General features: G+C 40.9%; 1 protein-coding gene and 1 long non-coding RNA gene across 3 annotated transcripts; both read right to left on the bottom strand.

Moving 5' to 3' along the window:
- Nucleotides 1–23384: 23384 nt before the first annotated feature.
- On the bottom strand, nucleotides 23385–32335 carry LOC147912949 (uncharacterized). The gene is made up of 4 exons (XR_015549379.1): nucleotides 32221–32335; nucleotides 27753–27879; nucleotides 27381–27456; nucleotides 23385–23632 (listed from the first exon to the last, which is right to left on the bottom strand). It is a non-coding gene; the product is annotated as an uncharacterized LOC147912949 (long non-coding RNA).
- Nucleotides 32336–46752: 14417 nt separating this feature from the next.
- Nucleotides 46753–69959, bottom strand: MAP3K8 (mitogen-activated protein kinase kinase kinase 8). 2 transcript variants are annotated; one of them, XM_004425260.3, is made up of 8 exons: nucleotides 69700–69959; nucleotides 64754–65112; nucleotides 58169–58336; nucleotides 55159–55420; nucleotides 53647–53753; nucleotides 49715–49867; nucleotides 48760–49009; nucleotides 46753–47874 (listed from the first exon to the last, which is right to left on the bottom strand). In XM_004425260.3, the coding sequence occupies exons 2-8, from the start codon at nucleotides 65087–65089 to the stop codon at nucleotides 47744–47746; spliced, it is 1407 nt and encodes a 468-aa protein (XP_004425317.1). In that variant the 5' UTR covers nucleotides 65090–65112; nucleotides 69700–69959; the 3' UTR covers nucleotides 46753–47743. The 2 variants fall into 2 exon arrangements, with proteins under 2 accessions (XP_004425317.1, XP_004425316.1); XM_004425259.3 differs by lacking the exon at nucleotides 69700–69959 and adding an exon at nucleotides 69314–69521.
- Between the last annotated feature and the right edge of the window lie 2130 nt (nucleotides 69960–72089).

The raw sequence follows: 72089 nt of genomic DNA, 5'->3' as shown, positions 1-72089 counted from the left end.
TCTTAGATGAATTTTAAAGGTTTCTTTATTATTACTTTATTTATTGGGATAATCCCTAGTTATCCAATCCCCTGTAAAAATAGGTTTTTAAAAAATATTAAACTAGAAAATTATACTGATTTTATATACTAAACTTTCACTGTTGAAATGACTATGTGGTTTCTCTCTCCTGGTTGGACCCAGACTGGTAAAGAGGGGCTGAAACCACTGGAAGATCAAACACACTGGAATGTGGGGGAGGAGCTCAGTTGTGGACGTCTTAATTTTGAGGTCCCTGGAGCCTACCACAGGGGTATTTTAACAAGCCACTAGATAAATTACTTTAAAACTTTAAGGTTGGAGATATATTTGGGAGTTATCAGAATATAGACATATAGAGATGTTACGTGAAGACATGATAATGGGTAACATAACCTGGGAGACAGTGCATAATGGAAATTAGATTAGGGATAAATGCACAGTACTCCCAGTGCTTAAGGGGTTGGCAATAAAAAAGGCTGGCAAAATAGAAAGAGAAAATAATCATCAACAGTGTAACAATTTAAGAGAGTATTTTGAAAATAGTAGATGTTCAGCAAGATCAAATGCAGAGAAAAAGTTGAAAGAGATGTGGATTTTTTAAAGGCCTATATTTAGTACTAAGGAAATCAACAAAATATAGCAAAATAAGTCTGTAAAATGGTAAAAGTAGTAGTCAAACTATGATGGGATGTAGTGTAAATAAAATTTTATAAGTACGGTTATAAGTTCAGAGTATCTTTTTCAAGAAGTCTGAAAGCAAAGGGAAAAGACGTCAGTAGCTTGAAGGAAGTTAAAGGAAGATTTTTTTGCTTGCACTGTGGAGTGGATGTTTGGATGAGCAAGATGATGAAAACAAAGTCACCAAGTGGCAAAGGAGGTGAGAGTAGAGACAGGTAGGATGCTCAGGGAGAATGAAATGTTTGTGAAGCAATAACGAGCACTCAGTGAAGACAAGTAATGAGGGTATATCAGAGGTTAAGAACACCAGTTCTGTATTTGAGACCATTAGTCTCAAGCTCAACACTGGCTTCTAGAGTTGAGCTACTTTTCAAGCCCCAAAAATATCCTTCACTACTGACCTAGCAATTTCACTTGACAAAACAGTCGAAGATTTAGCAACACAGAGAGTAAAAATGGTGCTGTTTATAGCAACAAAAAATTAGAAACAATAACCAACAATGAAATATCATACAATGAACACTTCGAGTTGTTAAAAACATAGAAAATGTATGACATTGGAAGTTCATAGGACTATTAAATGAACAAAGAATCTACATCAACATATACAGCATGATCCAATTCTTATAAAATAGAAAATCACAAGAGAAAAGAAGAGACATGAAATGTAAATACAAAAAGTTAACAGCAAGGGCGAGTCCTGTGATCTAGTGGTTAAGTTCAGCACGCTCTGCTTCAGTGGCCCAAGTTTGGTTCCCAGGCACGGACCTACACCACTTGTGGGTGGCCATGCTTGGCAGTGTCCCAAATACAAAATAGAGGAAGATTAGCACAGATGTTAGCTGAGGGCGAATCTTCCTCAAGCAAAAAAAAAAAAAAGTTAACAGCATTATCCCTGGGGAATAGAATCACAGGTGAATTTTATTTTTCCCCTTACATAACATATCCCAAAATTTCTAAAATGAACATAATTTTGCTGCATGCAGCAATTGTGATGCATGTAGTATTTTCATGAGGAAAGCTCTCTTGGACTATAATTTGGGAGAAGAGTGTCACAACAGTAGAAAAACAACGGATTGCCTACAGAAAGTGGCAATAGGAACTAGGCAGACAGTATGAATGGAAAGTATGAAAAGGACAGAGACAAACTTTTCATCTAATTAAAATTTTATCCTAAGACTGACCCCACAACCCCCCCAAAGTGAACTCTTTTCCAACTCCACTGTCCTTTGCCAAAGCCCCTGATATCAGGACTAAGAACACAAGCTATTTATGGGCTGAAGAGGCTTTTGGGAAAGTTAACTACAGATTATAATGTTTTCTATGAAAAATGTCTTCTGAGCTACAAGCAACGATGTTATTAATGAAGCATCTGAACACAAAGGATCCTAGGCTGGGAATTCCCTATGTCCTAGGCAACACTGATTTTATAATTCTCTGAACGCTGAAAGTACAGTTTCATAGCTCAGACATTTCACTCTCAGGTTCCTATACGCTAATCGTTCAATTACAGCGACAGCTCCTATGAGGCAGGAGACGATAACTTCTTCCTGGTCTATCTTCCCTGAGACTTGGGAGGCAGTTTTGGTCAGTTAACTGTGGGTTCACTGCTACTGTTGGAGTAACACAAAAGAGCATCTAAGTGGTATCACAGGAGTAGTAATCCAAAATTGAATACCAAATATACTGCCACATGAATATTTTTATAGATTAAATGTTAAAGAATAAAACAAAGTAACTTTTCTCGCTGGAATTAGACATCTTTAATTATAAAGGAAATTAAACTGAAGACAGAAATCACTTTGTTCCAAATGCCTAACCATAGAAAGATATTTCACACATGTCTACAATGTACTGAATCAAAGAGGATTCGTCACACAACCAGGGGAAAAGCTATGACCCCATTGCTGGGAGCCTCATGCTCAGGAACCACATCTCCACGCTGGTTTTGAGAAACTGATGCACTGACAGAAACAGATGTGTTTTTTGGTGACTGGAAGGCATGGATGAGATGACTCAGAGGAACTGTAACCTAGAAGACGAAAGTTGAAATTAAGTACTGTGTTTTCTAAAATAAAAAGAATCTTTCTATTGTCAGGATTTGGGATTTGTAAAAAGTTAAACATATACTGTATATCAAAACTATGTATTAAAAATTGTAAATATTCAGATTTATTGCTGGTAGAAAGAAAACTGGTATATTATTTCAGGACAGTATTCTGGCTATATGAATCAAAAGTATTAAAAATACAATCATGTGCTGCATAACGACATTTCGCTCAACGATGGACCACAAATAGGACTGTGGTGCTGTAAGATTAGTACCACAGAGCCTAGGTGTGTAGTAGGCTGTACCATCTAGGTTTGTGTAAGCACACTCTACGACGTTTGCACAGAGATGAAATCACCTAACAATGCTTTTCTCAGAATGTATCCCCGTGGTTAAGCAACACATGACTGTTGCGTAAGAGAATCTGTACTGATTTTAGTTCCCGCCAACGTGAATACCTCGTGGACTAAGTATAGACATTGGATGAATGACGGGGTATGGTATCCTCAACTAGAAAAACATTGCTCTGCCTCTTCTTCTAGTGAGATACTGGGGCCTGGAAAACCTCTATAGAAGCTCAAGGACTGTCCCTTGCCCAGATAAAGACAATAGGTGAAAATTTCTCCCTATGTATTGAAAACAGACATGCCACTGAGCTTTCCTGGGTGACAAACCAGAACAATATTGCAATCAAACCCTGTGTTTGATTCCATAGATGGCATCTTCAAACCCATCACAGAGTTTAAAAGTGACTCTAGCAGAGACGTTTGCCAACTCACCAAATGTTTTGGATGGTTCACGGGCCATCCTTGTACAACTTGGGGTATCTCAGCTGCTCCCTGATTAGATTGCCCAGTACCCCAAACTGTATGCGGGTGGAGCAGAAATCTGAACTGACTTGGCCAGATGACAAAACCAAGCTTTACGGCTGCCCCAGCCAGACTGCAGGCCTCCTATATCAGATATTTTGTAACCTGTTCTGCTCTTACAAACCAGCAGGAGTCCACGGAAAATGAGATATGGGAACTAATATTACTGGTAGCAATGGTCATGGAATGTCCCAGATCTGAGAAGTTACAGATTCCACTCTGACCGTATCTTTGAATCACCGTGGGTTTTTTAATCTTATGTGGTGACAAGATATATAAAGGGTTCCCACCTAAATGGTCAGGACAATGTGGACTTGGATGCCTCGCTCATTCTGTCACCAATACTCCATTTAAATGCCAGAGAAATTACAAACGTGAACTGCTTTGTTCCTAAAGTCGTGCCACATAAACATATTGCACAAGAGGTCATAAAAAATCCGCCTGTGTATCACCACTCCAAGTTCTTTTCAGTGTGGAGGACCTTATTCCCAAGCTTTGAAACTTATGAAATGGAAAGAGCCATCTTATATCTTCCCACAGTAACAGAACAAGAGTTCAACACCACTGTGCAAACTTTGGAAATGCGCCGGTCAGAAGTTAACAGCTTAGCTTCTTTTTTTTTTTTTTTTAAAGATGAGTCAACTCATATTGGAAACCAGATTTTCTTTATCATTATTTATTTATTTATTTATTTATTTTTGCTGGGAAAGATTCACCCTGAGCTAACATCTGTTGCCAATCTTCCTCTCTCTCTTTTTTTCCTCCCCAAAGCCCCAGTACATAGTTGTATATTCTAGGTCTTCTGTGTGAGCTGCCACCACAGCAGGGCTACAGACAGACAACTGGTGTGGTTCCGCGCCTGGGAACCACACTGCAGTAGCCTAGTGTGGAGCACGCCGAACTCAACCACTAGGCCGTCAGGGGTGGCTCGCTTAGCCTCTGCTGTACTCCAAAATCGTCTGCCCTACATGCAGTGACTGCCCAGCAAGGAGGAGCTTGTGTGACCATTGGTGAAAAATGTTGCTTCTGTGTAAATCAAACAGGACAAGTAGAGTGCTAAAAAAGATTAACGCTTTCCATCAGATAAATGAAGCACAGCCATTTCATTGGCCTTATCTATTCCCAGGGTTGGGAGACTGGTTTAATGGGTTGTGGGAAAATTGCTTCAATTTGTTCTTTTCTGTTTGTTCATCTTCATTCTAATCTATGTTCTTTTCCAGCTCAGCTTTTAATATGGGAAACTTCCAGGGAAGTATCAGAGGAGGAAACTGATGGGGGTCATTATAGACCACCCCAAAATAGGCCAAAATGGCGCATTGATTATTTTGAGTTAAAGTTACTTGAGAAAGTCAGTGCAAGAAGGACACTCTGACCCTCCTCTCTGTCCCCCTGAAAGCAGGAAATAAATCTCCCATCTGAAAGGTGCCCTCCCTGCACCAGGAGGTAGAGAGACATCCTTATTGCCAGAGATAGGGAACTCAGAACCGAAAACCCTATGTAAACAAACTCTGCTTAGTTTCTTCATTAATTACAACCCAGTCTAAGTTTCTTTATCTTGTCAGTTCTTCACAAATTTATTGTATCTTTATCTAAAAGGTATATAAACAGCATGCTTTGGTCACTTCTTGGGTCCCATATCTATGAGATCTCCATAGAAATTGCACATATGAAATTAAATTTGTTTTTTTCCTCCTGTTAATCTGAACTTGTGTCACTTTAATTACTAACCCAGCCAAAAGAACCAAGAGGAATCGGGGGAAATTTTCCCCTCCCTGTCCAGGGCCAGAAGAACCGCTTGAAACTGACTGTCTCTGAAAACAGGGACTAAACTGACTTCAATTATTTGGACTGAACTAGAGGGGAGGGTGGCACTACACCGTCCCAGTCAGCGGGAGGTGGAGGCAGTGCTGGGGCCCTGTCCACTGTGCTGCCTGACTAATCTATGTCCAGCTCGTGGTCCCTAACAACTAGACACTCTATTTCCTGGGGAGTCATGTGTGTCCTCTGGGATTCTTGTGTTGTGTGTGGGAAAGGCAGGTGGTAACTTGGGTCTCTAGTGAAAACACTGTGATTTGCACCTAGGGGCAGTTATCAGAAACATTCAAGTGCTTGAGGAAACACTCCTTTAGTGCACATAACCCCCAAACATGTATGCTGTTTTGTTTGGTTTTTTTGTAGGTTTTACGTAGAATGGGAATTATTCCATTAGAAAGATGGAATGAAATTTGTCCCTGACTCCTGCTGAAGTGAACAATGACCTTATCTCAACCTGAAAGGCATTTGGGGGAATTTCAACTCACCGGTTAGTGTTATTTGGATAGCAGAGTTTGCCATAGATTTCTTCCTTGCAGGCCAAGGCAAAGTCTGTGCAAATTGTTAGCACAGCTAGCTGTACCTGGGTATGTGCCTTGGCCCAGGTAGAAAAGGTTAATATAGAAACATAAGGAGGAAGACACCTGGCTTTCCAAGATGGACTCTAACAGTTTTGGGGACTCACTTAGATGACTGAATCTGAGATCTTGGGGTGTTTGGCTGAGACCAATGCTACAGGTTCATCTCTTCCTATTGCTCAGGGTCCTGCTGATCAAAGCTCTGAGTAAATGTTGCCTAAGACAAGACAAAAGGATTTGGTGACTGCCAATGCCAATTTCAGTTTGACAGGTTAGAGAGGCTGATGTTGTGGCAGACACTTAGGAAAATTCCCCAGGGGCTAAAACTCTTTCAGGAACAAGGGGTGGAATTGTGGGGAAATAAAACCTCGTGGGATTTCTCAGTGATTCTGTAAAAAGCGTTAGCCCTCTAAGACTCCTCATGCAGTATGAGATTTAGATCTGCAGCCATTTGTCTAGTTAATTGCTCTGATCTGCAAGGATTAATAATGTCTCTTATCTCCCAAGGAGGACCAAATAGTTACAGTCCAGAGTAAGTCCCCTAAGTTGCACTATCTTCCTAGGAATTTACATTTCACGGAGGAATGAGGCCCAGGAAGTTGGAAAGGCCTCCAGTTCTGGCTCCTGGAGACATTTTATTTACATACCACAGGGCTGGAGTAAGGAAGAGAGCCTTCCCAGGGGAAGAGGATAGCTAGCTCCTGCCCCTTCATAAGCAGCAGGGAAAGTCAGTTTTCCTGTCCTTCCCCTACTGGTGTAGGACAATTGACCTGCTCTCAACATCTCACCCCAGGGGTAATATTGGGCCAAGGGGAGTAATGTGCATGTTATTTACTGTAAGATATTTAACAAGAACTCTGTCTCTGATCAGAATACCTTGTGTGTGCATTCAGGATAAAATTAAAGAATATTAAAAGCCCAGCCCAGCCAAAAGGAGAGAGCGTCTCAAGGAGATCAATTATACTGAATGACACGAGGAATGAGAAATTAAGTTAGACAGGGCCTGGAAATGTGTCACCGTGATTTAGCAATGTGTAAGTCATCAGTGACTTTCGAGTAGTTTCAGGAGAATGGGGGAAGGAGGAGACATAGGAGAGACGGTGGTGATAAATTGTCAATGAGGAAACAGGCAAATCTTTCAAGAAGTTTGTCATGGGAAATAAGATCGTCTGGTACAAGTGAGAGGGAAGAAATAGGATGAACTTTAGAGAGAGAGAGGATTTGAAATCATCCTTGTGAAGAAAGGAGATGCAAATTAACTCAATAAAAATAGTAGGATCACTGGGCACTGTGTGATTTTCAGCAGCACTTAGTTGTCTGGGGGAAGGTAAGGGGGCAGAACGACAATTAGTTTCTCGTGTAGTTGGGGGTTTGCTGAGTAAGTACTTTGGACGGACAGAAGGAAAGGGGAATAAACGATGTAAGGTAAGAGTTATTAAAATTCTAGCTCTTGGAATTGTTGGGAAGGAAAACATTTCCTGTACCCTCTTAATTTTGTGATCAGGGATCTGCAAATTAAATTGACAAAAGCAGATTAGCATGAGAAAAAAGCATTTAATCATGTGCTACTACATGCAAGCCTTCACAAAGAAATGTGACTCAAGGGGGTGGTTAGAATTTGGGACTTACATACTATTTTTTAAAAACTTAAAAAAAAATTTTTTTATTGAGGTCATATTGGTTTATAACATTGTATAATTTCCGGTGTACATTATTATATATCAGTTTCTATATAAACTCCATCTTGCTCACCCCCAATAGTTTAGTTTTTATACATCCCCATACATACATGCCCCTTTACCCCTTTCGCCCTGCCCCCACCCCTTTCCCCTCTGGTAACCACTAATCTGTTCTCCTTATCCATGTGTTATCTTCCACATATGAGTGAAATCATATGGTGTTTGTCATTCTCTGTCTGGCTTATTTCACTTAACATAATACCCTGGGCATCCACCAATGATGTTGCAAATGACACGATGTTGTCTTTTTTTTATGGCTGAGTAGTATTCCACTATATACATATACCACATCTTTATCCATTCATCAGTTGATGGGCACTTGGGTTGCTTCCACATCTTGGCTGTTGTGAACAATACTGCAATGAACATAGGAGTGCATAAATCTCTTTGTATTGTCGATTTCATGTTATTTGGGTAAATATCCAGTAGTGGGATTTCTAGATTGTATGGTATTTCTGTTTTTAATTTTTTGAGGAATCTCCATACTGTTTTCCATAGTGGCTGCAACAGTTTGCATTCCCACCAGCAGTGTATGAGGGTTCCCTTTTCTCCACATCCTCTCCAACATTTGTTATTTTTTGTCTTGGTGATTATATCCATTCTAATGGTTGTAAGGTGATATCTCAATGTAGTTTTGATTTGCATTTCTCTGATGATTAGTGATGTTGAACATCTTTTCATGTGCCTGATGGCCATCTGTATATCTTCTTTGGAAAAATGTCTGTTCATATCCTTTGCCCATTTTTTGACTGGGTTATTTGTTTTTTTGTCATTGAGTTGTATGAGTTCTTTATATATATTGGAAATTAACCCCTTGTCGGATGTATGATTTGCAAATACTTTCTCTCAGTTGGTAGGTTGTCTTTTTGTTTTGTTCCTCATTTCCTTTGCCTTTAAGAAGCTTTTTAGTCTGATGTAGTCCCATTTGTTTATTTTTTTCTTTTGTTTCCCTTGCCTGAGTAGACATGATATTTGAAAAGATGCTGCTAAGACTGATATTGTAGAGTGTAGTGCCTATATTTGCTTCCAGGATTTTTATGGTTTCAGATCTTACATTCAAGTCTTTAATCCATTTTGAGCTAATTTTTGTGTATAGTGTAAGATGATGGTCTACTTTCATTCCTTTGCACGTGGCTATCCAGTTTTCCCAATGCCATTTATTGAAGAGACTTTCCTTTCTCCATTGTATGTTCTTGGCTTCTTTGTTGAAGATTAGCTGTCCACAGATGTGTGGTTTTATCTCTGGGCTTTCAATTCTATTCCATTGATCTGCATGTCTGTTTTTCTGCCAGTACCATGCTGTTTTTATTACTATAGCTTTGTAGTATATTTTGAAGTCAGGGATTGTGATACCTCCAGGTTTGTTCTTTTTTCCCAGGATTGCTTTGGCTATTCAGAGTCTTTCATTGTTCCATATAAATTTTTGGATTCTTTGTTCTATTTCTGTGAAGAATGTCATTGGGATTCCGATTGGGGTTGCATTGAATCTGTAGATTACTTTAGGTAATATGGATATTTTAACTATGCTTATCCTTCCAATCCATGAGCGTGGAATATCTTTCCATTTCTTTATGTCTTCTTCAGTTTCTTTCAACAATGTCTTATAGTTTTCAGTGTATAGGTCTTTCACCTCCTTGGTTAAATTTATTCCTAAATATTTTATTCTTTTGCTGTGATTGTAAATGGGATTGTATTCTTGACATCTCTTTCTGCTAATTCATTATTAGTGTATAGAAACACAACTGATTTTTTTTTTTTTTGAGGAAGATTGGCCTTGAGCTAACATGTGTTGCCAATCTTCTTCTTTTTTTTCTTTTTTTCTCCCTAAAGCCCCAGTACATAGTTGCATACCCTAGTTGTAGGTCCTTCTAGTTCTGTGTGGGATGCTGCCTCAGCACGGCCCAACAACCAGTGAGCAGGTCTGCACCCAGGATCCAAACTGGCAAACCCCGGGCCACTGAAGTGCAACACATGAACCCAACTGCCATGCCACTGGGCCGGCCGCACAACTGATTTTGTAAGTTGATTTTGTACCCTGAAACTTTGCTGCAGTTGTTGATTATTTCTAATAGTTTTCTGGCAGATTCTATAGGGTTTTCTATATATAAAATCATGTCATCCACAAACAGCAAGAGTTTTATTTCTTCCTTTCCAATTTGGATACCTTTTATTTCTTTTTCTTGCCTAATTACTCTGGCCCAAACTTCCAGTACTATGTTGAATAAGAGTGGTGGGCATTATATACCATTTAATAGGTGAAGGGGTGTAGCAGAAAGTCACTTTCAGGAAAACAAATGACTTCTCAGTGAGGGGGGAAAGAAAGGGCACTTATGGGAAAACAAATGACATTTAGGAAAGATAAAGGGGACCTTAGGAGAATAGACTGGGGACATGGTAGTTTTGTGAGAATGTCTGTTTGAGTTGGTGCTAACTTCTCCTCTTTAAGAGGATTAGAGTTGCTTTATAACAATTAAGATCTTTTGAGTTCTTTTGGAAGGCTCTGCTTTTAGGCCAATAAGAGATTTCAGGAACTCAAATGTCTTCAGCTCAAAATAATTTTTTTGCCATGGTGGCATTCTGGACCCCATCAGAATCTAAGTAAGATGAAGATGAAAATTAAAGCAGAAGGCAACAAGAACACAGACGCTTCCTCTAGACCCTGAATTATCTCTGATGGTGAGAAAATAAATTGCTTCCGTTTGTTAGAGCTTTGGAGGAAATGGTGTCTTTAAGGTTTAAATCTTTGAATGTTTGGTAGAATTCACCAGGGAAGCCGTCTGGTCCTGGACTTTTATTTTTTGGGGAGGTTTTTGATTACTGTTTCGATCTCCTTACTGGTGATTGGTCTATTCAAATTCTCCACTTCTTCTTGATCCAGTTTTGGAAGGTTGTATGATTCTAAGAATTTATCCATTTCTTCCAGATTGTCGAATTGGTTGGCATATAGCTTTTCATAGTATTCTCTTATAATCTTTTGTATTTCTGAGGTGTCTGTTGTAACCTCTCCTCTTTCATTTCTGATTTTACTTATTTGTGCCTTCTCTCTTTTTGTCTTGGTGAGTCTAGCTAAAGGTTTGTCTATTTTGTTGATCTTTTCAAAGAACCAGCTCTTGGTTTTATTAATTTTTTCTATTGTTTTTTGGTCTCTATTTCATTTATTTCTGCTCTGATTTTTATGATTTCCCTTCTTCTACTGATTTTGGGCTTTGTTTGTTCTTCTTTTTCCAGTTCCTTTAGGTGCATTTTTAGATTGTTTATTTGAGATTTTTCTTGTTTGTTGAGATAGGCCTGTATCGCTATAAACTTCCCTCTTAGAACCGCTTTTACTGTATCCCATAAATTCTGGCATGTCGTATTTTCATTTTCATTTGTCTCCAGGTATTTTTTGATTTCTTCTTTGATTTCTTCGTTAACCCAGTCGTTGTTCAGTAGCATTTTGTTTAATCTCCATGTATTTGTGGCTTTTCTGATTTTCTTCCTATAGTTGATTTCTAGTTTCATACCGTTGTGGTCAGAAAAAGATGCTTGGTATTATTTCAATCTTCTTAAATTTATGGAGACTTGTTTTGTGGCCTAATATGTGATCAATCTTGGAGAATGTTCCATGTGCATTTGAAAAGAACGTGTATTCTTCGGTTTTTGGATGGAATGCTCTGTATATATCTACTAGGTCCATCTGTTCTAAGGTGTCGTTTAAGGCCAATGTTTCCTTATTGATCTTCTGTTTGGATGATCTATCTGTTGGTGTAAGTGGAGTGTTAAAGTCCCCTACTATTATTGTGTTACTGTCTATTTCTGTTTTTATGTCTGATAATAATTGCTTTATATATTTAGGTGCACCTACATTGGGTGCGTAGATATTTACAAGTGTTATATCCTCTTGTTGGATTGTTCCCTTGATCATTATGTAATGCCCTTCTTTGTCTCTTTTTACAGTTTTTGTTTTAAAGTCTATTTTGTCTGATATGAGTACTGCTACCCCAGCTTTCTTTTCATTGCCATTTGCGTGGAGTATCTTTTTCCATCCCTTCACTTTCAGTTTGTGAGTGTCTTTATGTCTGAAGTGTGTCTCTTGTATGCAGCATATATATGGGTCTTGTTTTTTTATCCAGTCAGCCACCCTATGCCTTTTAATTGGGGCATTTAGTCCATTGACGTTTAAAGTAGCTATTGATAGGTATGTACTTACTGCCATTTTTTAACTTTTTTTTTTTTTCCTCAGTGTTTAAGTAGTCCTTCTCTGTTCCTTACTTCTTCTATACAGAATTGATGGTCACTTTAGTTTGACCTCTGTCTGAAAGCTGTACTCTTTAACTACCCTCCTCCCTCCTTTTATGTTTTTGATATCATATCTAACCTCTTTTTTGTGCATTTGTATCCATTACATTGTAATCGTGGAAATAGATAATTTTTCCTATTTGTGGTCCTCTCTTTTCCCCTTAAATCAATCCCTTTAACATTTCCTGTAACACTGGTTTCTTGGTGACAAACTCCTTTAATTTTTGCTTATCTGGGAAAATTTTGATCTCTCCTTCCATTTTGAACGCTAACCTTGCTGGGTAGAGTATTCTTGGCTGTAAGTTTTTTCCTTTTAGCACTTTAAATATATCGTGCCATTCTCTTCTAGCCTGTAAGGTTTCTGCTGAGAAGTCAGCTGATAGCCTTATGGGGTTTCCTTTGTATGTAACTTGACATTCTCTTGCGGCTTTTAGGATTCTCTCTTTATCTTTAATTCTGGACATTTTGATTATGATGTGTCTTGGTGTGGGCCTCTTTGGGTTTACATTCAAAGAAGACTTAATACCTATCCTTCTCAAACTCTTCCAAAAAATTGAGGAGGGGGGGAAGCTCCCTAACTCATTCTACGAAGCTGACATTACCCTGATACCAAAACCAGACAAGGACAACACAAAAAAAGAAAATTACAGGCCAATATCACTGATGAACATCGATGCGAAAATCCTCAACAAAATACTAGCAAATCGCATACAACAATACGTTAAAAAGATTATACACCATGATCAAGTGGGATTTATTCCAGGTATGCAGGGATGGTTTAACATTCGCAAATCAATCAACGTAATACACCACATTAATAAAATGAAGAACAAAAATCACATGATCATCTCAATAGATGCAGAGAAAGCATTTGACAAGATCCAGCATCCATTTATGATAAAAACTCTGAATAAAATGGGTATAGAAGGAAAGTACCTCAACATAATAAAGACCATATATGAGAAACCCACAGCTAATATCATCCTCAATGGTGAAAAACTGAAACCTATCCCTCTAAGAACACGAACCAGACAAGGATGCCCACTGTCACCACTCCTATTTAACATAGTATTGGAAGTCCTAGCCAGAGCAATCAGGCAAGAGAAAGAAATAAAAGGGATCCAAATTGGAAAGGAAGAAGTGAAACTGTCACTATTTGCAGATGACATGATTTTATATATAGAAAACCCTAAAGAATCCACCAGAAAACTTTTAGAAGTAATAAACGAATATGGTAAAGTTGCAGGATACAAAATCAACATACAAAAATCAGTTGCATTTCTGTACACTAACAACGAAGTAGCAGAAAGAGAAATTAAGAATACCATCCCATTTACAATTGCAACAAAAAGAATTAAATACCTAGGAATAAACTTAACCAAAGAGGTGAAAGATCTGTACACCGAAAACTATAAAACATTTCTGAAAGAAATTGAAGAAGACACAAAGAAATGGAAAGATATTCCGTGCTCTTGGATTGGAAGAATTAACATAGTTAAGATGTCCATACTTCCTAAAGCCATCTATAGATTCAATGCAATCCCTATCAAAGTTCCAACAACATTTTTCACAGAAATAGAACAAAGAATCCTAAAATTTATATGGAACAACAAAAGACCCCGAATAGCTAAAGGAATCCTGAGAAAAAAGAACAAAGCTGGAGGTATCACACTCCCTGATATCAAAATATACTACAAAGCTATAGTAACCAAAACAGCATGGTACTGGCACAAAAACAGACACACAGATCAATGGAATAGAATTGAAAGCCCAGAAATAAACCCACACATCTATGGACAGCTAATCTTTGACAAAGGAGCCAAGAACATGCAATGGGGAAAAGAAAGTCTCTTCAACAAATGGTGTTGGGAAAACTGGATAGCCATATGCAAAAAAATGAAAGTAGATCCTTACCTTACACCATACACAAAAATTAACTCCAAATGGATTAAAGACTTGAATGTAAGACCTGAAACTGTGAAAGTTCTAGAAGAAAACATAGGCAGTACGCTCTTCGACATCGGTCTTAGCAACATCTTTTCAAACACCACATCTGACCGGGCAAGAGAAACAATAGAAAAAATAAACAAATGGGACTACATCAAACTAAAAGCTTCTGCACANCAAANGAACNCATCATCAAAACGAAAAGACAACCTAACAATTGNGAGAAGATATTTGCANACCATACATCTGATAAGGGCTTAATCTCCAAAATATATAAAGAACTCATGCATCTCAACAACAAAAACTACCAACCCAATTAAAAATGGGCAAAAGACCTGAACAGACATTTCTCCAAAGAAGATATACAGATGGCCAACAGACACATGAAAAGATGTTCAAAATCACTAACTATCAGGGAAATGCAAATCAAAACTACAATGAGATATCACCTCACGCCCGTCAGAATGGCTATAATTAACAAGACAGGAAACAACATGTGTTGGAGAGGATGTGGAGAGAAGGGAACTCTCATACACTGCTGGTGGGAGTGCAAACTGGTGCAGCCACTATGGAAAACAGTATGGAGATTCCTCAAAAAATCAACGATAGAACTACCATATGATCCAGCTATTCCACTGTTGGATATTTATCCAAAGAACTTGAAAACACCAATTTGCAAAGGTACATGCACCCCTGTGTTCATTGCAGCCTTATTCACAATAGCCAAGACTTGGAAGCAACCTAAGTGCCCATCAAGGGACGAATGGATAAAGAAGCTGTGGTATATATACACAATGGAATACTACTCAGCCATAAGAAACGACGAAATCCAGCCATTTGTGACAACATGGATGGACATTGAGGGTATAATGCAAAGTGAAATAAGTCAGAGGGAGAAGGCCAAATACCGTATGATTTCCTTCATTAAGTAGTAGATAATAACAACAATAAACAAACACATAGGGACAGAGATTGGATTGGTGGTTACCAGAGGGGAAGAGGGGAGAGTGAAGGGTGAAAGGGAAAATTCGAGCATGTGTGTGGTGATGGGTTGTAATTAGTATTTTGGTGGTGAACATGATGTAGTCCATGCAGAAATAGAAGTACAATGATGTACACCTGAAATTTTTGCAATGTTATAAACCAATGTTACTGCAATAAACAAATAAGCTAAAAAAAAAAAAAAAAGGTTTAAATAATTTTAGATAAGATAAGAGATGAAAGATATTGAAGGGGTTCAGAACAGGCCTCCCCAAGATGTGCCACTTTGGCATGTGGAGTATTGTGAGCTAAAGGCAATGAAGATCCCACGGGCTTCAGAAAATTTTACCTCTCCTTTAAAGAATTTAAATTGGGAGCCTTGCCCATAATAACAGTTATTATCAGAAATAAATTTTTATGACCTATCTGTAGGGCAGGGCAAACTTCTAATTATTGAGCATTTGCTATGCTCTTCTTATCATCCTGTAAATTACCCTCCTCAGAGACCTCAGAGCCCTATCCCATTCCTTAGCTCAAGATGGAATATATCTCTCATTTTGCCTTTTGTCTCTGAAACTTTTATCTAAGTGGGGTCTCAAGGGGGACCCCCTTGGCATGTAGGGTTCCCGTATATATACAATTAAATTTGATTGTCTCCTATTAATCTGTCTCATGTCAATTTAATTCTTAGACCAGCCAGAAGAAGCCAGTAGGGTAGAGAAAAATTTCTTCCTCCCCCACGGTTGGCATAGCCAGCAGGATAAACTTCCCTGGCTGAACTCTGCTCCCTCCAAGGCTACTGCAGCTGAGAGATCATGGGACATCTGCCAAGTGCCAGCAGAAGGTAAGATTCTTGCCCCATCAGAATCCTGGATCTCTGCCTGCTGCAAGGTCTATCAGAAGCAGGATTGTTTAGAGTCTTTTTTTCTCTTTCCTAAATTTAGATTAGCAGGAGAAAATATTTGTTAAATTAGTTTCTTGGGCAAAAGCAACTCTGGTAAAGGTTTCAGAAGAATGCTCTTGTTTTCTGTTGATCTGGTTCCTCCCAGACATGGTCATTGTTTTCGTTTGTCTCCACCAGCCAGATGATGCATATGCGTATGGCAGGCAGCCGAGTAGGCTGTGCATCTGAGCTTAGGGAATCTCACGCTATTCTGTTCAAAAGCTGGGGGAACACATGATTCCCTGTGTTTTGGAATGGTTGCTTAAAACCAGGGCCCCTCATAGTCACTGCCTTTACTTTCCTAGGCTAACTCTGGGAGTGAACTTTTGGATCTTGGGAGGACTGCATCCTTTGCACTCTCCTTTGAGGATGCCTCTTGCGTCCATGGTTAAGCCCATAAAAAGGCTTTTGGTTTGAGTTGCTATTAAGATCCTACCTGTCAATGGCCAGATGATGGGTGCTTTGAATTGGAAAAACTTCTAAATTGGGGAAAAAAAATTTTATAGAGCTCTCAAATTGGTATAATGTCTAGCCAGTGAGACTCCCTTAATAAGACGTCCTTCCATGGACAGAAATTAGAACAAAAATCAAAATCCACTCAGACCCCTTCCTATTTGCCTTCAGACATTTGCAGCTATTGTAAAAAATCAGGACACTGGAAATACAATTGTCTGGCATTTAAAAAAATAATAACAATATAACAACTAGACTTAGGGACTCCCTAACATGATGAAAAAACAAAAATTTAGACTTAAAACAAAAATCGAATGTAAAACCCCCTTCTTAAAATCCAGCCCCATCTGCCTGTTTTAGCTTCCCTTTTTCTGCAAGATTTACAGAGAACACTCCAGCCTAATCTCTAAGAGTTTACAGGTTACTCATGTAAGTGCTGAAGGCAAGCAAATGAATTTAGCAGAAGCCCTTGGGACAGGCAGTCGGGCTCGTTTTGCTGGGTGCTATAATCAGGCTCTGCCAGCTTCAGCCTTCCTATGCAATGTGTCCTGTGGATATATCTAGACACCCACTCAAAGAATTTGTGTTCCCAGGGCAACAACAGATCTTTTGAATTATAAAGTCTTTTTACCTCCACTTTCAGAAGATCCTACCAAATGTAGAAAAGAATTAGAAAGATCAATGGCCACTGTAGTGCCCAATCAAGAGAGTGAAATCAAATTTAATGTTGTCCCTTCCTTTCCAAATCCAGATCAATTTTATTGACCCTTTCTCTCCCAGGGGTAGCTGCTGCCCTCTTTCTTGTTTTGTTCTGTGTCCTAAGGGCTTGGCTTGGCTTTCTGCCTGCCTGGGACATGCAGGCTGTTGGTTTTTCTCTTTTGGCTATCTTTGGGAGTGACTCTGAATTTTAGGAAGGTAGTAACCTTCGAGGATGTCTCTAGGGTCCGTGGAGCTGTTTAATACAGCCAGAAATATTTGCTGTTTGTCTCAGCTGAAAATTGGCCAAACTGGAAGCTGATATTCAGAGCCAGATAGGAATTTGTGTGTGTGTGTGTGTGTGTGAGGAACATTGGGCGTGAGCTAACATCTGTTGCCAATCTTCCTCTTTTTGCTTGAGGAAGATTGCCCCTGAGCTAACATCTGTGCCAATCTTCCTCAATTTTGTATATGGGACGCTGCCACAGCATGGCTTGATGAGCAGTGTGTATGTCTTCGCCCAGGATCTGAACTCGTGAACACCAGGCCACCAAAGCAGAGTGCGTGAACTTAACCACCATGCCACCAGGCCAGTCCCAGGAATTTTTTTATAGAGGACTTTTTCCCTAAGTTAAAATAAAACTGTGTAGCCAGAGGGAAGAAAAAAAATTAAGGATAATGTAGTTGGAAGAGTAGATCTACCTATGATATCATTTAAATTACTACCCAATTTCTGAGGAGTTGAGAGCAATCGTCCTTATCTTACAAACTTTTGATCTAGACCATCCCCGATTCCTAAGGCTGAAGGGAAAAAAAAGGGGGGCAAACAGCTATAGAAGTACCCTTACTCAAAATCTAACATCTTAAGTGTCTTCTCCACAAATATTAGTGAAAAAAAAAGCTTTAGCCATCTAGGTAGGTAATTTAATTTATTCTAGCCACCAGAAACACAATTTGGACCCAGCTATTCTTTCATAACTAGTGAGTATTGTATTGCTGTACCTGATTCATGGCAATAATTTTAAAACAGTAGCTATGGGGTCTCTATGTATATGTGTCTATATATGTATGTTGTAAACATGTAATGTTTTTCTACCTCTGGATGGTTTTATCAAATTTAATTTGTAAGAGAGCTCTGTTTAATTGGCTTAAAAGCAAACAAGCATTTTATAAATTAAGTATACCCTCAAAAATATAATGGAAATTAACTCAAATTAATTTCAGGATCACTTGATCTAGGAAAATATTTGGTATTAAAGCTAATTTAAGTTTGTTGATTATTAAAATAGGTATGTCTTTAGAGTTATCAGCCTTAAATATAAAACTTTTGTTCTACTTCAGTTTATTAAAAGTCAAACAAATTTATTTATCTCCATTAAAAAATTTGGCAGCAAAAAATTGATGGTTGACTTTGTCTAATGTCTCATGAAGTTTTTGTAGGTAATCTAAACATAATTATTTGGAACAAATAAACTTAATAGATGTTTTAAGTAAAAAGGTTTTTAGGTGAACTTTTTAACAATAATTGAGTGTTATAGTATATGTACTTAAAAATAGCTTCTAAAATCTTTTTGGTAACTTGAAATGTTAGAGTTTTGCTAAGTTAAGTTAAATGATGGGAATTCATTCATAGATCATTTCCAAATGAGATAAAATACTGAAACAATGATTGCTAAGGAAGCCTAAGTTTACCTACTTTTGACCTCTTATTACAGAGAAACTAAAAGATAAATTTGGGTCTGTTAGTAAACACATCTTGTGCTTTTTTGAAAGGTTGTACTATGAAGAAGGATGTTTCTAGAAATTATGAAATCAATTCATATATTTGCTGATTTAAAGAATGCTGGTATGGCAGACAGTTCACAATTGCTAACTTCTTAGTTTTTACCAGAAATTAAGGTTTCTGAGGGTTAAAAATTCTAATTAATATTTGTAATTAAAACTACAAAAATAATAAGGGAAATATCTTAGTATAAAGTGTGTGGTTTTAGTAAAATAAGAAAAGAGAGGGAAAGCATCAGACAAAATCTGAATGTAAAAAAAATAAGTTATAGGTTAAAGAACCTTGAGAAAACAGTTTTATGCATAGTTAAGCTGGCTAAGATTGAAATGAATTTAATTAAATAAATGAGTTTAATATCAAAAGTAAGCTGATACAAAATTAGAATTTGATTTTTCTCTCTATTAAAAGGAAAAGGTTTCATGGGGCTTCTAGTTTGCTCTTGATAAAGAGATTATGAAAGGTTTTTTTCTCTACCTTTGAGTAGCCTACCTAAAAGGCAGGAATTTTATGTTTTATCAAAATAATCTCCTGTATTGTTTTTATCAGCTCTTTGATTACAAGAGTTGTTTTTCTTACAACCATTTAACTTTATGTAATTGCCTGAAAGTCTTTCATTGTCACCATGGTTAAATGGATAAATGGTGACTTATGATCCTATTTGACCAAGTGTTTTAAAACCTTTTGATATTTTTGACAAATTCGATCTGCTGCACTTTGCCCATGCTGGAAGTTTTGTGGATTTTCCTGAGATCTTTGTCTCAGATGTGACACCCAGGCCCCTCACACTCCATGCCCATGCTGTCCCTCCGTGGGCTGATAGAGGAGCCCAAGGGCAACTTTCACTTTTCGCCGCCTCCTGAGCCCAATACTAGAGCTATAGATAAGCCAACCAGGTCTTGCCACAACATTTCAGCAGTGAAGTTCCAGGATTTGGAATCTTTCAGCCCAGAATAACTGTAGCCAAGCAACGCCACTAAACACAAGTGCATGTGTGCACCTCAGAAGTCTCCATGGAGTTTAGCCAATGCAACAACAGAAAGCTGTTTTAATGGGTTCAGAGATTGCGGCCATATGTGTCATGAAGTGCAGACTTAGGAAGAGAAACCAACGCATATTCTCCAGATGAAAGGAAACACATTTCTGCATGCCTCTTAACCTTCTCCTTTGGCCTAACCTTACGTTTACATTTTATTTACTTTTATTTTCTGCTTTCATTTTTCTCCAATTAAATCTTTAATCAATCCAAGATTTCTTTTGAAGAATGGTGTAACATTTAAGAACTTCTTTGCCAACCCACACACAGGTCCATCAGCAGAATGGAGGGCCTGACTGATGGGGATTGAACACAATCTGTGTTCAATCTTTGGATAACGCTAAGCTATGCAGACACAGCAGCAACCCTTAGGAAGCAAGATTCAGAATTTTTAAAAATCAGCAGAGACATCAGTGGCTGCATACTGTGGCAGAGACAGACTTCACAAATTTACTGAATACAAGTTACTAAACAAAACAAGAACAACCCTCTGGGGAGAAAATCAGAATCTGTAACTGCTACATTATCTGAAATTCAACAAGATAGCAAGGAAACAAGTGTGACCCTTACTAAGGAAGAAAAGCATTAAATAGAAACTGTCTGAATGTCTCCAAATGTTGGATATAGCAAAGACCTAAAAACTATTATGAACTATTATGAACATGTTCAAAGAACTAATGGAAGTCATGTTTAAAGAATTAATGAAAACTTTGATGAAAATGATGCAATGCATAAAGAATCTCAAAAAAGAGATACAAAGTATATGAAAGAACCAAATGGAAACTTGGAACTAAAAATACAATATCTGAAATGAAAAATTTGGTTGATTTGAGATGGCAGAAGAATCAGTGAACTTAAAGAAGAATCAACAAAAATTATTCAATCTGAAGAGGAGAGAAAAAACAATGAAGAAAACGAACAAAGCTTTAGAGACCAGATCAACATCAAATATATCAACACGTGTAACAAGAATCCCAGAAGAAGAGAGACAGAAGAGGACAAATATATTTGAAATAAATAATTGCCAAAAACTTTTCAAATCTGATGGAAAACATTAATCTGAAGATCCAAGAAGCTCAACAAATCCCAAGTAGGAAAATCACATGGAAATCTACAGCTAAATGCATTATAATCAAACTGTTAAAAGACAAGGCTAAGAAAAAAAAACTTGAAAGCAGCAAGAAAAAACAACCTATCACAAAAGGAGACCAGAATATGATTAACAGCTGATTTCTCACCAAAAATAATGGAAATCAGGGGTTTGTAGGATACCGTATTCAAAGTGATTAAAGAAAAAACTGTCGACCATGTATTCTACATCCAGCAAAATGATTCCTAAAAAACAAAGGCAAAATAAAGATATTACCAGATAAAGACTGAGGACATGATTACATAAAGCAGTATTAATGCCACTGTATTGTTAAGCTTTAACATGTACAGATGTAACATATAACAACAAGAGCACAAAGCATAGAACAAAAGGAGATAGATAGAAATAAAGTTCCTACATTTTACCAGAATTAAATTTGTATTATTTTTAAATAGACTGTGATAAGTTAAGATGCATATTGTCATCCCTGGAGCAACCATTAAAATGTAACTCAGAAAAGGAGGAACAGAGGGATCACTTTAGATATGAGAAAAACAGAAAAGAAATAACAAAATTGCAAATGTAAAAACAACTATATCAACATTAAATATGAATGGACTAAACACCCAACTCAAATATTAGAGATAGTCAGACTGGATTAAAAAAAGTAAGATCTATTTGATAAAAAACTTGTATTCAGAGTATATGATCTTTTACAACACATAAGAAGACAAACAACCGAAAAAAGGGGGTTGCTTCTCCAAAGAAGATATACAAATGGCCAATAGCATAGGAGAGGATACTCAATATCACTAGTCCTAGAGAAATATGATACTAGTTTGTATTCACTAGAATGGCCTTATCAAAAAGACGACAAGAAGTACTGTAGAAGATGTGGAGAAACTGGAACCCTCATACACTGGTGGCTGGGAAATAAAATTGTATCATTACTTTGAAAAGAGTTCTTCAGGTTCTTAAAAAGTTAAACAGAAACTTACCACATGACCCAGCAATTTCAATTCTAGAAGTAACCAAGAGAAATGAAAACATGCAGCCACACAAAGACATGTACACACACACACACACACACACACAGAGGGAGAGGGAAAAAGGGAGGAGAGGAGAAAGGAACCGGGGGCAATAAAAAAAATGGAGCAAATGAAAATAATTAGTGAATCTGGATCAAGGATGTATGCGAGTGCCTTGTATTATTCTGGCAACGTTTCTGCAAGTTTGAAAGTACATCAAAATTCAAAATCACCCAAAAAAAGGGCAAGAATATCATGTAGCAAGCTTCCTCTCACAATTTCTTCAATGAAGACTATATACAGCTTATAAGTGATTAGAAAACTGTAGATAATTTTAATAAAATCACTTCAAGAATATAATTTGTGGGACCAGCCCCATGGAGTAGTGGTTAAGTTCGGCATGCTCGGCTTTGGTGGCGCAGGTTTGTGGGCTCAGATCCCTGGCACAGATCTACACCACTCATCAGCTATGCTGTGGCGGCAACCCACATATAAAAAAAGTGGAGGAAGATTGGCACAGATGTTAGCTTAGGGCTCATCTTCCTCAGCAAAAAAAAAAAACAAAAAAGAATATAATTTGGTTGTAAACCCAATACAATGTGCTCTAAAATAATTTTTCTATTGATTTAAATAAATTCATCTATAAATCCTGTAACAAGACAATAATATTCACAAAATCTGGATGAAAACTTTTTATTTCTAATACAGGGTAATTCAAAAGTTCACTTTGAAGGGGACTGAGGTTTTCATTTTATTTTGCTTTTAATACGAAGCATAATTATATAATTATTCAGAATTTGAGGTGTGTTACTTGTTTATTTAACAAAATACTGCTGCTCTGAAAGAAATTTCATTAGTCAGAGTGATAGTAATGTTTTTTGAAAAAGACCATGAAAATGCAAGCTGCATTTGTAAAAGGTTATAATCATTGAAATTCTGATTGTGTCTGTACATTTACAATTCCCTACTCTTAGATTTTCAAAAAACCATTTTAAATATGGTCAAAGTGGAGCATAATTAAGTGCATCTTAATGAAGTTTCCACTGATGTATGTAGAAATATGGTTTACCAACAGCTAAATAGCATCATTTCTTTATCAAAGATAAATGGTACTATCTAGAAATAAAGACAATCCTTCAACAATTTTACTTCGCTAAGTAAAAATACTTCCCAGGAGTTAAAGGCACAGTTCTTATTCACATCTAGTACAACAACCAACCATAAAATCATTACTTATTTTCAACTTAATAACAGATTGACATTTCTCAAACAAGCTGTTTTCAATCCCGATAATTCTTTATTTTCTTTAATATATTTGCCATTTGCAGTAGGTGTCCATCATGAAAGTAACCAAAATTAGATAACTGTGACAAAAAATCAACAAATTATTTCACACCCTTGAGTGATACCAAGTCAAGAATGGGAGAAAAACATTGCAAAAGGAGATTACTGCCATACCACTTATATTCTTGCAATAAAACCAGCAATGCCTCCATTTCAAGAGAGTTATCATCTCACTTACAATTTCTTCCCCTCAAGAACAATTTGAATCTCCTTGGCATCCAAAGTCTCATAGGTCAATAAATCTTCTGCTAGGTTCTTATGCTCTTTTGCACGGGTCTTCAAGATAAGTTTCTCCCATTCATATGAGTCCTGAAATAGCAGATATGTAAGAGGCAGAAAACTTAGGAGAAGCAAAAACCGTAAATGAGAAAAGAAAAAACCTTTAATGTATCCCCCAAAATGTGAAATCTACAGATTTCTATTTATAAAAGATGAAAATATTTAAAAGCTTGGTTCCCAAAGATAATTCTTTTGTACTTCCAAGTGTTCTATTTTTAACCTCAAAATCTATCACACAGATAACTGAGGACTACTTAGACAAAAAGCTACTTAAAAAAATAAAAATATGCATTGTACTTATCTACTTTTTAAATAAGGTCTGTGAACATAGAAATCTATTTCTCTATTCATTACATATGTCAAAAAGGAAAGAAAGTTCTCCCCTTTCACCTCGAGATTTCACCAATTTATACAGTCTAAAATGGCCAGAAAGGATATACCTTTCCATTCTTTTACTTGGTAACAGACTCACTTGTCAATTTGTTACAAGTGTAACACAGTATCATTAGACAATCTTAATTTTCATATATTTGATTTTATTTTTGGAGCTCACCGTAAATTTGTCACTTAAATCCTTCAATTGTCTTTCCAAAGGTGAGTTTGTATTAAGTTTATCAGCTCACAAATAATGGCACCAATAATAGTTCATTTTTGGCAGTGTCACAACATTTGCCTGTACAATGTCTATGCCAATATTTGGATATTTAATCATATTTTTGCCCTTACAAAGCTGGATGGAAAAATGTAAAAATGAATTTACCAACACCAAGAAACATAAGTAATATAAACACAGCACAATTGTTAGACATTCTGAACATAATTTTTATGTTCAAGTGAAATAATCAAATTAAAGAAAATATATAAAATGTTAGAAATATATCATATAAGGTTGCAACTAAAAATCAAGAATAAATTAACAATGACTTTTAAAACTCTCCTGGCATGAAGCCCTTACTTTACAACATGTAAGACTACCATTAGGTTGTTATGCGTTTAAGTCTCATATACATTTGAACCTAAAATGCTACTGACTAGTAATCATTTCCCCTTCATAACAGTTAAGCTCGCTATCTAGAGGAAAGAGGACCTACTGTCTTTCCAATCTATTGTTTCAGAAGGAAAGGACCCCATTTTTGCTCTTCTCTTTTCTGAGTTTTCAGAAATGTACTATAGCAAAGAAAGAGTATTTCCAACGCTCTAGGAGTCCTAGAGTATAGATAATTGACTCAGAATAACATATATAGTAAGGGAAAGAGAATGAAGATTCTGGGAAGGCAGAGACTCTTCCTCTTCTGAAATACCTTCTAAACCTTTCCATTTTATAAACCTTCCATTCCTTAACTACTCTAAAGCCCTTCTTCTACCTCCCCGAATTATCAAATCCTGGCTTTCTTGGGGAGACTGCTTTCTCTGACTCTCATGTGCAGTTATGTAGCTGCTCTTATACCAGATACTTCAAGGTACAGAGGCGAGCTCTTTGCTCCCATCACCACTTCCAGACCATGACTATCACATCCTCTTCTATAAAGCACTATTCTTTAGAAGTTCACACCATTCGACTGTAGCCTTACCTAACACCCTTCACTGTGCCATCTACTACCCTCTTTACAGTCTCCGTTCACTAAAGACTGCTGGCACTCAGCTCAGTCTTCCTTTCCATTTGAAGACCTGCCTTCACGCACATCCAAAATGGAACAAATATCCAACCTCTACGCTAAGCTCCAGACCCACGCATCTTCACTAAGACACCTCAAATTCAACGTGTATAAACTGAACTCACGATGTACGCGTTTCCCAGCTTTAGCTCATCTCCAGTGTTTTCTCAGTAAATGACACAAACAACTATACAGTTACATGAGACAGAAATCTAAACAACAGCTTTCTATTAGCTGCTTTCTCAGTCAAAACATCACAAAGGCATGTTGATTCCACGACACCAGTATCTCTTGAACCCACTCATGTTTCTCGGTTTCTACTTTCACCAGCCTGATCCAAGCATCCATTATACCACAACTACATTACCACAGCACTAACTGATCTCACTGCCTTTACTCTCACACGTGCCTTTACCCTAATCTCTATTGCACACTGCAGTCAAAAGGATCTTTGTTTGGCTTATTCTGTATTCTCAGCACTGCTAGGCACAAAGCAATTAATACTATTTGTTGAATAAATATGTCAGAGTGGGAAAGCAATAGAGACTCAATAATCAACATCCCCCAGTCTAATGCCTTTTATGGCTTTGCAGCTAAAGCAGAATGGAATATTTATAATTGTAGATATAAACTGTTTTTAGCCTATGGCCAGAATAAAGGAAAGATCCAGTCTATGACCAGAGCTTCCCTAACAACATATTTAAATCATGGCTGCAATGGTGCATCTATTATCTTTATTATGTAGAGTGACATTTCTAAGGAACAGAGGCCTTCAGCTATTTTGTAAGCACCCAGTTTTTTAGGCACATTATGACTAAATAGACTAAAAAGCATAGAAAAATATGGTCATTACCCTTAGAAGGATTCTGATTTCTTGTTCAATAGCAGATTGAGTTTCTGGACTAGTTTCCCTGTGTCACTGTAGGTTATAAATCCAAAGCTAAAACCAATGGGAAGAAAGAAATTGAGCAGAAAAACCTGAAAACACTAATAAATGTAACAGAGGTAGTACTATCCTATACATAAGGAAATAAATATCATGGGGGCCAGGGAAGAAATACATATAAAAATGCCCTTGAGGGCAAAGAAATTTCAAAATTCCTCTGAAAGTATAATGCTAAAATTAAAAGTGTGAGCAAGAGAGAAAATTTTATATCCTTAGTATGGTTCTGAGTACCTTTTTAGAAAACATTGGCAGCTACTCTAAGTCCAGAAATCCACAATTCACAGAGTATTAGAATTGCTTCATGGAGCCACAGTGACAATGTAAGAACGTGAAATACGTGGAAAGGGCAAAGTAAGCAAGCTCAACAAGTATGTCTTTTATGTCGTACTGATACCGGCTCAAGACAAGGTTGACATGAGGGAAGCCATATTATAGAAAAGAAAAACTCTATTGAAATTTTGAATGACCTCTGACAAACTAACCCAGCTGGATCTGCACCCTCCAGGAGATCTAACTGCTCTGTAGATTTTACGACCCCTGCTTGTGCATGTACCTCTCAGCGGCGATAACTTCGTTTTTTTGAGTTCCTTAGGAATGTGATGACCCCCAAACAGAGAATCTATGCTGATAGCCATCATCAATGACAACTGAAAGATCTGGTGTGGCACTCCCAGTCTGTAACACTAGAAGGTCAACATTCCTAACTTCCTCCCCAATAATACAATGGCCTATATAACTGCTGTAAGATTTCATGCCCCCTTAAAATGGTTCTTTTGGACATGAGTTGGCCATCTTCCCTCTTGCTAGCAGGCTGTAATAAGAAAGTTCTTTTTCTCCTACCGCTTTGCCTCTTGACTATTGGCATGTCTTGCGGCGAGCAGAAGGCCCCACGTTGGGCGGTAATAATACGAATAGAAAAGACTAAAGATTTTATCTTATCATTTGGTTAATTCACAAAGTAATAACTGTTGCTGTTCGAGCAGCTAGAATAGAAAGAGAATGCTACATTTGATTTTTCAGAAAATAACATTTAGTTTAGAATAAGTTGCATCAAATCCATTTGGAATGAGACAGGAAAAGTAAACGTTATCAATTTACAATGAGAACACTCTCTCACAAAGAGATACTTGGCACATAACCATTTGATGCGCGAGGAGGGATTAAAATTAGCTATTACCTTTTCACTCATTCCAAATCCAGTAACCCCATCCACTTTGCTGTTTTGGTTGCATTATCAAAATCACTGGAAACACCTAAAATTTTAAAACATACATAGAAGGTAATATACAGCACAGGGAACATAGTCAACAATGTTGCAATAACTTTGTATGACGACAGATGGTAAGTAGTCTTATCAGGGTGATCATTTGGAATGTAAATAAAAGTCCAATCACTATGTTGTGCACCTGAAACTAATACAATACTGTATGCCAACTATACTTCAATAAAAAGAATAATAATAAAATAATAATATACACAAACTCAATTTTAAAATATATCTTTAAACCAACAAACACAATTTGGATGAAAGCCATGCTTTACAGCCAACCTGTTGTAACATGATCAGTTCCAAATATGAGCTCCTCGGCCACTCTTCCTCCCACACTAACATCCATTTGTGCCAGCAGCTGAGCTCTGGTCTCATTCCATCTGTCATTCTCAGGCGGCAGAGACACCTAGACAATTGAAAAACAGAGACAAACCTCAGACACTGGTTGGAAACACTTATATTAATAGGTAGAATGATCGCAGGTCTCTCACCACCTGACGACACCCTGATTCTGAAAGCTCAAGGGCATTCAGCAGAGACGGTCGTCAGTGAATGATGACAAAACCAGCAATTGACAAAATAAGGAAAATTCTTTACACAGCAAAAGTGCATTTCATGAATAAGAGGTAGATAATGCTGCAATAGGACTGTTTTATCTCTGGTTGCACAAAAATGTTTAAAATGTCTATAATTAGAAAGATATGAGAATGAACCTTGTACTCAGTGAGAAAAGTCTTACACAAACTGTTGTACTAGATTATCAGTTTGTTATAAAAGGATATAACTCAGGAACAGTCAGATGGAAGAGATGCATAGAGCAAGGAGTGGGGAAAGGGCATGGAGTCTCCATGTCCTCTCCAGGCACACCACTCTACCTACATCTCCACATGTTCACCAACCCCGAAGCTCTCTGAACCCTATTCTTTTGGTTTTTTATGGAGGCTTCATTACATAGGCATGGTTGATTAAATCATTGGCCACTGGTGATTACTTTCAATCTCCAGCACCTCTGCCCTGGATGGGACATAAAGTTCTGACCCTCTAATCACAAGGTTGGTTCTCCTGGCAACCAGCCCCCATCTTTGGGTATATTTCAAAAGTCTCCTCTTTAATATAAAAAAGACATCTTTATCACTCTCATCATTTATGAAATTCTAAGAGTTTTAGGAGCTCTCTGCCAGAAATGAGGATGAAGACCAAATATATATTTCTTATTATAAATCACAATGTCACCGTATACCCCTAGGCCCAAGGAACTTTGAGCGAGTGATCTCCAGAGCCTAGAAAGAGAGCAAGCTAGGAGAAAGGGGCCACATGGGATCTTGCTTGAGGGAGGAAACCAGGAACCAAGTGCCTGACCTCTTGCTTCTCCTCATCTCCTACTGGTCCCCTTTGCCCACATACTAACAGAAGTCAGGGAGGAGGGTGACAAGGAAGTCCGAGCACATTAATGTGGCCTGTACAGGTCAGCCCTCTTGGTAGAGAGCAGGTGGAGAAGGTGGAGAGTGGATCTGGAGTGGTAAATGGAGAATACACAGCACAAGGACCATTGGACCCAAAAAAATCCCTCAAAACAGGAGATTTCCTAGTGGAGACTGTTATCAACCAAAAGAGCATGGCTGTATGTTCAGACCCTATTGCAAAGGCTCTGGGAGGCAAATGCAAAGAGTTGCACTCAACCCCAGGGAAACTGGGTCTGTTCAAAGCAGCCAAGGATTGTATGGGTCGCATTTCTGAAGCATGTTCTTAGATGTATCTCTCAAGAAGAAATTCTGCATTTTGTGCAAAAACTGGTTACCATAGTCAAATAAGTTCAGAAAATTCTGGGTTAAATTGATTTTTCACTTCAAGGTTTCTGAATTCCTTTAGTGTTCCAGTGTACACTGGTTAATTTACAAAAGGAAGGGCTTCTTGTTAGCATCTCATGGACCTGTGTGTTCTTTACAGTATACCTGAGTACCTCCCTGAGAATCAGGCTACTGCTGTTCTAGCTCTAGAGTTCAATTCTGCTGCTGCCTGCCGCTGTGGACGCTGCAAGCCACTTAATTCCCTTGGATCTCATTTTCCTTGTCTTCCTGAGTTAAGGAGTTGATCTTAGATGTTCATATTCTTGGGATTCAATGTCTGTCCCCGAGTCAGGGCTGACCAGTAACCTTGCATTTCTCAGAGTAAAAAGCCTGAGTCCTTCTGAGAACCTCAGAGCAGCAGCTTCCTTGGAGGGCTCGCTGGTGTCCGTCTTCCCCTCTTGACCTAGACCTTAGTCCTGATCTCGTTTGTCATCACTATGCACAGCTCTGGTCTCTGGCAGTGACACACGCTTATCCTACTGCCTGCAGTGAATTACTCAGCCCGGATTCTGCCCAGTCTGGTTCTACTTCCGTGAATCACTCATCTCCTTCAGTGACACTTGAGTATCCTCCAAGGTCATTCCGATGTGCCCGGGATCACATGTCCTTGTGGCTCTGAGCTCACCAGACCTCACCAGCAGCTCCACCCATTCTATCCTCAGCAGTTTTCTTCTGGCTGCTGATTTTTTTTTCATACCATTCTGTTTATTCCTTATATCTTCCTCTTCTTTCCTACCAATATTGGAAAGAAGTTTCATTTTCCTCTCTTTCTTCCCAAAGCTGCTACTTCTCTCCTTCCCATCCTCTCTCTGCTCCCTGTGGCTTCCCTGTATTCCTTTGGGCAGAAGTTACTATTCCCCTTGAAACCCATCCCTCCTTTCAACTACGACACAGTAGCAAGTTAGCTGCTCCCTAGGGTGACCATAAAATTTATCATTCAAACTGGGATACTTCTGAGTGTGAAACAGGTTGCTTTTAACAATTCTGCCAGAACAATGAGTGTAAACCAGGACTGTCTCAAATGGAGTTTTATGATCACCCAGTTGTTTACAGATATGTGACCTATTATACCGCTGAAATTTCATATGATTTTCTTTTATGAGGTGTGTTTATGTCCTAATCCTGCAGATTTGAAGCACTATTCCTGACTGCATGGTTTCTTGAGTCACATGTATTGCATGTCTCTGACTGTCCCCTAGATCAGCCAAATTCCTCCTCTAAATGACAAGTTCCCTAAACGGGTGGTTGAGCCTGCTGTCACAGCCATGGTCACGGTCACTGAAGCTGCAAATCAGAGAACAGCAGCATCTGCCTCCTTGCCTTTTCTCCCTCCCCTTCCCCAGGTCTCTTTGATACCTCCCTTATCCACCTCGCCCCAACTTTCCAGCGATTAAGCCTGGGTTGCCTTTCTTTTAGTGCTCCCACTGGCACCTACAGCAACATTCACTGCGACCTGTCCCAAGTCAAGAGCAAGAACTTCTGGATCATGAACACCAAGACCTTTCCTAGCCTGCTTCTGCTGGGAGCTTGTGTCCCTCTTCCTCAGCAGCTGGATTCTTTTTGTCAAATGCCCACACTGATTTCACTAGCCTCTGCATATTGTTTTTTGTTTGTTTGTTTGTTTTTTGCTGAGGAAGATTCGTCCTGAGCTAACATCTGTGCCAATCTTCCTCTATTTTGTATCTGGGTCACCACCACAGCATGGCCACCGATGAGTGGTGTAGGTCCCCACCCAGGAACCAAACCTGGGCCATCAAAGCAGAGCATGCTGAACTTAACCACTAGGCCACAGGGCCACCCCCCTCTGCATATTGTTTTGATGGAAAGAGATAGAACACCAACTAAAGCTAATTTAGCCCCAAAGGGGAATTAATTGACTCAAGGATCTAAGAAAATTTTTTACAATGGGAGGGGCAAAGATGTAGCTGGGCCTAAGGAAAGACTGGAACCAGAGATCTGAGGGCCACCTGGACTCTGTTGGCATCCCTTGTCCTATTTTGGGGCATCAGCTTGAATCTCCCTCCTTGATGACTAGCGTTACTCTATGCCAGGAAATGTGGTTTCTGAGTCCCCAAGTTGTGCATCTTAGTGCTATGCAGCCTAGGATGTATGTCCATCAATTTTTAGGAGTGAACTTGGGACACGACAACCAGGAGGCCCTGCAGTCACACTTGCCTGGGAGGGCACAGCAGGTCTATGCAGACCTCCTGTCTGGAGTATTGATGAGATCTCTGCTTGGATACCAGAGAGAGATCTCCTAACTGCTTGGGTGTTAAGGCTTCCACAGCAAGCAGGTTTATTGGTGATATATGTACACTGGTGGTTTCTCTTGCATTCTCAAATTCTTCTGCCAGATTTTGTTGATGACTAGGTATGGAAGAACTTCTTATTTTGTTTAACTGATGTGTTTGGTGAATGCCTGGCACACCTTAGTGCTTTTGACACTGAGATAACTAACTTCATAGCACTGAGTCTTCAAGCCAAAAATCCAGGCAGGAACCAACTTGGACAGACTCTCCGTACCTAAGTGAATCAGCCCGAGCCTGAGTGAGAAGGACAGGGGTAGTTTCCAGGAGAATGGATTTACTGGGCTGAGAGCTCCAGAGGTTCCTCAACACTGAGTCTCCCAGACCCCCAGGAACTGCCCGCCTGAGTTAGAGAAGCCCATCCAGCAGCTCCCACCTTCCACCCTCCTAACCCCTGGGGGAGGCGCTCTGTCCTGCCCAGCCTGCAGCACTCCATCAGTAAAACTCATTCTAGCTTCCCTTCATGCTGTTGTTTTATTTGTTATTATCAGCTGCTCATGAGGCTGTTATTTTAGGAAGGTCCTTACAAAACTATCATTACATAATTGCCCCAGCCTACCACCAAACAAGCCAGAAACTGTCCCCGACACTCACCTCCACCCAGTTTCTTCTAGCACAACAAACAGCTTCTCATTTCCGCCCGCTCTCCCGTTCTCCGGTTCCTCCCTTGGCCAGGCTGGGTCCCTGGCTCGCTGGGTTAGTCACATGCGTGTCGACTTTCAGTTGAGTTTCACCACGTGGGTAGATTTATTCATCTTAGTTGAACTCACAAGTTCCCTTCACCTTTGACACCTTTCTCTCTGGCAGCTTGAACTTTTTTTTTTCAGATAAGATCTCAGGCTCCGTTTTGTCAAGCTGTGTATATTCTTCTTTGAATTTCTCTTGGGGTCTCTTTTGAGGGCCTTGTTGCCCATGGGCCTTTTGATTCACATCCCCACACACCACCACCATCACCCCCACTCGATTTCCTCAGAATCCCCTCTCTCCCTCTCCCTCCTTCACTTTATGGATCTAGACCAAGTGAGGCCATCGTTGTCCCAGTGGGAATTATCTGCTCCTGGCTGTCCTTCACTGCTCCTCGGGGTTATCCCCACTACTTCTTCAGCATTCCTGCACATTTCTTCAGCATCCCCTAATCCATCTTCTGTCTCTCCAGCACCCCTTCCTGCCTAAAACCTCTCTTGCAGGCTTTGCCCTCCTCCACCCACAGAGTGGTCCCTGCCTTCCTCTGGGCAGGTGCCACTAGCCCTGTGTTTCGTTTCCCCTCTCAGTAGGGGCCCACCTCTGCTGTGGCCTGAGTATGGGTAGTTTGTATAAATGTAACTTCCCTCCACCCAAAGGTTCCCCTAGCATTTTTTTAAAACTCAAATCGTGCTTATAGGCATTATGCTTGAAATACTATTTTCAACTACACAGTTGAATTCAGAGAGTTTCCTCTTTTTTGTTGCACTTTTAAAAAAACAAAGTGATTCTTTGTCATGGTGAAAATAATATATGACTGCAATAGAAAATCAACAATTAAAATATCAATATTTTGCTGTATATGGTATGTCCTTTCTGTTGTTTAAAAGGTATGGTTTTTAAAAAATATTTGTAATCATGTCACACATACAGTTGTGGATCTTTCCATTAGCACTCAATATTAAAACTCATCCATCAAATATTCATTGAGCATGTTTATGTGTGAGGGACTGTATCAGGCCCTAGGGATACAATGCTCCCCACCCTCCCTGAGCTTAGGGTCTCATATCGGAAATAGTGGGGCAGTTATGACACTGTGAGCACAGAGCACAATGTTCTATGGCCCCTAATCTGGTCTTGGAGTGGGTGGCAGGGAAGGCTTTCTTGAGTGAAGTGAAGCCCAAGCCAAGATCTGAAGAATTTGCAGGCATTACCTGGGCAATAGGCAAGGACTCTTCTCGGCAAAGGGAACAGCATGTGTACGGCATAGAGGGGAAGGGGCAGGAGAAGTTTTGAGGCTGATTCTGGAGATAACAGACCATGTAAGCTAGGTAATTGAGTTTGTATTTTATCCTGAGAGCAATGGAGACTTCCTTCGGAGCATAACCAGATTTGCTGATCAGATATCTCTATCTACAGTAATGGAGTGTAGATCAACTCCTTTGTATACTTATTAACTCTTCATAATATATATTTTTATTGATAACAGAAGATCCATAAGTAAATGCACCGTAATTTACTTAGTCATCTCCCTGCTGTTACTGATATTTTATGTTGCGGGAAATATATTTCTCTTTGGCTCTCCTTTATACAAACTAAACCCCTTTTTCAACACTAGTTGAATAGCTTCTTTTATGTAATTAACTCTATCTTTTCTTTGTTCCAATTCTGGTTTATATGTCATGCATCCCGTCCAAGCTCCAAACTAGTCTACGAATTTAGCAGGGTCTATTAGGAATAGCAGCTAAATAGGAGGTCCCACTCGGGCAAGACCATCCATGTTTACCTACCCACATCCACTACCAAACTTCCCCTGGAGCACTCAGTGTCCCAGGAGAGACACTCAATGCATTTCACATCACAAAGAGAGCTCCATGGACTGAACTGCGTGGGTTTCTGAAAGAAGTTAGCAGTCCTAGTGGAGAAAACACAGTTCTAAATTGACAATGTACACACTGACCTAAAACGTACTGAAAACTCACACCAACCATTTTCACACACTTCCTCTTTTTTTCAAACCTTTTTTTTAGTTATCCCAGCTTCGATCTTAATTACCATCAGTGAGAGTAGAAGAGGAAGGAAGCAAATACCACTCTTCTTGAGTAGTTGGGCTATTTTAGTCACACATGATGGATCCACAATTGAGGCTTTGAACTAAAATTTCTGTTAAGCTTCACACAAAGTTGTAAGTTACTAAACCTCATTTCTCTGGTTTGGACATCAGAGCTAAAACGTGTGTTGGCTGTAACTATCTAGGTAAAGTGGCATCCTTCCTTTTTCTTGTTGTTTCCTACTCATTGAAACTCCTCTTGTTGTTTTGTCATCTTTCTCGACCACTTAGCTTCCTCTCAAATTAAATTTTATTCATTAAGGAAACACCCTGTTTTCATGGTTCATAATTTCTTGCTAACTAGGCTGTGTACAACCATGACATTAAAAGCCACACCAAAGTTTATAAATCTTCCAGAAACCTTACACTCATAAACTATTTGGTCCTTGGGAATTTTCAGTGTATTTTTAAATACTTTCTAAGTCTTGCTAAAATTCCACATGCTCCTTTGTGCAGAAGGGGGATTGCCAGATAGAAGAGTCCCTCATCCTTATTCATTCACTCATTTGTTCAAGAAGTGTTTATTAAAACACCCACTATACATCAGCTTTGTGGTACACCCTCTAATCTACCAGGATCTGGCAGAAGTGAAGCAGGACCCAGGTCCCAGCCCCAGTCTCAAACTTTGATCAAGAGTTCAGACGTCGTTCAATGTTCTGAAAACTTAACCAAAAAAGACCTCTTTGTACAACTTGCAAAGATGACCCTATGACAGTGGCTCACCTAATGTAACTCCCAGATCAGAACACTTTTTAACACCCCCTCCTTCCTCTATATGAGCAAATTATTTTCAGTTATGATCATGAAATGAGATAAAAATAGTTGTGCCCAGAAAAGACGCACAGACAATGAAAGTGGTCTGTTATTGAACTTCAACTATATAATCATGCCAGTAAAAATATTAAAATTAAAATAAATATTACAATTCAAAAAAGAAAAATGTAAAGTTAATTGCATTAACTACAAATGTTAATTGCAAATGTAATCTTAATTACAGTAATGTATTTTGGAAAGAGAAAAAACTATCTATATATTTTTTCTGTTGCAGTAAAGAATAATAAATTATCGTTTCTGTTCTGCAGCTGTAACCCTGCAAATCTGTCAATGACAGATTAATCTCTGATCGATCTTGCTTGCGTAGTCGCATTCAATACACTCTTCCTTCACTCATTGTTGATTGAAGAATAATGTTTATTTTAATTTCAAAAAATTTCTTTCACATGAGACAATAGATATACAAATAATTAGGAAAAGTATATAGTTTAGCGGTGATTCAAGTAAATCCCATTTCACAATACATTCTAGAAATTGAAAGACTGTCAATGTTTTTGTTTCTAGGAGATTGATCCCACTGGCTTTCAAAAGTCTTCACATTCAGAAAATTTCCATTATCTTCCAAATATCTTCTCCAGAAAATTCACCATACATTTCTTTTATGTTTGTTAAAAACTTCCATAGTTTTTCTTCTTCTACAAAAATCAGAGAGTAAACATTGACATTATTTGATCCATTCCTTTAGAACGTGTCCAGCTCTTGGGGAAAACGAGTGGAGCATTCAAACATGGTCCTTTGGGTTTCTTCTGGCAGCGTAAGACTGGCATCTTTTGTCATTTCTCTACATTCTTCTCCAAAATTTAATTCTATTTTCTATGACCACATCACTTGTTTACTTATATTTTGTTATTTTGGAGTTAGAGGCCTTTTTCATAAAATCTAAGCCGATCCTCCCAACTTCCAAGTTGGGATTAATTTTTCAGATTTAGTCTTTGTGGTATGCACAGCTTCACACTGAGCACTCCATCTTCTCTGAAAGGCTTTTGGTTGGTTGCCTACTGTTTGCAGGATTTTTCATTGATGAGGTGAGATTAATAAGAATGAATAAAATTTTTTCATAATTCCAAAAATATCACACATGAAGAAACACATCCAAAAGAGTAAACTCTGAAAGGTTCAGAGAATGTTTTGCAGAAGAAACACATAAGGACTTGAGCAATTTCTGAGATCTTTTCTGGACACCACCGTGAACACTGGTCAAAACTACAGTGTTGTCATCCCCTTGACCACAGCAGAGGTTTATCCTCAGTCCATCCATATCCAATTGTTCCAAGATTTCTCTGATGCATTCAGCAACAATCTTCCCAGAAATAGAAAAGATGCCCAAGACTGATTACTTGAACTTGATTGTCTTCAATATGGACACATCTGATCACTTCAAATATTTAATAACTGTGGGAAATATCAGGAGTGCTGTAAAAAGAATGACAATATATTTAGCTTTTTGAAATGTCTACTACTATTTTCAATTTGATGTAATTTTCCAGAAGATGAATGAATTGATTTTGGATTTTGGGGAAACATGCGTGAAATAAAACTCTTCTGAAAGAATAGAATGTTTAGTTTTTACAAAATGTTCCTTCAAAACTAGTTGGCAATTTTAAGGCTATTTCTACCAGTGCCAACAAATTTCTTTTGATTCCTTATCATGTATCTGCTCTTTAATCACAGAAAGGTTTTGTTTGGCTAAAAACATAATTAGGCCCAAATGATGATATAAAATTTCTCATTGTCTTTTCTTTCTTAATCTAATTTTACTGGATGGATTTTAGGAGTTTCCATTCCATTGCCAGGATTTTCAATTTATCTAAAGCAAGAGAGGTGTGACTGAGCTATCTCACATTCAAGGAATTGAAGATTAAATTTCTGCCAGATTTAAAGCCAGTTATAAAGTTGGACACTCCATTTTTTTTAAATCTCATCTGCAAGCAGTCTCCAACAAAAACAAAATGAACAAATTTTTAAAATTTTAATAAATTATATTCTCTGCACTTTTGGAACTTGGTAGACATTTATGAAACCATGAAGCTGTCAAATGTCAACTGCTTATTTCATTCTTTCCTCCTTTCTGTTGACCAACAGAGAAGGGACTGTCTTGACTGTGAGAGACGCACTTCCCTCTTCACCAGGGTACTGCTCAGGTCATGTGCAACTGGTATTGGCCAAAAAAAAAAAGTTCTATTTTCTTGATTCACTTTTTAGTTTTAAAACCAACAATTAGTAATTAAAATAAAGACATTAATTTTAATTTTGAAGAAGTTACTCAAATTTAAAATTTTTCAGGTGTGGACCAAAGTTCACACTTACTAAACAAGAATATTTTACCTCACAGTTTACACTGTATTGTACTGTTTTAAATTTTAAACACAAATAGGAACTCCAAGTGGTCACATAGGATGACAGAATGGAAGAGACTCGAATTCTGTTTCTTCTTCTCTAAAACTGCTGGGCTATCCATCATTGTTTGTTTTGAATCTACTTTCTTTTTTTTTTAAGGTTTTTGGTGGGTTTTTTTTGGTGAGGAAGATTAGCCCTGAGCTAACATCTGTTGCCAATCCTCCTCTTTTTGCTGAGGAAGATTGGCCCTGGGCTAACATCTGTGCCCATCGTCCTCTACTCTATATGTAGGACGCCTGCCACAGCATGGCTTGATAAGCAGTGTGCAGGTCCGTGCCCAGGATCTGAACCTGCGCACCCCGAGCCACCGAAGCAGAGCGTGCGAACTTAACCACCATGCCACTAGGCCAGCCCCTTGAATCTACTTTTTAAAAATAGGGATGTGTAAGACCACAGGGGCTGGAGGCACCAACCACACTTGAGTGAACTTCAACAATTATGTGCCATTAAAATCTTACTCTTGAAACAAATTCATGTGGCTGAGTTTTCTGTGGGGAGAACTTTATATTAGTTCCCCAAATTAGCCACCATACAATGTTTATTAAAGGACAAGTGACGACTCCACTCTTAAGAGGTACTTATGTCAAATTCACACAGTCAGAAAGTACAACGGTGGTCACCAGTGGCTGCGGCGATGGGGAATGGGAGGTTAATGGTTAAAGGGTACAGAGTTTCAGTTTTGCAAGATGAAAAAAGTTCTGTAGATGGATGGTGGTGATGGTTGCACAACAATGTAAATGCACTTAATACCACTGAACTGTACACTTAAAAGTGGTAAGTTTTATGTGGTATATTTTACCACAATTTAAAAAACAAGTAATTTTTTTAAAAAACAAAAAATGGATAATTAATTAAATTGTGCCAACTTCAAGCTTATCTATATTATTCAAAGTCAACAGTAACCACAGCAATTGTTTAGAAATTTGACTAACAAAAGATTTTTTTTCAGGAAGGAGCATTTTATCACTGACCAGGACATATTATATCAAAAGCACATCAACTTTGCGTGGATTTCATTATCGTTTGTGAGTTCTCTATAGACAATGCACCCCTCATCTCCTGCATTCCGGAAGGCAGCTCCCACTGCCCCCCCTTTGGTTTGTCACCGCTCTATCCTCTCTTAGAAGATAACCTTGGTCGCACAAGTCAAGATTAGAAGAGATGATTAAGTAGTGAGTTTTCCCAATCTCAACACGTCCCAACCGAAGCGCATCATCACCCCAGTCCCTACCCCGCTCTAGATGACCACTCATCTCACCTTCTTCTCTCTGTCAAACTCACCGCCATCTCTTTGGTCACCCAGACTTAAAAACTTATGTTTCCCATTGACTTGTTCCTCTCTTTCATCCCCACTGCCAGCAGTATGTAACTCCTACCAATTTTCCCATTGAAGCACATCTTATGACGATCCTCCATCATATTCAAAGCCAGGCTTGCATCACTCCTTTGCTGTATTTATTTAACAGTTTCCCAGACTCCCTGAATCCCATTTCCTTTTTTTCTAAAATGGATGTATTGTTCTGCCTAGGCTGATCTTGCTTAGTGCTGCCTTCACTTCAAAACCTTCAATAGCAACCTCTTTCCTGCCACACCAAGGGGATGCTGACCTGCCTACTTTCAAGGCCCTTCAAAGTAGAACTCCACCCAACCCATTTACCAGTATTTCTCACAGTCTTTCTATTTCTGTTGATTAGGACGACACCTTCAGTGCTCCATAAACGCCTTGTCTTCCTGCCCCTGGGCATTTGTTTACCTTCTTTCCTGGCCTGTGGCAAGCTTCCCTCTGCCCAGCCACATCCTACTCACCCTGCAAAGTCTCTCTTTGTGCTATAACCTTGAACAAGCTACACCATTTCTCATCTAATAAAAAAAAAAATGGCAGGAGTGGGAAAGACATAGACCAGGTGCTCTCTGAGACTCCATGCCAGACATCTTCCAAATGCCCCTCTAGATCCACTCTCTTCACTTCTCCACTCAGTTCTTAGCCCCTGGGCACTGACCTGCATGAGTACATCAATAGATTCTTCCTCAGGCTTCTGATTGGAGCTCATACCCTCTAACTCCTTCTTTGTAAGGTTGCCCTGGGGTTGGCAGTGTCCCTTAACCAGAGGTCATTGTTCCTTTCAAGGTGACCTCCTCTACAGGACTGTGTTGTGAGTTCAGTAATTGCTTCCCTCCCTAAATTCCTCCAGTCCGGAGTTGGTGATAGTTCTTCTGCTACTGGTCCAGAGCTATCGAATTATCCCCATGGTTCCCCTATACTCTGGAAGAGTGCCATCGTGAATGAATTTTTCTCAGATGACTGTATCTCTTGAATGGCATACCCTAGAATACTCTGTCTCTTGGAATGCCCCATCTCTTTTCTTTTGGAACTCTGTATCAGATGCAATTACACACCTCCTCAGATTCACTTGACCCCACGTGTCTCCTGTGCCCTTGGTTGCTTACTCCTGGAGACCCCCCTCACCACCGCCCGTTTCACAGCTGCTCCCACCACATCTGCCAGCCCTGAGCAGCTCCCGGCCTCCACCAAGGGGAGTGCAAGCTCCAACATGGGCTCCATTTCTCCTGCTTTAGTGACAGCCACAGCAGCTCTGCTGCCCAGGCCTGACAGGACGCAGGTGACTCTGGTCCCTCCCCTCTCTTAGGGGTGTGGACGAAGTGCTAAATTGCAGCCCATGGAAACTGGCTTCCCTGCAACTGCCAAAGGCATCTGGACACACAACCCGGAAGTTCAGGGAAACTATCACTCATGGGAAATCCTTGACCAGTAAGACAGGAGGGAGAGAGAGAATGAATCCCTCTCCCTTCCTCCCTTCAATGGGCTGTTCTGGGACACTGTGTTCTGTATGGCCTCTCCAAAGATAGCCCATGTGTCTAAGCAACCAGCCGTGTCTTTTCCTGAAGCTGTGGCCTGTTCAGTAACATATCACCTTTTATTTGCTTCCCCTCCTTTCCTGCTTCACTTCCCTCCTCCCTCACTCTCACTGCCCTGGAATTGTGCCTCCCATAAAACATTAGCACCTAAGCTTTGCCTCATGCTCTGTTCTCTGGGACAAGTCTAAGAAAGACTAACTGACGCAGATCCCTTCCAGTTCTATGGGTTATCACAGCTCTTATTCCTTCAGCTTTATCTTCTGTATGAACTCATACAGCACTCCACGTCACACAATTATGTCCTTAATTACACTAAATGACCTGGTTGCTACTTGTATGGGTCCTGATCTTATTGTACAACCAGACTGTAAACTCTTCATGAGCTAAGCTCACATTCTATACCATTCTGTTTGTATTAAAGAAGAGGATGTGTCCCAGCAACAAACATTATAATAATTCAAATAACTTCATTTCTAGAGGTAGAAATAATATAGGAGTCATGGGATTTGGATTCTCATCGTAACAAGTTTTGGTAGGAAATTTCTTTCTCCTCTTCCCTCCAGTGAGATGGGGAAGCAGCAGAGTTTAGTGGTACGGGAATGAGCTTTGGAGTCAGATGGACCTGGGTTCAAGTCTCAGTCTACCAGGTACTAGCAGTGTATCCTCACGTTACTTACCCAACCTCCCAGACTCTCAGTTCCCTAGTTTACTAATACTGTAAATGTAAAAGTGGCCACCACAAATGTCAGTCACAATGTCAGCACTCAGCAAACGTCAGTTTCCACTTCCTCTGAGGCTGTTCCCTTGCTTGACAATGTGAAACCTCCTATAACAATGGCTCAATGACACTTTGGCCACTTCTAAGTGAACAGACTTTGTAAATCCCGAACACAGCACCCCTGCCCAGGCCGAGGGTCTGGCTCATAGAAGACAGGTCTGATCCATTCTGGCCTCTGCTCTCTGAGCCTCAACCATCAAAGCACATGGCCACCAAAGCACATGATGAAAGGGACTAGCCCTCCCCAACACACCTGCTCAACTCTAAGGTTAAGGGTAGTTTGGAAGAGCTTCACTTTTAGAACATTTGGCATCCCTTTGCTGAATTCACAATTTACTGTGATTCTATTCATCCTAAACAGAGATAATAATGCCCAAACTACAATACAGTTTACATGGAAAACAGTTTGATTCCCACAGAGTTAGCTCATTGGAATATGACTATATCTACCCACAACTGCATTCCACATTCTCGAGCACACAGCTGGTCCTTGCATCATTCTTTGTCATCGCTAACTTTAACGAGTGGCTCGTGACTTTCTTTTCTTGTACCAAACACCATTGATTCTTTTCCTTTAACATCACCTTGATTTTGTCACCATGTGTAGAATCTCTTCTCCCGCTATCCTTTACCCCGGAGCCTATTCTCACCCACATAGATCGCATCTCATGACATCAACTGGAGACAGGATCAATAGATCTTTGTATCAGCAGAAGAGAAACTTGATTAGTCTAGCCAGATAGATCAATTCCCCACCCATGAATGTAAATTGTTGTCTTGCTTCTGCTTTGGGATTTCCCAGGCCCCTCATAGCCAAGAAGGAAACAGTAAGTGGCAAACAGCAGCATGGTCTGGTGGCAAGATGCTGATGTTAGAAGAAGTCAAGGGCTTCGGTTCCCATCCCTGCCCTGCAAACGATTACATTTGACCCTAGGCAGATCCAGAAACCTGTTGCTGTTCAATTTCCTTTCCTGTAAAATGAATCTTAAAGATTTCAGTGTCTGGAAGCAAATTGAGAGGCCATTTGGTGCCACCCTTCAATTTCCAGAGGAGGAAAGAAAAGCAGGAGAGCCAGATTAGAGCCTTCCACCTCATGGCAGGAATGTCTGGGAAAAGGCTTTGTCGAAGATAAATGCAAGAGTCATGTTAAATGAGATTGTTCTTATTAAAATACTTCCTTCTGTGATCACTGGGAAATATTCTGTTAAAAAAAAGAAAACAAGATGCAAAACTACGTAGAAATCATGCTACTATGTGTGCATGTTGTTGTTGTTGTTGTTTTACAAAGAAGAGTGTTATGTAATCACCTATGTTTGTATACGCATAGAATATCTTTGCTAGCAGCAATTGTTTCTGGAGAGCAGAGCTGGGGAATTGAGAAGGTCAGGGGGTGTCAGGAGGGAGGAGGAGAGGCTGAAGAGATGAATGAGGAAGGCACTTGCCAAGTCTTTCTGTTCACTCTTGCCTGCTGGCCAGACGAAAGAGGGAACTTTGGATTTCAGTGAGAAAATCTGAATTAATTACCTGTTCGTTCTTTTTCTTTCCTATGTAACTTAATTAAGATAGAAACAATTGGGGCTTTTTTGCTTGCTGGCCCTGGCAAGGACTCACAAATAAGCCCACACAAGGAAGTTGTGAGAGGTACAAGGAGTCTCCTGGGCCCTGAGTCACCACCTAGTCCTCTGTCCTACCGAGAGCAAAACTTTGGCAAGACTGGAATTTCCAATCAGAAGAAATACCTGGCAGAAAGGGAGGAGGTGTTCCTGTATGGAGGTTATGCCATTTCCTTTTCACACCAGCCCAAAAGTTAGCAGAAGACCTCTTTGGTGCCAGGTACTGTCATCCTGTAACCTCTCTAGTAGCATCACTGCCATGGGCTCACAGTCCCCATAGCCCACACGGGCACTTTTGTGAAAAGCAATATTGAATCAGAAGTCAACTCTTCTCCTAGCTCCAAGCCTTCAGCAGTGGCCCATTAACCCTCTTTTTCCTGGGGCCAGCCCGGTGGTGTAGTGCTTAAGTCGTGCTGACGGGGGTTTGCAGGTTCAGGTTCCAGGCATGGGCCTACGCACCACCCATCAAGCCGTGCTGTGGCGGCATCCCACATACAAAGTAGAGGGTGATGGGCAAAGATGTTAGCTCAGGGCTAATCTTCCTCAGCAAAAAGAGGAAGACTGGCAACGGATGTTAGCTGAGGGCCAATCTTCCTCATCAAAAAAAAAAAAAGACCCTTCATTTTCCTGAAAATATTCTTCTTTCTTTTCATCTCCTTGATGCCTTGGAAAAATGTTAACTAGACTCAGATGAGTCAAGTCTGTTGGAATTTATAAATGCACCACTATGGAGACACGTTCCAACGAAATGCAGGACAATCCCCCACTCTCTGAAATTCTACATTCATGTGGGAAAGATAGAGCTGAAGTATATTAAGCTTCACAGAGAGAAAATTTAGGGTGAATTAAGAAGATAATAATAATAGCCCTCATTTACAGAGCAATTCCACATCTCCTCTAATCTTTTAGTGTTATTTGTATGATGATCAATTACTCAGGGCACCTCGGCATAGGTGTGGAGCCGTAATGAGAGAATGTTATGCCCTGATGTGTATTTCCGGTTGGCTGCCCTTGCATAGTCACCAGAATTAACAGGATCCCATGAAATTGGCCGTTGCGCTCTGGGCAGCCAGATAGCCAGCTTTTATCACTCCTATCTCTGTAATTTCTGATAAAACAGATGTCTCTGAATTGCTTAAGTACTCAGAACTTATCCCAGCACTGAAAATAAATGAAGCACGTGCTCTGTTCTCATGGGTGATAGCTCTGAGTGGTCGTCTCTCACTGTGCTTTTGAAGTGAGACGAAACAGAGTTCCCACATCTAGGTGAATATAGGTAACATGGGAGGAAACCGAGGTCCTTACAGAGGGATGAGCCGAGCTCTGGCTGCTGAGGGGGCAGCTGCTGCTCCCGGCCTGGAGCTTCTGTGCAGTGGAGTAGAGAGCATGACTGCATGGTGCCCTGTCCTCCCTCTTCACCCTCATAGATGCACCCCCACCCCCCAGAGAGCTGAGCAAAAATCCCTGTGAGGGTACATACAGATTTGTACCGAAGTGCTTTGTATATGGCTACTTTGCGTCTCTCCTCTCTCTGGCCCAAAGCGGACTTTTGAAACCTGATGTGGATGCCAAAATCATGTGATTGTAATCATCATTTTCCTGTGCATTTGAGGTGAAGTTGATATTTGAAAATGTAGCTCACAGGCAAAAGGCAAAATTGCAAGTAAATGCTTGGCCGAAAGTCAGCCAGGACATACATCAAAACAAAATACCTTCCAGAAATTCCAACATGGAATGTGCTTCCTTTCAGCAGGGACTGAATGAGTAAGAGGGGCTAGGACCCTCTCTTGTGTCCCTTGCAGGGGCCGGCATAGTTCTTTGCCCAGAGTAGGTCCCCATAAGGCTTCGACTCTCCATTAAATATGCCTGCTCTTCCGCTGGGTACCTTTCCTCCGGGGAACCCTCAGGGGTTGGCCCTGGACCTGTGGCATCAAGCAATCTTTACTCCTAATCACATTGCAGACCACGAAAAAAATCCCCCAGGCCCTCCAGAAATCACTGGCTTTCATGTTGAGTTACACCATAGAAATTTGCTCTCAATAAAAGATTGATTGGCTTTGCTCTGTCAGACAATGGACGTGTATCAGGAAGGAACACAGGGAGCTGACAGAAATCAGTCCCACTGAATTCAGGTCCTACTGTGGTGCTTAGTGACATGGCAGACACCCAGTGGAAACTTAGCTCTAGGGGTGAAGACATACTGGCTGATCCCCAGATGGGAGCCATCTCTCCAAGGCTGCGCAAATCCCCATTAGGTCTGGCAAAGTCCTGGGAGGCAGTCTTTGTCATCTGTTCCAGGTTATTATAGACCTCAAGGCAAACAGGAGGGCAGTGATCATCAGAGGAGGTGGCTCCAGCGTCAGCCATGTGACCACCAGCGAGCACGTCTGTGTACCAATGTATCCAACCGGGGCTTAGACAAGATGATCTGTAAGGCCTGAGCTGGAAAGGTCCCATCTGTCTTCCATGATGCATTCCATGCCCCTACACAATCAGAAGCCTTGCTGCTGGAAGCAAGAATTCTCAGGTGGGCACAAGGAGGTTTCAGGATGTGAGTATTCTGTCCTAGATACACACAAGCCTGAGAGCCCCACTGCTCATCTTCTCAGGAGGTGAGAGATGGATTCCCTCAGAACCCACTGGGGGCCTCCTTGCTTCTCTCAGCTGATTCTCTGCCTGTGGTCCATCCCAGGCTACAGCTCTTGGCTTCCCAGGTCAGCAGCTCTGTAAGTCTCCAGCGCACAGCTCTCAGACCTGAGCATCCCCTCAGAGCTCCCATGACTGCTTGCTCAGCCACCACCATCGCTGATCACCTCTTGGCAAACAAACACCTCCATTCTTTCCACAAGGGTTCCAATTGATTTAAAAGGAATGGTTTTCTCCAAGTGGAATTGAACTAGAACTCCATTCCTACTGTTTCTCATGCAAGTCATCCAAAGTCGTATACCTTGATGCAGGGGCAGGTCCAGGTTTTGTTGGGTCTGATCTGGGATATTATGAAAGTAGGCACAGAGCCACAGAGGGGTCCACGCAAGTGAGGAACCCTGCGGCTGAAGCTACATTAGCTTCGTGGTAAATATACCTCTGCCCTCAGAGAACTGAATCCCAGAGGGAGAACTCTGCTTTCTCTGCAGCGAGATGATCTGTCACTTATGAGCAGCACAATATGAGAAAGAACACAAGCATTGGAGTCAGAAAGCCTGGGTTCCAATTCCAGCTCTGTCTCTTTACTTGCTTTGTGATTTTGAGCATAGAGTTACCTAACCTCACATTGCTTCAGTTTCCCCCTCTGAAGAAAACCAGAGGTAATAGTGCATCTTTCATGTGTGTGCTGTGAGGATTACAGAGCTGGTGTGTTTTATGTAACACATGTAAAAGCCTGTAATGCTATTCACTCAGTGAATGATGGATCAGACTCCCATTCAACAGTTTTCATTAGAATTTGGTGTATGTGATTGAAATCTACCTTATACAAAGGCAAGTTAGTTATTAACTTCACAGACAATAATAGGCACAAGGCATGCAAGTATATATTCAAAGGTAGTATAAATGTATAAAAAGGTGCAAAATAGGCCCACACTTAGCCCGAACCAGTGGCTAACAATTATTTTTTACCTCAATGTAACACAGGGACGCCACATCATCCAGAGGACAACAATGGCTTGATACCACAGCAACAGAAGAGGAGCATACACACAATCTGCAAAGCTCTCAAGCATCTTTTGCCTCCTTGTGATACATGTTCCCCTCCAACCTATATCCCAACCCCTATTACCCATCCCCAGTCCCAGTTCAGAATCACACTCTTTACAATAATTAAAGCAAAATACTGAATTTATTCACTTGATCCGACCAATAACATTGGATAAAAGTGTTGGTTTCATTTGCAGGATGTAAAAACATACTTTAAGTAGGAATACTCACATACTTTATAATGCTAAAAATATATATATATATAAGAAGATTCATGGAGGCATTTGATATAAAACATACACAGTATGCTATTTTAATATACAAATGCTTAAAAGTAAATAGAATCTTAAGAATTATAAAAGTAACATCATTAAAAATTTACAAAACTTTCCATTTTTCTTAAAAGTCATACTCTCATCCTTTGGGATGTACAGAAGTTATGTGGTTTACACAGTTTTATCCACATTCAAAACATCACGTTTTAAATGTTTTAAGCATAGCATGTACAGTACAAAATATTTCCATAGGAACATAACAGAACCTGTCACTAGGCGCCTGCTGTCAGATGGCTCCCAGTTAATCAGTTAGCCATTTTTAAGACACTAGTCCAGCTTATTGCTACAATATTCAAGTTGTTCTATTCACCCAAAATATAGTGACTTTAATTTATACTAGACTCTCCCGACAAAGGCTCACAGAGTTATCATATAATATACACCAATATACATAAAACAACTATTCTGAGTTAAATGAAATTCCCATACTTAAATTAGAACCATGAATAGTAATTTTAGGCTAATATATTATCCTTGTGATTGGTATTTTAAAATTTTGAGAAAAGTGCACAGTGAATGGAAACAGTCACCAGAAATGATCCTTCTATGAACACTCAGTTCCTTCCTTTGAATCATACCACCTGAGAAATGAGAACTTTTAGAGCTGGTGGGTACCAGGACAGCCTCACAAATCAAGCCCACAGGAGCCACGTGGAGTCACATTCATGAGTCATGGGAGCCCAGACTGCGGGCTAATAAATGACACAATTCACTATTCAGAGTCCCTGTGTAGAGTCAGCAGAACCAGCTTCCAGGAGATAAATGCTGAGTCTTAATTTAGAGCAAACGATGTCATCAATCAGCCATATTCTAGTGTGGGGGGGCCCCGAACAAGGTTGAAGTAGCCAGCCAGGGCTCCAAGGTCTATGTAGAGAGAACGTTGTCTCTTTAGCATCTCAGATTCCTCAGTGCTTCCTGTGCATGAAGAATCTGAAAAGGGAAATATTGAAAAAATAAAATAAATGACCAGGAGACATGTTCAATAATAAATACCTTCTGCAAAAAAATACCTTGGGTCTAATGAAACAGCATTCAAGCTCTGGTTTTATTAAAGAGCTACACTCAAACGGTATGCACTAGTTTATGTAATATGACATAGACAAAAAAGTCAATGACAACAACAAATCAGCTAGAAATCCTGGCATATTTTCCAACATCCCAGACGGTTCTCTTCAAATACAGAAAAGTCAGACAAGAAGCCGAGAAATGCAAACAAGCATTCCAGGCTTGACATCTGGGTTTGGACCAACATGGATTAAGAATGCCACAGATTTTAACAATAAAAATAGAAACCCTTCTCCATGCATATTCGATGCTCCTGGAATAACTGGGAAAGATTCATAGTTCGCAGAGATTTTAAGCAGAGGAAGACAGAAATGCAAACTGACTTCAAGCTCAGTATTTCATCTGTGCAGAGCAGTGCCACGGTGTTTTCAGCCACAGACTGCCGCAGCTTACCATAATTGAGTTAAACAGAACTCTGCTCTTTACCAACAACAAGACTGTCCTGCTTGATTCGTTTTTAAAGGCAAATTATGTTCTCTATTGCAAAAAAGCAAGTCAGAGGCAATTCCCAATGATTGTGTTACCTACATTTGCACTGAAAACCTGTTATGATTGGCTGGTAAATTAGCCAATTTTTTTTTTTTTTTAATGCTTTTGCTAGCATTCTTGCTGAAATTTCTCAAACAACTTATGGCACTCAAGAAGTCACTTCCTTTTTTTTCAAGTGCTTTCATGAACTACACTAGAGGTTTGTAGTGGACAGAAAAAGAAAGGAAGAAAGAGGCACTACCCACAGCAGGGTGGCCCTACCAGCAATGTTCTCCTCCGGAAGTTCCAACTCCTTCCTACTCAGCAGCCTCTTCCTCTCAAAGAGGGCAGAGTCCAGACTCTGACAGCGTGGCTGATCCTCTCTGGGGGGGTTCAGGGCGTCGTGTTTGAGCAGGTCGGCTGCCCTGGGGCGGTGATTGGGGTTCCTCTCCAGGGCGGCCTCCATCAGCTCTCGCATGCTAGGACTGCAGTCAGCTGCAATATCTTCTAATGGAGGCGCCTGCTTGTGGATCTGTCAACAAACCAGCTCTCTCAGCATCACTGATATGGAAACATACCCTCAACAGCAAAAGTATTCTAGTAACAAGACCTGGAAAGTCATGTTTCCCACCACACGCCCTGCAGCAAATACAGTTCATACCCTTAGACAAGTTTCCTTTTAATTTCCCAAGGACACTGAGTTAAACCCATCTCTTGGTTAATGCAGTCAAAGACACGTGCTACGTATGAATAAACGGTGACAGCTTCATATCTGAACAGTGGCCCAAGGGTCACTCTGCAGGAAGTATCTGCTCTGCCTGATCTTCTCAACAGTAAAATGAGAGTTGCATGTTCCACTACATGTCAGGCTGCTGTGAGGATCTATAATCTAGTATCTTTTTTCTTTTTTGAAAGTGTTCAAAGAACATATACAACTTCCTTGGCTAAAGATTTATGCTACTCTGATGCTACTAAGTGGCATTTTATTATTACAGCTTAATAGAATAGCATATAATTTACACCCAATGTACATTTTAGTAAATTTCCACTAAAATAGCAATGTCTTCTTTGTAAGAATGGGGCTTCCCTCCACGTGGGAAGAACTCTCAGCTTCCTCTCATGGGTCAGTAGTTCACCACCATCCCGCCCGGGGGGGTGAGTGTTACAGGAGGTAAAGCAGGTCTCCTGAGCAGGCGGGGTTCCCCTCCACCCTTGCCCCTGGGGGACCCCCACTTACTATGTACAGGTAGGAGGGATAGGCTGAGCGAGGGTAGCGCTTCACCCAGGGAGGGGTGCCCGTCTGCATGTGGATGAGCGTGGCCCCCAGGCTGTAGATGTCTGCTTTGGTTGAATGGCCCCTGCATAGGATCACCTCTGGGCTCATGTAAATCTGAAAAACAAGTTGGAAACATCTGTCTGACTCCCCTCATTTGTCCAGGTTTCCAGTTCTTTAAGTTGGCTCATCTATCTTTCCCATATTTACTGCACGATTCATCCCTTCAGAAGAGCATGTCATTGCTGTGTTCCCTTAAGCTAAGGAGGACACTGCAGACACCCTCGGAGAGCCAGGCAGCTTTGGCACAAGGGGCTCCTGCAGCCTGGCAAAGAACACCTTTTACCCACAGACTGAACACATCATAGGCCTGGCAGCAAAGGGCTTGCAGCCAAGAACCCATCTGGGACCCCTACTCAAAGTTCTGCAAAGCACGGATTGATGTTTAATTTTTCTATTAAAACATATTTAAATGCACGCTTCAAATATACTTCTTCACTTCATGTTTATAAATTGCTAAACCTCTAATTATCTGCAGCAATAAAACATAGCAGAAGTCCACAAGGTTTTAACACCAATCACCCGGAAGAGAAGAATTTAAAGTGTAATGTTGTAAAAGTGATCCTAATTAGTCATTTCTATGAATACTTCTTATTTCTACCTACCAAGTAGCTAGTGACTAAATATTAAAGGCATGCCATATTAAGGTGTGTAAGTTCTATCTGGTTTCATGAGTTGATGCTGGAAAAGCAGAACTAGTTTTAAAAATAGTTTCTCTAAGAAGTGTTTGTTTCTAAACTTAAAAAAAGAAAGAGAAAAAGAGAGCCAACACTGGTGACCAATGATCTGTATTTATAGCTGGTACAGATATATAGTATTTAATATCCTAATTATCAATATTCCCTTTAAGAATCTTTCATACTATCTGTCATTTGAACATGGAGAAGAGGGTTAGTGTTCCTGGAATATAATTCACAGTAAATAAGTAAAGAACTGGCTTACAAAAACTGGGGAAACTGCCCAGTTTCCCCATCCTAACCACACTTCCGGGCTGGCTTTTGCTCATGTTCTCTCTCTCTCTCTGTCTCAGCAAACAGGCTAAATCGAGCTCCTTCTTCTCAAACTTTCCCTGAAGAAAAGACGAAGTATTTGGATCCTGAAGGACTTTCTTACTAAATATAATCACAAAGTTAAACAATAAATGCAGTTAGTAGGATTAGCTGCCAATAGAGGATTGCCTACGTCTCCTCCTCCCCTGTTGCAGAGAGTAATCCAAGCCAGGATTAGGCAAAGGATTTACTGTTGGTGTAACCAACGCAGCTGTGCACACAGGGCTCTGGAGGCTCTATGTGACCACTCGGGAGCATCCTGTCCACTCGGTGACCTGGCTGCTGCCCCTCAGGCAGATCCCCCAGAGTTCTACAGCTCAGAGCTCCTGCTTCCTCAAGCTCTACAAGAGCCAGAGCCGCAGGGCATGGTGTTCAAGGACTCCTCAGGCTGGCTGACCGCGGGCATGAAGCTGGCCTGGTGCCACCCACACGAGGCTCTCTGAGTGCACACCAGAGCAAGGGAGACTAGAGGCGGGTGGTCAAGCCCTTCACCTCTCAACATGTTTATTAGAAAGAGAAAGACTGTGTGTGTGTGTTTGTGTGTGTGTGCGCGCATGCACTATAAAAGTAATTCTAATTAGTTATTTACATTCATTATTCTTTCTTTCTCTAGGACATATAATTCAAAACAATAGATTAAATACATGCCAGATTAACCCTGTATATGTTATATGGTTACAGTATAATGCTCTGAATACGAATGCTGAGAGGTGGCAGCATTTGTATATGTGAACTACACTGAGGGATCAACAATCATCCATGCCTATGCAGTGGCCAACCCATCAAGTCCAACAGAAAGCAAATCTACATGGTTGACGCTGACTAGTTATATCTTATTGGCTCTTTAGGAATAAGGAGTAAAAACAAGCTTGCTGAAAGGTTCACTGGTGACTTCACAACCCGGGTCATTATCAAACTTCAACTCATGAGTACCACACAGTTAGTCAATGCAGGTTGATTAGAAGAGTTTACAACTATAAACACCAAAGCCAGTTTAGCACTTCATAAAAAGCTATTTGCATTTGATGAAAATAACTCAGTCCAAATACCATCCAGGAGTAGACACTAGGTAATTATCTCATACTCTAGCATACATTCTCCCTCTGCTAGAGAATCCCAGAAAAGACATATCTTTCTCCAGCCATTGCAAAATGTTTAATTTGATCACATTGCTGGGAAGAGAAAGGTATTTTCCATCTTTAATACCATAAATAGTTTGTTTCTCAAACTGGCTCCAGGAAAAAGGCTAGAATGTCACATATCTGAACTTATGACTAATGCCAAAATATGCTGAAACATTTTCCAAAAAAAACATGTCGTAAGCATTAAGTCATATTAGATTTTGTGCTTTGGTGAAGTATTCTTAAGATTTGAGGACTAAAACATTCTTAAAAAAAAAAGTCTACAGTTTTCTCTTCTGAATATTATTCTGCCCAAAGATGACTATCAAGAATCCTCTCTCAAGTATTTTCCAGAATAATAATTTCAGTAATATCAGCAAAAACAAGGACTTCTGCTGCTGTCCAGGAGGGTCTTTGCTTTGAGAGAGTTAAGAAAAGGCTTACAAAATCTTGGTTTAAAATGAATATAATTTTTTTTTTGCCCTGCAATTGAGTTCAGTGCAATGCATCTACTAGCCAGACTAAGCACTGTCATTCGGTCGAACACCAAGACTGAGCTGGTAACCTTGAGGCAAAGGTGCAGCCAGTGCCCTGTCTCCATTCCTGGGGACACTTCCAGCAGAGAGAAGGGCATGGGGCTGAGAGGCTCTGAGAATTAGCATCCCGCTGTAGTGGACATGGGCCAGCAAGGCAGCTTCTACACCCACTTACCTTCCCAGTTGCATCCAAACCCATGCCCATCACAACGCACTGCAAACTAAGCTATTGGTCTTTTAATAATTCAGGTAAATTTAAAACAGGTCCTTTCACCAAAGAGTGAGGACTGCTGAAAACCACTGAGGGCACGATCCTTGTTGGCCTGGTCCAGTGTGCCATCCCTAGAACCCACAACAGCCTGCCCTAGAGTAGATGCTCAACAGACGCTCGCTACTTGAATCAACTATTCAGCCTTATAATGTGAATGTTAAATTAAATAGATTATTTGAAAACCCAGGAATCCATTTCTCTGAATCTCATTTAGATTTAGGAAAGTTTGGTTTTGATTTTGGTTTTGGGTTTTTTTTGGCTTTACAAGTGAGTTAAATAGTACAGCTGGTTTATATCTTCAATAAGATTTATTTGTGCTGTAATAAACTTGAGGCTTATTATAGGATCCCGAGGATTAAAGATAGGCCTGAAATGTTGTCACAGTTCTCAATAAATATTACCAATGACCATGAAAATTATGGTTGCAATTGAATCAAAACAGAAATAGTAGTTATACTAAGATTATATATATATATAAGCTATATTAAAAAGTTACATAGTGGTTAGACCTTAGACTTTAGACTCAGATCTATCACTAGCCAAGTCGCTTTGCGCATGTTATTTTAAACTCTTTGAGCTTATTTTCTTATTGTAAAATGGTAATCATAATAGTATGTGCCTATGATAACAGTATTTACCAATAACAGGTTGGTTGCGAGGATTAAATAATATAATTCCTTTAAAGCACTAAAATGAGTATCTGACACAAAGCAAGTGCTCCTTAAGTATGTTCCAGTGATAATCATAATGTAATACAATGGTTTTCCTCCCCTTCTTTGTCCTTTCCGCAATAATGCTAGAACATTTTTTATTTTTACTCTTAACAAGATATTGACCATTCTTGTGGGAACATAATTACCTCTGTTCCGCGGAGGTCCTTTGGAAAATAAATATCTTCAGTCATTTGAACACTTAGGCCAAAATCCACCAAAACAGCTTTTGTGGACATGAAAACAATGTTGCTAGCTATAAAGAAAGGAAAACTTTTGTATAAAATTGTCTATATATCCATAAATAAAATGAAAACATTATTTAAAATGAGTCCCAAGTAAGAATAAGTTGAAAGGCTTTCCCAACTGAGATGGGTGTAATCTATTCAAAAGAGGAGAATGAATCTGGTTGAAAGTTTAGGTGAAAATCACTTCAGATCTGTCACGAATTCAGCCAATGTGGATATAAATGATTGTAGCCACCAATAATGCTCAAGCTATAATAGCAAAGACATGGAAACAACCTAAGTGCCCATTGATGGATAAATGGATAAATAAAATGTGATATATGTGTATGTAAACATAAAATGGAATATTATTTGGCCATTAAAAAAAAGGAAATCCTGCCATTTGTAACAACATGGATGAATCCTGAGAGCATGATGCCAAGTGAAATGAGTCAGACAAAGACAAATACTGTTTGATCTCACTAATATGTGGAATCTAAAAAAACCAAATTCATAGAAACAGAGAACGGATTGGTGGTTGCCAGGGGCAGTGAGTGAGGGTGGGGGAAATGGGTAAAGGTAGTCAAAGGGTAAAAACTTCAGTTATAAGAAGAATAAGTTCTGGGAATGGAATGTACAGCATGGTGACTACAGTTAACAATACTGTAATGTATATTTGAAAGTTGCTAAGAGAGTAGATTTTACAAGTTTTCATGAAAAAAAATATTGTAACTATGTGAGGTGATGGATGTGTTAACCAATCTGATTGTGGTAATCATTTTGCAATATACACATATATCAAATCATTACATTGTGCACCTTAAACTTACACAATGTTATATATGTCAATGATATCAATAATGCTAGAAAAAATATAATAATGCTCAAGCATTTGAGTTTCAAATTCTAAGATATAAGCATACTATTATCAAGCTGCTTTCTAAAACAAAAAAGTAAAATACTCATTTTTTCCAGCAAAATTTATCATGAGATATTAAGGGTTCATAGTGGGTCTCTTGTGTATTTCCCCACCATCTCTTACTCCTAGAAAGTAGCCAGCGAAGGCCTGTTTAATGGACTATTGCCAAATTGATGTTGAGAATTTAAAAGCTATTTGTTTCTCAAGAATATGTCTCTGTGTGTGTGTGTTTCTAAGTCAATACCATTTTAAAAGCCTTATTAACAAGGGAGGGGCAGTTCTTAATAGACATGTGGCTATAATCTTTTCCACAACAACTGGATAATCATACTTCCTTATGACTTTGCAAGCTCTAGTGACCTGACTTGACTATAAACCGTATTTCAGGAGCACAGGGGAGGAAGGTGGAAAGTGCTCCGAGGAAGCTGTCCTCCCAGCCACTGAGGATCTTCAGATTACTGCCTGTCTAACTAGTCTCTCGAAGCCAAAGAGGTACATATGCAAAGATAACTCACGTTTAATATCGTGGTGAATCACTTTCTTTGAGTGTAGAAAGTCAAGTCCCTTGAGAACGTGCTTTGTCACCCAAATAATCTCGAATTCTCTCATTGGCCCACAGCTCTCCAGTTTCTCCAGAACAGACCCTCCCTCGCCTGCTTCCATGAAGAGGTGGACGGTTTCACCCCAGAGGACTGCACCATATAACTCAGCGATGTTCTCGTGCCGGAAGCAAGCCTGGATTTCCACGTCCGAGGGCTTAAACTGATCTACCGGGATCTAGAACACAAAAATACCAGGAAGATTCTTAAGAACACTAGGATAATGAAGGATATATATAACATAGGTCAACCCACAAACCAGAAGGCAAATAACCACCCTCACGGATACTCTGATCTTATGAAATTGTGCTGCCAAGTTAACATAATGTTTTCTTCAGATCTGCCTTTACATTACGGCAGCTTTAGGTAAACAATTCAAAATAAGAAAAGAAAACACACAAAAAATGAAATATTATTTTCATTTAGAGTGTAGAAATCCAACCAAAGAATTATTTATGACTGAATCAAAAGAGAGATAATTTCCTATTTTACATATAATTTCTATGGCACCTAGATTTTAGGTTGTATTTTCAATATTTCAACTTGTCATGAAATAATATGTCTTTGGTCCCACAGCCCATGATCTAGCAATGCATTTAAAATAAGCATGGGCCATCTATTCTATGGAAAACCAGACAGATATTAATAAAAAGAGAAATAGATCTTTCACAGTGCATATGGATATGGAATTTCTCCAAAATATAGTGTTAGATGAAAAAAGCAAGATGCAGAAGTACATATTTTATGTTCCCATTTGTAAAAAATTTTTAAACTCTACACACATATGTCCATAGACATGTTCTTGAAAGATGCATAAGAACCCATTATCAGTAGTAGCCTCAAGGAAAGGGATCTCATTCTTCAGCTACCTCCTTTTGAATCTGTTTGGGGTTGTTAATCATTTTTTTTGCTTGGGAAAGATTCGCCCTGAGCTAACATCTGTTGCCAACCTTTCTCTTTTTTTTTTCTCCCCAAAGCCCCAGTACATAGTTGTATATTCTAGTTGTAAGTCCCTCTAGTTCCTCTACGTGAGCTGCCGCCACAGCATGGCTACTGACAGACAAGTGGTTCTGCCACCGGGAACCTAACCCAGGCCGCCGAAGCACAGCTCACCGAACCTTAACCACCAGGCTATCAGGGCCGGCTCATTAATCATTTTGTATGTTTTTCTTTTTTAAGAGAAAATGTAGCTTGGGGCCGGCCCCATGGCTTAGCGGTTAAGTGTACGCGCTCCGCTACTGGCAGCCCAGGTTCGGATCCCGGGCATGCACCAACACACCGCTTCTCCGGCCATGCTGAGGCAGCGTCCCACATACAGCAACTAGAAGGATGTGCAACTATGACATACAACTATCTACTGGGGCTTTGGGGGGAAAAAAAAAAGGAGGAGGATTGGCAATAGATGTTAGCTCAGAGCCGGTCTTCCTCAGCAAAAAGAGGAGGATTGGCTTGGATGTTAGCTCAGGGCTGATCTTCCTCACAAAAAAAAAAAAAAGAGAGAGAGAAAATGTAGCTTAAAAATTAAATATAAGTACTACAAGGAAAACAAACCCACAAAGCTATTTTCCCATGTCTTTTACAATGAAACTGAGAAACAGGACGCTTTGGTTCTAAAATCTTTATAAAACGTTGCCAGACTTTTTTAAAGGAACTTGCACATGTCCCCTCTAAATGCAAGCTTCAAATGACTGACCATAACACCTCCTTTTTTTCTTTTAATAACAGATATTCTAGCAAATCTTTATGAAGGAACAAATGAGGTCAACAAATTATTGATCTTTTAATTACAATAAGAGAGACTGAGATGATATCAGCAATTATTTTACATTTTTTGTTAAATCAAAAGTGAGTTTATTTTATTGCACTTTAAAATAACTTTTAATTAAAGTAAAACAGACATAACAAAAGTGTCAAACTGGGTAAGTATCAAACTCAATGAATTATCAGCTGAACACACCCATGTAACCACCATCTAGATCAAGAAACAACTCCACCAGCACCCCAGAATCCCCCTCCTCACCCCTTCCAGTCACTGCTCCTCGAAGGGACCCAGTAACCTGACTTCCACCAGCATGGATTTGTTTGGCCTGTTTTTGGCCTTTAGACAAGTGGAATCTCATACCATACAGATTTTGTGTCTGGCTGTATGGGCTCAACATAATGATTATGAAATTCACCTACATTACTGTAATTGTAGGTCATTTATTTTCTTTGCTGTACAGTATTCCATTGCGTAAATATACCACATTTCAGCATCTGGAAACTTTCCAGTTGGGGACTATTGCAAACAGTGCTGCTAGGAACACTGTAGTACACAGCTTTTGGTGACCAGGTGTACACGCCTGTCGGTTATGTACCTACAGGAATGGAACTGCTGGCTCATACGCTGTGTGCGTGTTCAGCTTTAGGTAGATACTGCCACACAGTGTTCCAAAGTTTGGAGCAATGATTGTTTAATAAGAAGAGATGGGGTCTTTTCAATAATTGGTCCATTTAACATTCAGCCCTTCAATCCGCAGTCCCGAGAAGTCTTGTAGCTTTCCCAGCTTCTGCTTCTCAGCCTGGCGCCCTCCCCAGTGGGTGGGATTAAAGGAGAAGTGCACAGATTGGCTCCCGCAGGATAGCTCCCCTCTACCCCACCCCACCCCAAGAGGGACGATGTTACCCAGGCCGGTGCTAAATAAGCCAGCAGGACTGCCTTTCTCATCAGGGCAAACCAGATTAAAATCGACTACACACTTAAGCAAACTTAGGGGCTGAACGGCCCCAGGTAGTAAGTAAATGCACGAAACATAGATGCTTTTGGACAGGGCACCCTCAGACAAGATCCACGCAAAGGGTATCAACTTAAGAGTAATGCGATTAAACAAACAAAAGCCACAACGCCAAACATGCAGTGCACGTTGTTCAGTTATAAAGTACATACCAATTTACACGCCATCCTTTTCTTAGTCTTTATATCTTGTGCTAAGTACACTTTTCCAAAGGCCCCCCGAGGAATGAAATCGGAGCCAATATTCCTGTAGGTCAGCTTCCAAGGGATGAGGAGCACGTCAGAGTCTATCTGATAGCGTCCATTTTGCGGAGTGATCACCTATAACACGATAAAAATGCAGGAGGGTGACAATTTCAGCAAAGTCCTTTGCTAAGACCCACCCTTTAGAAACTGGTTACTTTAGAGACTGCATTGCTACACTCCGTGCTCGAAATTGGTGTCACGGTGTGCAATCCTAAGAGCGTACAGAGACTACATTTAGAGCTTCAGCAAGACAGAGAACGCATGTAACAGAAACACGTCCCCGGTCAGACCTGATAGTATTTCCATCTACTCACAAGTAATTAATTGCTAAATAGAACTTTAAAAATTATTTATCTAAGGGAGCTTGACTGATCTGACCAAAAGGCTGAAAAAAAGCTTGCATAAATGTAAATGGTGCCTGCAAGCTGACTTGTTTCCAATTAAAATGTGCTAACCTGTTAGTCCACATAGCAATTACTCACACATGATGCATACAGAGAGAGCGTGGAAATTAACTGATGATAATGGAGGATTCTGGAAAACAATGTGTTATGCCAGAGATATGAGCTGACAGTGCTACATAAATAAAGTAAGGGCAGGGCCAGCACCAGTGGCCTACTGGTTAAAGTTCGGCACTCTGCTTTGGCTGCCCCGGTTCGGTTCCCCGGGTGCGGAACCACACCACTCATCTGTCAGTGGCCACGCTGTTGCAGCAGCTCACATAAAGAAAAAAAAAAGAGGAAGATGGGCAACAGATGTTAGCTCAGGGCGAACCTTACCCAGCAAAAAAAAAAAAAAGGGCAGAATTATTTCTCATCTACTTACTCACTTAATATATATTGAGTGCATAATATGTGCCAGGCCCTGTGTTGGTGCCAAGGAGGCAACTATGAACCCTGACCTCCAAGAGCACATGAGCAAGCACTTAGAACAAGCGATTTCAAAACCAGGTGACTCAAAAATGAAGAGATGTATCCTGAGAGCAGTGTGGGTTACAAGGGGATGTGCCTTTGTCAAAACTCATCAAACTGTAGATTTAAGATCTGTGTATTTTACTGCATATAAAGTATATCTCAATTTTTAAAGAGTAAAAAATTAAAAGAAGTAATTACAATTAAAATTAAAACAAATTAACAAGGTAGTCCACAGGAGACAAGACCTGAAACACATGTGTTAAAAACGTTTGAAGTGTTCTTCCAAGGAATAGAGAGTCTCAAAAATCTAAGTTTTTCCTCAGTGTAATTACTACTATTATCACTTCAGATTACAAATCCAGGAATTATGAAACTATCAAAATGACGTGGTTGTTTCAAGTACAGAAGAAGCTGAAGGGGAATGTGGACCACATGGGAAAAGAATGATGGGCTGATTCATCTGCAGAGGCCTGGGGCTCCTCACAGCCACCGCTACGGGAAGAGTTCTAGTGACTGTCAGGGTTATTCATTTGGTCTTCATATTGCTAAGCTTGGCTACACCCGACAAACAGATGTGTTCACTGTTAGTCAGGGAATGAAGCAGAGAACAACTCTATTACCTAGAAATGTGAAGTCACTACATTTAAAAATTCAAAAATGTACTGAGTGCTCCCTCCGCGCAGGACCCTGGGCAGGGCCATAGAGGGAAAATGAATGAGTACAGACCACGGTCTTGACTTGCTTGAAATATGACCTCCTTTCAAGAAGTGTGTCACCTCAAGTTACTGGCGGCCTCTTTTGACAGCATGCTAAGAATGTGATGAATGTAGACCCTTTCCACATTTAGACAGAACCAGACTGACGGTGCTCAACTGCACCAGCTTACTGCCTCTTTCTTGTTATTAAATATTTACAGACCCAACATCACCAAATCCTCTGTTACCCACTTCAGTGTTTAACTCGCCTTCAGGTAAGTTTTACTTTTATCCAACTAAATTTGTTATAACCCAATGTGACCCAGTGTCCTCTTAGTCTATCCAAGGGATGAAGAGTAATAATAGCCATACAGCGAGTGCTAATTATGGGCCAGGCACCACGCTTAATACCTGAATACATTATTTCATTAAAGTCTCACGACAGTGTTGTGAGGTAAGTACTATTTTTATCTCCATTTTTCAGATGAGAAAACTGGCTTCAAGAAGTTAAGTAACTTGCTGGTCAGTAACAGAGTCAGGATTTGAACTCAGGTTAGTCTGACCCCAAAGCCACAGCTCTTATTCTTTGGATAAGAGTCTTTTGGCTTCTAGAAGGCTGTAATTAAAGCTGAGCCATGATCAAAACCCAGTCATTAAAAGCCTACATTTCCACGTTACAGAGCTCCCCTTAGCCTTCTCCTCTTTAGATCAAATACTGCAAGTTCCTTCACTCCTAGTTTACCATCTCCCGCCTTCTGGGGATCCTCCTCTGAGCGCCTCGCAAGTTCTCCATGGTAACCTTTGACGACAGGCCCTGGTCGGAAAGTGTGATACGCAAGTGCTGACCAGTTTGCAGTTCTGCAAAGTCCCCGGTTCTTCCCCGAGCCTCAGACCTTCCCTATTTGGGTTTGAGATTTTTTTTCCCCTTCTTCTTTTACGGGCCCTCCCAAATAACCTTATAGAACTCTATGCTCCTTATCTCTGCAATTCTTCAACTCACCAAAGTCATCTTCAAGTGCAGACATTATGAGCATGCTTTCGATGTCCTCATCCAGATCACTGTCATCCATACCAAACAATACTGGGCCCAGGAGCAATACTTGAGAAACATTCTTAGGTATTTTAGTAAAAATAAATTCCATTTTATTGTGGAATATAGTTGTGCTGTGCCCACTATGAAATGGATGTGACCCTGGGCTACATTCAAAGAGGCATATTATCTAGAACAAAGGCAGAGCTGGCTGTGTCCTACTCTGGTGATCACAGAACAAATGGACTGCCACGTTCAAGTTCTGTCCTGTAAGACAGGCACGGCACAGACCTGACTTCAGAGGGCGCTACCCAGATGACAAAGAGAGTTTCCACCACCATACATGAGAACAGCAGACACAATTAGAAGTGTTTGTGAAAGAAGAGAGAAGATGCGTGGAACCTGAAATTTTTAAAACATTGGAAGGACTGTCATAAGGAAGGAGAGTAACAACTGTATACAACAACAACTACCACGATGATTTGCATTCTTTCAACACTCACTATGGGTAAACAGGTCACGTGCATCTATTATTTTTTCCAACAACAACCGTATGGAGTAAATGCTATCATGTTACCCATTTTACAGATGAGTAAGCTGAGGCATAGAGGGATATAATAACTAGTCCAAGGTCACACAGTTGACCCATTTCTGAGCTGAGATATATACACAGGCACTTTCATTCCTGGGCCCACAGTCTTTACCACTACTTACCAAATACACCTGTTTATGGCCAAAAAGTAGAACGAGGACTAAGAGAGTCAGAGATGGACTTTAGTTCTATATAAGGAAGGACTTCCTTACAATCAGAATTGGTCAAATACAAAGTGAAATGCCCCAGTACATGAGGAACTCTTCATCACAGGAGATTTTCAAGCACAGACCAAACCGCTCCATCAATTATTGAGATGATGAATGGGGTGATTCAAGCATCAGACAGGGGAATTGACTCAAGAATCTTTCAGGTTTTTTCAACCCTGGGAAGCCAGCACTCCATGACTAAGCCCTGAGAAACAGCATTCAGCGTTTCACACCCACATCCATGAGCGAGCCTTTTAGCTGTCCATATAATCGCCAAAGAGTTGAGTGTATGGAACCCATTTCGGCTTATTCATCCCCAGATCAGGTAATGAACTGGTCTAGATTATAAACAACTTGTAGCACTCTCACACAAAGCAATCCCTACATCAAGTCTCCTCAAGTTTCTTCCCCAGGTCCTGCTGGATATTGGTGGAATCTTTATTAAATATTATTTTTAGGAAAATAGCACACACTTGCACATACATGCAGATCACCATTTAACATGCCTACGCTTCAGGATATTTTTGTAATTCCCGGTCCTCCACCCTGTCTAATTACCTCCATGGGAGGTGTGGTGTTGGTTGCCTGGAACACACCACGTGTCTATGCCTCCAGGCCTTTGCACATGCTAACGCTATTCTCTTCGTCTGGAACACTCTCCACTCTCCATCCCCTCCATCTGTCTGACTACAGGTCAATAACTTAGACATCCACTCCTCTTGGCAGCCTCTCTGATATTCCTCTTTCCCCTAACCCCCCTCATGGCTATGTGAAGTATCCTGCCCTGTGGTTCCCACAGCAATGAGGGTGTAGTTGTAGTGGGAGGTACCACACTGCATTATAATGGCCTGTTTTCATGGCTCCTGCCCTCAACAGGCAGTAAGCTATCAGAGGGCACAGACTGTTCAACACTGTATCTCTAGCACCTGGAAAAGCACCTGATACGCTGTGGATGTTGGAGCCATGTCTAGCAAATGAACTAGATGAATACATGAATGAAAGTATTTGGTCCATATGTAGATAAACTCCATAGATAGATTTTACCTTGAAATCGATTTGTTTGATAGATAATTAGCTGTCATTTTGTAAAACAGAGAGTAGCAAATGAACCCAGAAGAGAAAAGTTTTGATAGGATATTAGGTGGAGGATTGGGAAGAGAAAGGTCTTGAATGCAGGATGGTTCCAAGGAGAGCACCACGTGAGAATGAAAGGGAGCCAAAAGCAAACCTTGCCTCTTTTAGCATCTTGTCCCAGACTGGCTATGATCAGAGACGGCAAGTCATGATTCCTATGCCATTATTCATGAAACAGAGCCAGGATAGGTTACTAGAAATCTCAGGGATGTATCGATCTTTAAGGTCAGTGGCAGGAAAGTCAACCACGGCCTCCAGAGCCATCAACCACTGGGTTGATTTGTGGATTTTAAGGTTCTCATTTCCATTCCATTTATATGTTATATTCTTGATCATTTTAAAAATAAAAATCTTTTAAAAGTTTTAAAGATCCCTGCCCTTATATGTCCTGTTCTTAAAATTTCTCCTGAATATGCATCTGTCAGTCCCTCCATGGCAGGACTGACAGCATTTCACTCTTGCCCTTTGCTGATAAAATTTTCACTAACTTTATCTCCTTTTCTGCATTAGCATTTTTTTTTACTGCAAAACCATTAGGACGCTATTGCTTTGTACTCCTTACAATTTTCCTGACTTCCCTTCTGTACACTCCCAGTGGAGTTCTACGGCCCATCTCTCATCAGTCTGATGGGCCAGGGGAAATATACCTAAGTCTCTACACGTTTACAAGCAAGAATAATTTGTTTATTCTGCATGTTTTCCTTAAAAATACCCATTCAAATAAGAGACAGAAATACATAAGCAATTATGTTTCTGATTATAGACATACATATTATTTTGAACCAGAGTTCTCCAGCTATATTTTAGCTAAGAAAATCAGGCATTGCTCCCAGTTCAAGTTATTACTACCCATGCATAAGAATAAGTAATATTCTCAAGGTAAAGTCAAGTCAACTATTACATACAGTTTGGTATATCCAGACCAAAGTAAGTCACACAACTATGCAAAGTGTAATCTTGCTCCAAACCGAGCTACAGCTGAACACAACTGATTTCTAACAAAACAATTCACTCCATAGCTGACCTAAATTACTGTCGTGTTTAATTAAATGAATGCGGTATGCAAAAAAAACAAAATAATTAAGTACTTTGTCCAGACTCTTTACTTGTTCAGCACTGACCTTCCCCTCACATTAGCTATTTTGCCATTTAGAAACAAGGAAGGAAAGGAGTCACTTTCATCAATAAGCTTGTTTTGCAAGTTACCACCTACTCCTTTGCAAATTGTTCTTTTTTTAAAAATGAGATCACCTTTAACCAGCACTGCCGTTCACCTTTGACATACTAAGAATCTGACAGAATCTCAGGCACACCTAAACACATCACCCGATCTATTATTGTGGCAACAAAGTATTGTCACAATATTTTGGATTATTTGCATATTTGGGATGACTAAGCAAATATCTCATTTGTCATTCATACTTTGCCAATTAAAGACAGTGAATCTGTGGATAGCTATTTACTGCCTACACATCACATTTCTGCAAGAACCAAATTTAGCCAGTATTAATACTGTGACACTTCAAGATGTGACAACAGAGAAGCAAAAAATTCAGCCTTCAAAAATATTAAAGATAAAGTCTTTATTCTCCTCTCGGATAAAAATTCTCATTAAGCCTTTCTCTTCTGCCTAACTGATGATGAGTCTTTTAATGAACTGTTAAACTTAAAATACATTCTTCTTGACTACTTATTTGTAGAACTACTACTAAAATATGGAAAAGATTCTTTAAATGGAACTTTTAATGAAGACTTTTTTTGCATCGTTACCATGAAGGTGATTCTTACAGACACTACATTTTTAAAAATCATACCTGGCACCCAGTCTAAACTGAGTTCAAATGATACCCTGCATTAAATGAAGCTGCAGTAATAAAGCTGAACACACAGCACTCAACTGTATCAGAAGAAAACATACCATATTTAACAAAATGCCAGATTCTTGTGGTCGGCGTCCATAAAAACGCTTTGCGGTGTTGGATATATGGTTTGCAAAAGCAAGCAAGTCCTCCACGGTTCCATATCTGACCGATGACAACCAAGGCACCTCCTGGCCACTGAGCAGCAGAGAGTCCGCACGGTCCTCATTTTGATTATTGTCTTGACACACAGTCATTAGACTGGGTTCGTAAACCTCTGGCTCTTGACTTGCATAAAGATTTTCCATAATGTCTATTACATCGGACACATTCAAATGTTTAATCAATAAATCGAGTTCTTCTTTGTTGTCACTTCCAGTGCTCATGTACTCCATCACTGTTGTGCTTTGTAGAGAATCTGCAAAAGAAAATACAAATACGTAGTTTACTATATTTGTATTTGCATTTTGAGATCAATGGGAAACTGACATAAAAGGACTGGGAATGGGCTTCTACATGTCTATGTTGACACCCTGTGTCAACAGCATATGTGAATTCAAGTTGAGAGACACTGAAGAAAGGGACCTTAGCTAACCTCTAGTCCAGCTGCTCACTTTGTAGAGGGAAAACCCAGAGAGCTTATATGTTACTCCCTGAGTTGATGGCATCAGCTATAGCCACTGAAAACAAACTTTCACTAAATATAAACACAAATAAGAGCAGCTCAGAAATCTGAGGAGCAGAGGCTCCTGGCTGGCCCTTTACAGCTTCCAACGCTACACTACCCTGCTGCCCCTCCCCCAAAGGGACAATCCTCCCTGCACGGATCTCGGTGGCTTTTATGCCTTGGGTCACTTGAAAGAAAAAGAACTACTTTACCAAATTCAGGAGCTAACTTGGCAAATAAAATTCAAGCACTGAAGCCAGAAGCATGTAAAATGGATTTTAATCTAAGCAAATCTGATGATGATAGGCCAAGTCTCAGAAATAATTCTGATGCAAATGAGTTAAACAGCTCATGTAGAAGGGGGACATCAAGGCTCAAATCTTCGTTCTGCCAGTGATGAGTATGAGAAAGAAGATTCATTTAACCTGTGGATCAGCTGTCCCTTTTTGGGACTAGACTTCTTCAACAGTACAAACCATACATTTCAAGGGTCCAAAAAGGTTAATTTAATATCTAGATCAATGACTCTCTAAAGGTTGTGGATTTACAAGGAGGCCAGAGAAGCTAAATCTATCTTAAGCAGGACACACGTGAGACCATGTGTGAAATATATGAAATATATGCAGGACACATATGAGACCTTGTGTGAAACATGTGAAATATCATATTTCACTTCTTATATACAAAGGAAGTGCTACACCTGGGGATCTGCAAATGAGGAAAAAAAGGTAAATCAAAGATAAAACATGATGCTGTTACTCAGGATTTTAGAACAACTCCACTCAAAGGATTAAAGACAAAAGGATTTAAGATATCGAAGAGAATTTGGAGGCATGTATGTCTGCTTAAACTACTGTGCTCCTGAAAGCACCGCCTCTCTCTGAAAGATGTTTCAGGTTCTTTTTTAAAACCCCAAGACACAGGCCTCCATCAACTTGGAGCTCAAGTTCTGGGGGATCAGAATTGGCCACCCCAAAATGTGTCTCTTTGCCTTGATTATTTTTAAGAACAAAAGACTCTGAAAGAAACTTGAACCTTCCCCCTAACTGCCTAAAAGAATCTAAGACAGAAGGCCTGTTCCAGGAAGGAGCTAGTACCATAAGATAATGTTGTCTATAGCTGGCCCAGCAAACACTTGCTTAACAAATATTTGCATTTTCATCTCCATGTGAATTGCCTTCCCCCTTTGAAGCTCCAAACTACTACCCCCAACATCCTTCTTTGTCTTTAGCTGAAAATGGTATTTAAGGTGACAACCTCGGCCATTCCTGCAAGTTACCCAGTTTCCTGGGTTTCTCTCATGTATACACGTCATAAAGCTTTGTTTGATTTTCTCCTGTTATTCTGTCTCATGTCTATTTGATTCTTAGGCCAGCCAGAAGGACCAAGAGTGGGTAGAGGAACTGTCTTCCTCCCCTACAAGCGCAAAGCTCCAGGAAATGTTCCACCTCGCGGCCACCTGCAGTGCGCGACCCTGTCATTGGCCTCTGAGTGAATTTCATTTGAGAAAAGAACCGTGCGATTTAGTGCCATCATTAACCTACTTGACGATCATTTGCTGAAGGAAGGAAAGCAGTGTGGCATCCTGCAGCCTGACATTCCATCGAGACTCAGACTGCTGGGGATCAAATCTCGGCCCCCCATTTACTCATACATGAGAGCAAGTACCTTAAGTTCTCTGCAACTCCACTTCCCCATCTGTAAAACGGAAGGAACAGCACCCACCTCACAGGGTGGTTTTGAGGATTAATGGAGTTCATGTGCATAAGTGCTCAGCGCAGTGTCTGGGCCACAGTGAATAAGCTGTGTCATCTGTAGTTGCTATTATGAGCTTAAAAGAGAGAAGTACAGAGTCAGACTCCCGGCTTTGCACACACTGCATTAGGCCTCCTTTCTTATCTGCAAAAAGGATGTGGCTACTTATTCTCCCTGCTTCTTCACAGTAAGCTTTTAAAGATTGTATCCAAAACAAGAGAGAAAGGAAAAAAGGCAGAAACCTATGCTGTGCTTTGATGTCTGTTATCAGCAGTTACATCTAGAGAGCGAGGGAGGCTCCCTCTCAGAGATGCTGGATGTCTTTGAGGGAGACTGTGATTGAAGCTCTTGGGGCCTGTTGAGTTATGAAAGGAATTTCTTAGGCTAATAGAGGAACATTTGATTTTGGTTTCATGGAGCCCTTTAGTTACAGTTTCTGTTCGTAGAATTTAGTGACAAACAGAAGGTAAACAAACATAGGCTGATTTAGGACCCTAGTGGCTGAAAAGTTCCAAGGCCCCTGTACTTATCAAATGGCTGACTTGAGAGAAAATAAAGTTCCCAGTAGGAACATGACTCAAGAAAGAGGGAAAAGTCCATATAGTTTACAGGACAGTCAGCTGACCCAGAGAGGAAAGACAGGTTTTGGTTTTTCAAACCTGCAGAAAGTCTCAAGCATTTATGTGTAAAACCTAAGGCTGAGGTTAAACACACACACCCCTAAACTGGGCAGGAGGGGGAGGGGGGGAGGAGGGAGAAAGGCAAGGAGGGCAGGGGAGGAGGAGGAGGAGGAGGAGTGCGTGACTCTGAGACTGTCTCCGGCTCCAGGCATAATTCCTTAGCAACGCAAGGCTCCTCTCACACACAGCAGCGCTCCCCAAGCAACCATGATGACCAGTCCCCCGGACAAATGCCCCTGCAAATACTCTCAGCACATTCAGGCCTTAATTAAGCAGACAATATGCTAATGATTTCCGAGTTATTCACAATCAGTAGCCGCCTAGCAAAAGTGTTGATTGTGACGGTATGTTAGGTAAACAATAAAGACCTTTTCCCATACAACTCACAATACAAATTCTCATAAAATTCCCACTTCTTAACAGAGTAGACGACCATGGCCATCTTAGAAATGGGCAAATACAGTCACAATTATTTGCTTCGAATTATTTCAGAAATCAGCAATAAAATCAATAGGAAATCCTAGTCCCCAAAATATTAATGTCATACTCTTGGCTACTTGCATCTCCACAAACAAAAGTTGAGGGTTTCCTGGCAAGTGTGAATGAAAACGGGCAAGATTTCAGGCATCAGCTTCTGTCTAACAAAGGATGATTATATCTTGCGTTACTTCCCATTTAAAAGATTTTTCTGCCAAAATATTACATTGCCTCTCAGGGCACATCTCTTATTATATTTTGGTTCTCGAAAGGCCCCAGAATGACGCAGTCTAGCTGTATAGAAGCACAGTGACTCTGCTTCAAGACTTCTAGAGGCCTCAAGTATCCAATTTTCCTTATACCGGGAAGTCCTTAATTAAGGGTCATCTGCCAGAAGTACTGAACACAAACCTCAATCCATCAGAGAGCTGGGGGTGTCTGTTGGAATCAGATTATATTCCACTTGGCAAATTCATAAGACTCAGGCCACAGATACCTAAAGTAACTGTAATAGTGTTTTTTCCCCTGTTTTTATCAGGAGCAGTCCTTTACTCTGGGCCAAAATATGTCTTTCCAGAAGTGAAACAGACACTGCAACGTTTCCCTTAAAGATAGCTAGTGGCCTTCCCTGTTAACTGTTGGGACAATCTGCGCACACCCGGCTTCCTTCTAAGCGTCGTTCTCCGCCCATAACTAGAAGAATTTCGGAGTCCTGATATCACATTCCTGCTGGGAAACATCTGTGAAGTAAGTTTTCTTTTCCTAACATTCTTTCTTAGACCAAAAGCCCAGCATCTGTGTTCTGCTATAACCACTCTTTTGTCACACAATAGTGTCTGGGTTATAAGCATGAAATTAAGTTTCAGCTATTCAAAAGGCTCTGGGCTCCACCACCAGCATCCCCCACCCCCACCCCCCACCCCCCACCCCTTCCTCCCGTCCTTACAACCAGGGGAGCCTGAAAGGGCTTGTAAATTATAAAAGCACCCATCATTTGGGCGGGCGGCGGCGGGATTCCCTTGCCTCCGAGGTGCACTCACCGGGTCTCGGCAGGGAGTGCAGCCGTCCGGGCAGCTTACGCGGTGGGAGGCGCGGTGACGACGGGTCCCTGCTTCCCCGAGCATTGCCCAGACCCGAAGTGCTAGCGCGCTAGGGATCCGGGAAGGAGGAGGAAGGGGGAGGAGCCGCGAGTCTGCACTCGGTGAGACCCTTGCGCAAGGTGCTTTCCAGCTGTGCAGGCTGCAACCACCACACGCGCGAAGGACGGAAGCGCAGCAACGCCGGTGGTGGGCACGCCCCCACCTCCCCAAGCCCCAGAGTTCTCCCCTCCGCCGCGGAGACCCTCCATTTCAGGATGGGAACCGCCGGGGCACCCAGGAGGGCTGCGATCAGAAAGACATCCCCGAGCCCCCGAACTGTGGGTTACCTGCGGCCTCCGCGCGCTCCCGTAGGCCGAGCGCTCCAGCCGCGGCCCCCCGACGCCTCGGTGTGCACCTGGTGGCCGGCCCTCCGGAGCCAGGCGCGCCGTGGCACCGAGGTCCGGCGGTGACAGAAGCTGGAGCCAGGGCGACCGGCCCAGGAGCGTGGGGCGTCGTCCAGACCGGAGCGGCCGAGTGAGCCCCGGGCCGCCCGCGCAGCCCGCGCGCGCAGGCCACCCTCGTCGGCCCCTGACTCACGGCGTCTGAGCCGGCCGAGGGGCGGCGCAGCGGACGCCAACCGCCGCCTCCCCGCCTTTTCCATTTCCCCTTTCTCTCCGTAAACAGAAAGAGACTGCCCGGTTGCGGGGAAGCCGGAGCCCCCGCGCTGGGAAATTCCGTCCTCCCCCCGAATGCCCTCGGGGCACCCAGGCGGAGCGGAGGGCGGGACTAAGGAGGAGCGGAGCGCCGCGGGGAGGGGCGCGGGCTGAGCGCTGGAGCCGAGACTCGCCACGCCGTCTGGGGCCCCCGGACGGCAGCAGCCACCGCTCCAGTCCAAGGCCTGGGACACCTAGGCGTTTTCCCTTGGTCCTGGAGACCGGACAACCCGCTGATAGAGGGCGCCCCAGTGGCGGATTTGTAAAGGGCGACTATGCCTCCGCACCCCTGCCGGGTCGCCGAAGGAAGATCGTATTTCCTAAGAGCTCGTGCCCTCGGCGCTACTCCGGCGTCCCAGGCCAGGGCACGGAGGGCACGCGCGCGGGCTCCGGGCCCACCCCCACGCCCTGCGGGGACAGGGGCGCCGCGTGCTGTCTCCGCTGCGCTGCAGGAGGCGCAGTGAGCTTCTGGTCTTCTCAGAACCGCGCCCAGCCACCCGATCGCGGGAAGCACGGCCCGCCGCGCTCAGATTTCGGTTCAGGTCCACACACAATGAGTGCCATAATCCGTAGTCCGCACGCACCGACTCCGGTTGGAAGGTTTGGGAGAGGCTACTGCAAGGTGGGCCGGAACCTGGGGGGCGAGCACCTGGAGAGGGGCCGGGGTACTCCGCTAGCAAAACCTGGTTTCCCTCTTTCCTCTCTTTATTGGAACTGGTTTCGGGGGGGGGGGGCAGCGCCCAATTATGAAGTGTGTCTGCACTGATCTCCTCCTAACCCCAGCTGCGAGTCTGGGATTCTCTGGTCTCTTTGGGACGAAGGTCAGAGTTCGTTTATAGGTTGCTTCCTGAGTGGAAAGCGTTTACTCCAGGTGAAGCCGAAAGTGAGTTCTAGGGAAATAGCGCCTCTCCACGAAATCCACTCTGCCAGGACATTCCCAATAGTTACTGAATTGCAGAGCACGCCCCAGTCGCCCCAAACTTTCCTAGTACCAAGCACCTACTATAAGCCAGGCATTTTGCAAGACAGCCGGGAGAACGAGAGATAATGTAAGGTAGACATGCTCTCCATCTTAGCGCCCTGGACATTGGGCGTGCCAGGCAGAGCCTAGATTCAAACGCCCTACGACTGAGTCCACGACCTGCTCTTTCGGGTGCCCAAGCTCATTTACCCCCGCAGACTCAAAACTGCATCGGACCCGCTCTAAGGCTCTCCAGGTTTCTTCTGTGGAAAGTGTATTTTTACTGCGACCCAAGGAAGTCATATGAGAATTGCTGGCGGACATAGGCTAGCTGAGGTGAGAAGCAAGGCCCTCTTGTAGGACCTTAACTCCCGTCATTTCTTTGTGCTTCTGGTCACGCAGGAATAAAGATAACAAAGTGATTGACAGTCACCAGATCGCGTCAGTAAAAGTGAGCCCGACTAGCAAATAAAACGGCGAGGGCTGATTCGGCGCTAATTCACCCCCTAAATTATTTTAAATGCAAGAGCTAGGCGTGTGCTATGACGTGAATGACGCGGGACGTATGCCATCCAGGTGGTCCCAGGCTGTGGAGGAGTCCCAGGTGCCTAGAAGAGAAGCCCTTCTTCGGGACTGGGCCTTTCTGGTCCTGAAGGGAGGGGGTGCAGCTTGGACCAACCCTGCCGCACTGACTCGGCAGATGCAGCCAGCGCCCAGGCTGGGAGAAGCCGGCCTGGCCGGACGCGGACTCCCGGGAATTTGGCCCTGGCTCAAGGGCAGATTATCCCACTCTGGTCTGCAACTGAAATATGAACTTTAGCGTTTTCTCTGGAAACCAGGTTGTTACCTCTAATTGTAACGTGAGAGACGTCTCTCCTTCATCTGTCGTCTTTGAACAACAAAGGATGATCTTTATAAGCATTTTAAAAATAGAAACATGGAACCACTCCCCCTCCCACCCCCTTGAATGAGCTCATGAAAACCACACCTCATCTTCTGGGAACTAAGTATTAGCCTAACTTCCTACACAGAGATCTCCCAAATATAGCTGTGTTTTAGGGAG

Source organism: Ceratotherium simum, chromosome 32, assembly GCF_057802395.1.
Source record: "Ceratotherium simum simum isolate JZ-2026a chromosome 32, ASM5780239v1, whole genome shotgun sequence".
NCBI classification, from domain to species: domain Eukaryota; kingdom Metazoa; phylum Chordata; class Mammalia; order Perissodactyla; family Rhinocerotidae; genus Ceratotherium; species Ceratotherium simum.
The sequence above is the reverse complement of the archived record's forward strand: the minus strand, read 5'-3'. Positions and strand labels throughout refer to the sequence as shown.

Coding starts and splice junctions, on each gene's coding strand:
- MAP3K8 (XM_004425260.3), bottom strand. CDS start 65,089: ATGGAGTACATGAGCACTGGAAGTGACAACAAAGAAGAACTCGATTTA. Junction 58,337..64,753: donor CTGGCATTTTGTTAAATATG/GTATGTTTTCTT, acceptor ATCGTGTTATAG/GTGATCACTCCGCAAAATGG. Junction 49,868..53,646: donor AGGACCTCCGCGGAACAGAG/GTAATTATGTTC, acceptor CTTGTTTTTCAG/ATTTACATGAGCCCAGAGGT.